Here is a 72,089-nt window from a genome sequence, read left to right as displayed (position 1 = left end):
CTTGATCCTACCTGCCAACAACTTCTCATGTCCCCTCCTGGCTCTTCTTAGCTCTCTGTTTAGGTCCATCCTGGCTAACTTGTAATCTCAAGCACCCTAACTGAGCCTTCATGTCTCATCCAAACATAATCCTTTTTCTTCCTCTTGACAAGAGATTCAACTTCTATAGTAAACCATGGCTCCCTCGCTCGACCACTTCCTCCATGCTTCACAGGGCATACTTTATGAAGGACATGCAGTAGCTGTTCCTTCAGCAAACTCCATGTTTCAATTGCGCCCATCCCCTGCAGTTTCCTTCCACATCCTATGCATTCCGAATCTTCTCCAATCGCATTATAATTGCCTTTCCCCCAGCAATAACTCTTGTCCTGCAGGTATATACTTATCCCTTTCCATCGCTAAAGTGAACATAACCGAATTATAGTCACTATCACCAAAGTCCTCACCTACCTCCAAATCTAACATCTGGCCTGGTTAATTACCCAGTACTAAGTCCAATGTGGTCTTGGACCTTGTTGGCTTGTCTACATACTGTGTCAGGAAACCATCCTGCACACATTGGACAAAAACTGACCCATCTAATGTACTTGAACTATAGTATTTCCAGTCAATATTTGGAAAATTAAAATCCCCCATAACAACTACTCTGTCACTCTCGCTCCTATCCAGAATTATCTTTATTAGCTTTTCCTATACATCTCTGGAACTAATCAGAGGCCTATAGAAAACTCCCAACAGGGTGACCTCTCCCTTCCTGTTTCTAACCTCAGACCCTACTACCTCAGTAGGCAAGTCCTCAAACATCCTTCCTGCTACCTTAATACTGTCTTTGACTAACAATGCCACACCTCCCCCTCTTTTACCATCTTCTCTGTTCATACTGAAAATCTAAATCCTGAAACCTGCGATAACCATTCCTGTCCCTGCTCTATCCATGTCACCAAAATGGCCACAACATTGAAATCCCAGATACCAGCCCATGTTTCAAGTTCACCCACCTTATTCTGGATACTTCTGGCGTTGAAGTAGACACACTTCAAACCACCTTCCTGCTTTCTGGTGGACACTTGTGACCTTGAAACCATATTTCTGACCTTACTACACTCAACCTCCTTGACACTGGAGCTACAATTTAGGTTTGCATCCCCCTGCTGAATTAGTTTAAACCCTCCTGAATACCATTAGCAAACTCCCCGCCCACCCCCTGGATATTGGTACCCCTCTGGTTCAGGTGTAGACCATCCTGTTTGTAGAGGTCCCAGCTACCCAGAATGAACCCCAATTATGCAGCTGTCTGGAACCCTCCCTCCGCACCATCCCTGTCGCCATGCGTTCAACTCCTTCCTCTCCTTATTCCTCACCTCGCTAGCATGTGGCATTGGCAACAAACTAGAGATAACGACTCTGTTTGTTCTAGCGCTAAGCTTCCACCCTTGCTCCCTGAATTTCAGCTTTAAATCCCCACCCCTGTTCCTACCTACGTCGTTGGTACCTATGTGGACCATGACTTGGGGCTGCTCACCCTCCTCCTCAAGGATCCCGAAAACACAATCCGAGACATCACAAACCCTGGCACCTGGGTTGTTGATAATCGCGTTGATAACCTTTGTTACAGAGTCTGGCCTAGCCATTTAGAACTAGATTTCCTGCACATGTCCATTGTGTCATATGATTTGCAGATGTCACAGAATGTTGGACAGCTCTTGGATATGTTCCTCAAACCACATCTGTGAGAAATTTTGTTCATTTGATTCACCGGCTGACGAGAGGAACAACTTAGCATGCACCTAAAATATGTTGTTGTTGATGGCCTCCCATTGCGGCTTTGTGCTTCTACTGGTTGGAGACAAAAAGAACTGCAGATGCTGGAATCCAAAGTAGAAAGACAGAAGGCTGGAAAAAATGATGCAAGCCAGGCAGCATCAGGAGGTGGAGAAGTCAATGTTTCAGTCCCGAAGAAGGGTTACGCCTGAAACGTCAACTTCGCCAGCTTCTGATGCTGCCTGGTTTGCTGCATTTTTTCCAGCTTCCTGTTTGTCTACCCTGCGCTTATACCATTGTCCAGCAAGGTATCAATGCTATGGCCTTTCATCATACCCAGGAATCCTTCCCAAAGTTTTTAAATTGTGTCAAAGTGATTATTAATTCATTGAGCCTCTCTCTGAGAGTTTTTATTCATAAATGCAATTAACTCTAACCTCTTCAAACAAATATGTCAATAGGGTCTTGTTGTTATGACATGGATTGGAGTCTGAAATTCATTCTCACCTTGATCTGGTTTTGAGTGCTTTCTAGATTTTTTTTCTGAATCTTGTTGATCTTTCATGGAAAGCGTGCATGGCCTAATTCTGTAAATGATGGCATTCAAAATGGAGCTTTTCTTGAGATCTTTTATCACTTGATCTGTAAAACAGGCTTGTAAAGGTTGCTTGAGGAACTGTCATTTCTTAAAGACATTCATTGCTGCACAAACCATTTGCCCAAATCTTTGCTTGCCATGTTTCACTGGAGCTCTTCACTTCTGTTTTAAGGAGTGGCGATCGTTTATTTACCAGCCTGCTTTTGCTTTGCCATCCTTTGATTATTTTTCATGACAGCTCCACCTTATATACTGCATCTTGTTGCTCAACTGAGAAGCTGTCCCTTCACAATCTGCTGACTTGGAGTAGCAGGATCCTGCCACTAGATGTCACTTACTCCAAATAAGGAATTATGATGTCACACCATCTTCCCGCTATTTTTCAAATTGGACTCAAAATGGCGGATGTAACTGACACCCTGCGGGAAGGTAAATAATCTCAGTTTAGAACACTTTTATTTTGGTGTGTTGAAAGGTGTATTCCATTCAGGAGAGTTTTGTTCGACATTTTGCGAAGCTTTTGATTTATTTTTTGTTGTTTTTTTTAACTGGAAAGGCTGTTGTTGGATCGTTTTCTTTTAGAGAGAGGCAGGTCTTCAAATTTGGAACTTAATCTGGAATGAAATGTCTCTGTCTTTTTCAATGTAATGATCTCCACTCATGGACAACATTAATGGTCTTAATGGTCCAAAAATGTTCCTATCCATCGATATTATTTGGTGGATGTTCAGTGATGTTTCTGAATATTTACTAGACATTTTTGACTCTTATAAATTGCCCCCTGCTAACCATGAACTGCCACCATGGTGTCAGCTTTGTCTCCAGCAGTGAATTTATACCTGAAATGTTGATGCTTGTTAGCTCCTGTAACATAAAACTAGCTGTGGGTGACTTGGTTTTGAGTAGATCAATAGTTATGGATTAGAGCATATATATATATATATACACTCAAAGGCACTTGAGTATTTGGGCAAATATTAGGTTATTCAGTCACAAACATTGTAAGACTGCATACAATTACTTTCTTTAATTTTATATTTGAGGAAGAGGACTGCTTTAAAACCAAGGGTTGAGAAAAGAACTGATGGGTTGGAACTGTTGTGACTTGTGTTTTCACTGCAACCAGTGGGGGAAGACAGATAAGACAGCCTGTCACTTGTGTGCAGAGTGGGGTGCAGTCAGCTGCTTGATTTATGCAGTTGGCTGTTGTGAATGTCAGTGGTCATCAGGCTGACAACTCTCTGGCTCTGAGGCTGCTGAACAGGTGTGTGAGTGAAAGATATAAAGGCAGAAGGTCTCCAGACTGGAAGAAGCTGGGTCTGTCTCTAACACTGTAAAGCCAAATAACTCAACCTGGGGACAGTCAATTACTTTCTCGCAACATTTGCGATACGCTGTTGTTTCTAATCCATGACTTGTGAAACTGAAAAATTCATGTTTAACTCCCTGTGCCTTCAGCAAAAACTGAAAATGCATGAAAAGGAGGAAATTGAATGACAGTGGTCTCAAAAAACATCACCTCATTGAAGCTTGTGTACCACTGATATTCAACTGTGATTCCCCAGTGTTTTTCACTTAATGCGTAACACCCATATATTTCTTTTCTTTGTCTGCATCTTGTCCAGATGTATGTGTGCAAGGGTTTTTTAAGGGAGGATTAGCGTTTGAACTAGAAGTTATTGCTGACAGTTTACAGTTTTGTTCACCAGTGGTCAGAACTTATTTATTTGTAATAGAGTAGTTCTTGTTAAGTACAGGAACCTGGTCCATGTTTTCTATTAACTTGATTTCATCAAACAGGTAAACTAGGATTTTGCATACTTTGATTAAATTATTAATTTTCCTGGTGCCCCGGAGTGGTGTATATTGAAAATAAGCAGACTTTCCCAAATGGGTTATAATAACAGTATTATACCTCCATCAGAGTGTCATGCTTCCAGTCATGATATCATAAGCATGTCTCTTAAAGGTATACCGCATACAAAAACAAAACAAATTGCCATGACAGCATCTGCCCAGCTGCTTCTCCAATCACCTGCTGGATATCTCTCACATTTACTCAGTAGTGAGCCTATCAACAGCAAACATGGCAGCGAAGTTGCCTGTGATTGGAGGAGACAGACCTAAGAGACTCTGTCCATTCAATTTTGGCTGTGGCATTTCTTTGGCTGGTTACTCTGTGATTAAATTTTCCTGGATGTTTTTTTTCTGAGCGGAAAGCTTCACCCATCTCCTCATTTATTTTCAGCCTTGGTACCGTGTAATCTCCCTTGTGCACTGCTGGAAACTTGACCTCTGGTAGGTGATTGTTGTTAGATACAAGAGTCAGTTCCACACTCAGTCTGCATTTTATTGCACTCTCTTACTGCTGCATTCATTTATCATGCAGAACATCTCAACAAAATTAAACGTGCCGCGATCATTTATCGGATATCACATTACGTTTTGTAGAGGTCTCTAGAATATATATTACCTGAGTACATGTTCTACAACTTTTATTTTTACTCATGGGGCATGGTTGATCATTTTCCTTGTTCATTCACAGGTTATGGACAAATCTCAAATTTCTCTTGAACATGATTTAATAGTCTGCTTTCTTCAATTGATGCAGTCCATGGGGTTTAGGTATACCTATAGTGTGGTTAGAAAGGAACTTCCAGGATTTTGACTGAGTGAAATAATGGGAATGGAGATAATATTTCCAAATTAGGATGGTGTTTGGCTTGGCGTGGAACTTGTAAATGGTATTTTTCCAATGGACCTGCTGTCCTTGCCCTCTAAGTGGTAGAGGTTGTTGGTTTTCAAAACACTGTTGACAGTAACCTTGTTGCTCACTGCTGCCACAATCAGGTGAAATTGGGGCATGACTTCAGTCAAGGCCATATCTCCTTCCGTGTGTCTATGTGACCCATCTGGCGTTTTGACCAGTAAAATTAGGGAGCTAGTCATTGAAGTGATGTCTACCACTATTCCCTGCTCTTTTTGATCTTCGATAATGTCGACTACCATCTTCATAGGCTTTTGCTTTAACTGGGTCCTTTTTATATAAAATGGGCGTGTGTACCCTGGTACCTTAGTTGTTTCGACTGGCATATCACCGCAGTCCTGTTTATGCCTTGCCCTATGTCATAGAGGTGTACAGCATGGAAACAAACCCTTCATTCCAACCTGTCCATGCTGACCAGATGTCCGAACCCAATCTAGTCCCACCTGCCAGCACCCAGCCCATATCCCTCCAAACCTTTCCTATTCATATACCCATCCAAATGCCTTTTAAATGTTGCAATTGTACCAGCCTCCACCACTTCCTCTGGCAGCTCATTCCATGCCTGTATCACCCTCTGTGTGAAAAAGTTGCCCCGTAGGTCTCTTTTATACCTTTCCCCTCTCACCCTAAACCTATGCCCTCTAGTTCTGGACTCCCCGACCTCAGGGAAAAGACTTTGCCGACTTACCCTATCTGGAAACATTCCACATAATACCCTATATTCTCCTTTGAGAAGATCCTGATCCATTCCAGTCTACTCTAAGACCCAACACAAACATATCTGACCTTTGTATGCTTTGGGTATATACAGGGCAACCGCTGTATCTGCAGAATTATTTTCCACGGTATCAGTTACTCGCGGTTTACGCATGGCCTGTGCATATTATAGGGTCCAGCACCAGGGACCAGGAAGCTTCTGGAAAGGTATGTTTCCCATTTAATGAATGGATTTGGTCCTATCCACAGTTTTGGGCTTCCTGAAACTGTGGATAGGTAGGTCCTGGAACGTAACCCACATGGGTATGGGGGGACTAAAGTATGTTTTTACACATCAGGATATTCTCCTGTGGATCTGTAATCACTCCCAATAGTTGTAGGGTGTCACTGTGTTGATTGTTTTTTTTTGAGAGAGATTGTTCCTTTGTTGCTGCATTCCACTGTCAACTCAAGCTCAGCTTGTCTCCTCCTACCCTTTTTCATCGAATTTTAAGTACAGAAGAGGCCATTTGATCCATTGTGTCTATACTGACTCGCAAAAGAGCTAACCAGCTAGTCCCACTCTCCAGCCCTACCTCTGTAGCCCTCTAACTTCTTCATTTTCAAAATGATATCTAGGTATCTTTTAAAACCTCCAATGGTATCTACCTCTACCATTCTCCCATTCCAAATCCTAACAACTCTCGGAGGAAATAAGTTTCTCCTCATCTCACTCCTAGCTCTCTTTTTGACAGTCTTGATATTGTGACATTTAGTTACTGACATGTCAACTGGTGGAAACAGAATATCTTTCTTTACCCTGTCAAGATTTTTCATAATTTTGAACAGCTCAATAAGTTCGCCTCTTAATCTTTTCGGCTTCAAGGAGAATAACTCCAATCTCCCCAAACTTCCCTTTAATAATAAAAGGAATCTATATTGGAAAACCCTGATCCGTATGTATCCTGAATTGACAAGACTTTTTAAAAGCTTTCTCTCATTCTTTTCTAATTAATGATCAAAATGTCTTCCTTTTCACTGATTTGTGTGACTTTAACCTGTTGGATGCGCGCATGCACAGGACTGAGTTCTTCCAAAGTTACCCAAGACCTTGGGCCGACTTGCAGTTCCGTTGTTATATTTTCACCTGTCACTCCTGTCCATGTTCTCGCTCCTGCTCCCACCTGGCTCTCCATAACATGCTCCTGGCCCCAGCCAGCTCCAGTGACATGTGTCCGATGCATCGGTTTTTATTTCTGGCTGCCACCCAGACCCACCCTACTGTTCCTCTGAAAGAAACTCGAGTCCCCGTTCTGAAGTTGGACCTGCACTATTGGGCCTCAGTTCCAGTGGGAGAAATGACCAGAGCGCAGACAAAATGAATGCTCACCATATCATCGCCCACTTTCTCAATGGCCCAGCTTGCTCTGAGTCACAGCTTCTCTGAAAGGGTGTGTTTAACCCCTACTTTTTCAACTAGACAGGACTCAGGTTTCTTTGTTCAACCATTTATTCATGTACGCAGGAAAATGTACACACATCGCGGAAGTTATGTACAGCTCAAATCTTTATTACAACAACAAAGATTTTTAAAAAATCATTTTTATAGATACTTCCACCGATCAGCTATTCCGACAGATAATATTTTATAATCAAAAGGTTGCACATTTGCTCACCAAAAATTAAAAAAAAAACTGAAAGAACTATGGGTGCTGGAAATCAGAAACAAAAACAGAAATTGCTGAAAAATCTTAGGTCTGGCAGCATCTGTGGAGAAAACTTGGAGTTAACATTTCAGGTCCAGAGACCTTCAGGACGGGTTTCTGAGATTTTCCTGCTGAGATTATCCAAGGATTTTTGTTCTTGTTTGGTCTCCCATATCTCTACCCAACAATGATTTCTTAGTTCACATTCTGGGCGAGTACATATGACTATATTGTCCAATCGTATTCCAACTTATACCTATGACTATATTATCAAATTATATCATTTCATGTTCACATCACTGAGCTGCAGCATGTACTGGTGATTACTGATAAAACTGCCCCATCAGGAGATGTTTTCCAAAAGATTTTAAGGAATATTATAAATAGGAAATGAAATCAAGAGATGGTGAACTGTTGAAAACATTCCAGAGATTCTTCTACAACTGAACTTGCAACCACAAATGGTGGAGTAATTAAAATTAGGGATAATCATGAAGCAAGAATTGGAAAAGCTCAGATCTCTTGTGGGCCACTGCAGATGTCAGATTTAGGGAAAGATATTAACACTAAGGGATATGAAAACAAAGACAAAAACAAAAATGAAGATGTTGGTTGATTGGGAGCCAATGTAAACTACACACAACAAGGATGAAATCAATTAGGAGAAAGTGAGGACTGCAGATGCTGGAAATTAGAGTCAAGAGTGTGGTGCTGGAAAAGCGGAGCAGGACAATTGACATTTCGAGCAGTTTCCTGATGAAGGGCTATTGACTGAAACGTAAATTCTCCTGCTCCTCGGATGCTCTGACCTGCTATGCTTTTCCAGCACAACACTCTTGACAAAAGGCGTGATATTGAAAAAGAACTTGGTGTTAGTTAAGGTCTGGAAAACAACACCAAAATGCATCCCTTATGTTGATTAAGATTATTGTCAGAAAGGAATTTGCCCAAAATTGTAGCATATAATTGCTGTAACCTTTAGAGATGAAAACCTTTACAATATCAGAGACAGTACTGACTCATTGGATTGCTTCAGTTTCAAGTGCAGTCATCACTGCTCTCTGTGCATTCTCTGTAAGATCATGCAGTGCAGACGTCAGCAGTTTATAGTTCAGTAAAATGACTATCCTGCTGCAAAGATGCGTTGAATGCTTCATGATTTGTTGAGGGCAAGCCCACTTAGTGAAGTGACTTCAACATTGCTCCACTTCATACTTATAATTATATCTTGAGTTATTTTGCCCCTAACCAGGGGAGTGGTTACCACTGCTTTCAGATCCTCCCCAGGTTTCCTTGCCCTTTTGGCCAATCGTTAAAGAGAGGCATCATCCAGCTCCAGACATTGACGCAAATCCTGTTATTTCTTTAACCAAAATTTGATTGCTGTAAATAAGTGAAGCATGTGTGACTGGAACTGTTTCTTCTTTTCCGGAATGTATCGCTAACAGCTGTATTCTTTTCTGTAACCGTTTCTTTTGCACCTCCACAATCACTAAGTTTAGGCTTGAAAGGTCATCTTCCAAACTAAAGATTGAGGGTTTCATAGACTGAGCCATCTGACCTCTGAAAGAAAATATTTTACATGATATTTGGCTCCACATTTAGAGCTTGTATTTATATAGCACATTGTCACATTCTCAAAACCTTTGATGTATTTCATGTCCATTAATTAATTAGTCATAGAGATGTACAGCACGGAAACATAACCTTTTGGTCCAATTCATCCATGCTGACTAGGTATTCTAAATTAATCTAGTCCCATTTGCCAGCATTTGGCCTATATCCCTCTAAACCCTTCCTATTCATATACCCATCCAAATGCCTTTTAAATGCTGTAATTGTACCAGCCTCCACCACTTCCTCTGACAGCTCATTCCATTTGTGCACCATCCTCTGCATGAAAAAGTTGCCCCTTAGGTCCCTTTTATATCTTTCCCCTCTCACATTAAACGTATGCCCTCATGTTTTGGACTCCTTCACCCTGGGGAAAAGACCTTGGCTAATCATACCCCTCATGATTTTAGAAGCCTCTATAAGATCACCCATAAATCTCTGATGTTCCAGGAAAAACAGCCCCAGACTAGTCAGCCTCTCCCAGTTGCTCAAATCCTCCAACCCTGGCAACATCCTTGTAAATTTTTTCTGAACCCTTTCAAGTTTCACAACATCCTTCCAATAGCAGGGAGACCAGAAGTGAAGACAGCATTCCAGAAGTGGCTTCACCAATGTCATATACAGCTGCAAGATGACCTCCCAAATCCATGAACTGACCAATAAAGGCAAGCAGACCAAACGCCTTCTTAACTATCCTATATACTTGCGACTCCACTTTCAAAGAAGTGCCAACCTGCACTCCAACATCTCTTTGGTCAGTACCACTCCCTAGGACCTTACCATTTATTGCATTAGTCCCGCTCTGATTTGCTTTTCCAAAATGCAGCACCTCATGTTTATCTAATTAGTGGAGAAATGTAATAATTTGTAATGTGAGCAAATATGATGGTTAATTTATGCCAGGAATATTCCACAACTAGCAATGAAATGGAGAACTATCTAACATATTTTTAGCATTAATGGTAGAGAGGGGTACATAGACTGTGAATCGGGAATTCAAATCTTCTCTTCATCCAATAGTAACTGTGAATCATTTCCATCTCCCAAGAGGACCGATAAGACCCCAATTTAAAGCTGCCTTTAAAAGACATTATCTATAACATTGAAGTATTTCCTCAGTGTCACCATGGTGTGCAGCCAAATCTCAAATCTCAAATTGGTGAGCGTATGACTAGTTGGGTATCAACCACATAACATAATTTAGAAAAACTAATATATATGTGATGGAAAGTTTTTTTAGAAATTATGTATTTAAAAATGGTAAAGAAATATTTCAAATTTGGTACTAATCTGAAATAGCTACATGATGACCAGGATCACATCACATCACCGAGTTACACTTTATTTACACTTGCAAAGTATATGACATTGACCCAGCTAGTTAGATTAGATTAGTTTACTTACAGTGTGGAAACAGGCCCTTCGGCCCAACAAATCCACACCGACCCGCCGAAGCGTAACCCACCCAGACCCATTCCCCTACATTAACCCAGTTCAGAGCTGGGTCCTGGAGTGAACTGAAACCTTGACACCGCTGTTTAAATTGGCCAGCCCAGAATCCCTGATTGGACTGGATTTATAGCCCCAATCAGAGAACTCATATTTTATGTGGTCCATTTGGCTAACCTGCACAAGGAAAGATATGATTGCCATAGGAGGGAGTGCAAGAAACGTTCACCAGACCTATACCTGGAAAGACAGTACTACCCCATGAAGAGAGACTGAGCAAAGTGGACTTGTCATCTCTCGGTATCAAAGAATGTGAGGTGACCTCATTGAAAAGTACAAATAGTTAAAGGTAGGTGCTGGACAGATGCACTCCTGGTTAAGGAGTCTAGAATCAGAGGGAACAATTTAAAACCGAGGAGGAGAACACTTAGATCCAAGCTCAGGAGAATGTTTTTTCACTCAGAAGATTGAGAACCTTTGGAATTTTTCAGCCCATAGGACGTGTTATTTCAGCCTCTTTAAGGTAAAGATTGATAGATTTCTGATTGCCAGTGGTGTAGAGGGCTATGGGGATAGGTTAGATCAAAGGCATTGAAGTGTTTGATTCGTAAGAACATACTGAATGACAGGATAGAATTGATGAGTTGAATGGTTTTGTCCGTTTCTACCTGCCTTAATAATGTTACATTTGACTATGTCTGAGTCATACAGAATTGCAGCTTCATCCATTCTTAGATGTGGACTACACAGCCTTCAGGGAATGAACAAGCAAAAATGATAATGTAGCAACATCAAATATTCAAAATAAGAGGAAATTGATTCTGTTTGTCCCTGCTGTTGGATAAGATAGTTAATACTCAAGGGGTGAACCAATATGATAAGATAAACTCCACCTGTGAGGAAATAAAGGACAGTATTGGGGAGAACTAAAGTGGTGTGTGGTTATCAAGTGTATTGTACACTTTTCATGTGTTCACCTGTGTCTCAGTATTCAAGTGAAAGAAGATCTGTCTATGCTGCAGATAAAGAGAAAACTCTGAGAGTCCCACAGCCTCACATTGCTGAGCACTTACCTTCTCTCAATAGCTGTCAATGTATCTTTACTAGCTTTAAACCATGACAACTACAAAATGCTTCAAACTCCCGTCCTGCCTGTGCACATTCCTCGACTGCACTGTGGGGCTTTGGATGGGAAACTTCCTACCTGGAGAAATCTCTTCTAAAGGGTATGTGGACAAATTCTTGCCTGGCCTGGGTCAGAAACAGGGATTCTAACCCAGATTGGAAAATTCGGACCAAAACAGCGAGCACCTTAGTGGTCCTTTGGTGCATGTGCCAGTGCTGTGATATCCAAAAATAAAACAAGAACATCAAGGACTCTCATCCTTTCATCCACAATCATCAGGACCAATATGAGAAAGTAACCCAACTCTAGCCCCATTGCCTTTCCCAAAAGAAGGGTGACCAATGCTACAGGAGTCATTCAATCCATGTGCCCAGTGCTATGTCCTCTATGATGTCGAAACACTTTGTTCCGCCTATGTCTGGAATTAGCAGAGAATTAAACAGCTCAATGTATGCTTGGTCAGGTGCAGTGGTGATGCCTTTACTTTCATTTTTGTGCCATGCTCTGTAGAAAGGGATGAACAAGGGAAAGATTGTCCCTCCAAGGTTAGCACTTCACAATGAGTGCAGATGGGAACAGGGCAAGGATCCAGTGAAGCTGTCTACCAGCAGAATTATCATCAGAAATACAATTGTGATTCTGAAGCAGACATTTATGAGACTTGTTTGAGAAAGGATGCCTCCTTTCTCCCCAACCCTCCTAAACCTCACAACTGCATGTTCACAAAACGGCTTCAAGATTTAGTTTAATATTTCTGGAGACAAAGTATGTGAAAATGAGAAATGAACTGCAAAACCAGCACAACACCAGGGCAATCTAAATCTTCAGGCATTGCTTCCACTCAGAGACTGGCGAACCTGTCGATTTTTCTCCAAATAAGACTGGGGATTAAATAACTGAATATGTTTAAGAAAAAAATAGATTTTTGAAGTCTATAGGTGTCAAGAGTTTGTGGATAGACCAGACAGTTGTGCTAAAATGTGGGATCAACCACAAACATGAATGGCTGTTGGGAGGTAACTGGTAGAAGCAGCTACCCATCAAATTGTGTGATATAGCAAAGTACAGCCATTTATTGTACTGTATATTAATGTGTAGGCAAATATTGTATATCAAAATAATGTGTTAGGTACATAGGCATTATGGGATTTAACTGCATTCCTATGGATATTCAGCCTGAGATGGTTAGAAGATGCCACTTCCTTTCAGTAGGGGAGTATAAGTCTGGTATGTGGTTGAATAAGATGCATTTTGAAGGCATATGGATAATTAATAAGGGGGAATCTGGTAAACTGAGAAAACAGAGATAATGGGATCACCCAAAGCTGTCCACGGACTGTCACACGATGAAACTGATTGGATGTGTATGCAATCAATTAATAATATGATTGGTTTGCAGCAGCCAAGGTGAACTTAAAGTGAATGATCAGTGGAGGGGTTGTCTGGACTTCCCAGCAGCTTGCTCCATAACAGTGTAAACAAAAAATATGAACAATTATAATGATCCTTGGAGTCTAGTGATTCTTTGATTGTCAATCTCCCTTTTCAGTGACTAAGAGGTTTGAGGGGCTAAATGGGGACTCCTGCTCCAGCGAGACTTTGGGTGGATCATACTGCAGAGCTTGTCCTGATAGGTCCAAGTACTCAACAATGGCCCTGATTTTCTTTGCGAGTGTATCTTTTCAGTTTTTAAGTGGTGACCTATCCAAAGTCACCCTGCTTATAATCTATCTTTACATGAACATATTCATTGATGCAATGTTATGATGGGCTTAGCAATTCATTGCATTTGCAATGGGCTATAACAGCCAGTCTGAAAGAGTCATAGGCTTTACAATGCTGTAACTTTAAGAACTGCATTTTGTCCTGGTATTTGTTGAAGAGAGGTTTAAAGATCGAGGCGCTGACCTGCCTATTGAAAGTTCATATGTTAACAGCTTGTGAGGCCTTGAGTTTTTTTTATAAGTAGGAACAATAGAAGCAGCCTGAATGGTTGGCAAGCTCTCACAGAAAAAGGACTTTTGTTTTAGTTTTTCAGTAGTAGCAGTTGTTGGGATCTTGAAGCATGGTTTGGAAACTGCAGTACATCTCTCTCTGCTACTCTCTCTCTTTCTCTCTTTCTCCCCCCCGAGTTTTCTCTTTACATTTTTGCCTCCTGGACTGGAAATTTGCCTATGAGACTATCTAGTTTCTTGAATTTGCCTTTGGCCAGGACGGGTTTGTGGGATATTACTATATTGGAACAGTTTACTGATCAATAGCTAAACAATCTGTTTTTCTGTTAAGTTTTCCAATAGAATTGTTACTCAAATTTCTTCTTTCATTAGTTGTATTTTAACTATAGTGTAAGAATAAAATTGGTTTTGCTTCAAATCTGTCAGTTGCATCTGGATTGCCACGTCTGGCACTTGCCTTTAAAATAAGAAAAAGTTAGGGAGGTAAAAACAATGACTGCAGATGCTGGAAACCAGATTCTGGATTAGTGGTGCTGGAAGAGCACAGCAGTTCAGGCAGCATCCAAGGAGCAGCAAAATCGACATTTCGGGCAAAAGCCCTTCATCAGGGCTGATGAAGGGCTTTTGCCCGAAACGTCGATTTCGCTGGTCCTTGGATGCTGCCTGAACTGCTGTGCTCTTCCAGCACCACTAATCCAGAATCCAAGAAAAAGTTAGGGTCCAGGCTATCTTGTTAATAAATATTGAGAGGGTTTAGTCTGAAACATAACACAAGGTTCAGGGCAAGGTTTCCAAGGTTCAGATTGTCATTGATTACACCGATATCACCATGGAAGATCCAGCAAGTCAGCTCTGTATGTCCAGTGGCAAAGACAGCGAAGAAATATTGTATCTGATTTGGAGGACAACTTTCTTTTCATTGTGGTTCTATGATTGTGTAAGTAGCTGGATACAGGGGCCAATTTGAAATTTACCAGCACGCAGCAAACCGGTGCCAGATATCAATGGCTTTGTCTCCATTGAAAACCATGTCCATTTCAGTCATGATGTTCTTGTTGTGAATCAAATTAGAATATCATTGAGATCCTGAATCTGTCCTGATCATTAAGGAACACAGACATTTTTGACTACAACAGGATGGGTTGAATAACCACATCATGTGCTGCTTCTGTCAAAGTAGGAACAAGGTGGATTTCCTTGTTTTTGACATTTTAAGAAAATTTAATTGTTTGTGGGACATGACCAACATTTACTGTGCATCTCTAGTTGCCCTGGAAAAGATGATGGTGAGCTGCCTTTTTGAACTGCTGCAGTCCATGTACTGTAGGTTAACTCTCAATGTCCCTAAAGAGGGAATTCCAGGATTTTGACACAGCGACAGTGAAGGAACGATGATATATTTCCAAGTCAGGATATATATGGACGAAAACTTGCAGTGGGTGGTATTCCCATGTATTTGCTTCCCTTGAATGTCTAGATGGAAGTGGATCTAGGTCTGGAAAGTGCTTTCTAAGGATCTTTGGTGAATTTATGCAGTACATCTTGTAGATGGTATGCATTGCTACTGCTGAGTGTTGGTGGTGAGGGGAGTGGTCAGATTACCAAAGATTTGGTGAAAGAGTGAGATTTTAAGGGGTATTTTAAGGAGGAAATTAAGTCACGAGGTGGTGAACTGTTGGGAAAACTTTTCAGAGATTGCTGCCTAGGCAACTGAATTGTGGCCACCAGCAATAGAGCAAATAATATTGGATATGCTCACGAAACAAGAATTAGACAGTCATGTAATCATACTGGAGAAGTTCAAGTATCTTTTGGGACGGTTGCTGATTAGAGATAGGGGGGTGGTGCAATAACCTGGAGGGATATGACAGGATGACAGTTTTATAATCCGGATATTGGTTGATTGGGAGCCACTATAAATTAGAGACAATAGGAGTGATATGAACAGAGAACTTTGTGTAGGTCTACACCGTGAAAACACAGACAAGATCCAAAGGCATGCCTTACACAGATTAAGTAAATTGCCAGAAATTGATTTCCAAAAAGGGAATATTCTGAAGCAGAATTTCTGTAACTTTCAGGGATAAACACTTTTACAATATCAGAGACAGCGTGGACTCATCGGATTTAGTCCCAAATGCAGCCGTCACCACTCTCTGTACGTTCTCTGTAAGATCATCAAGTACACAATTCAGCAGCTGGCAGGCCATATAAAATGACAATCCTGCTGCAACGATGCATTGAATGTTCCATGAGGTGTTGGAGGCAAGCCTACTTAGTGAAATGTCTTCATCAGCATAGCCCCACTTCAACCTTTTAATTAAATCTTGAGTTATTTCCCGACCAGGGGAGTTGTCACCACTGCTTTCAGATCCTGCACAAGTTTCCCTGCACTTTTGGCCAGTTTTTGAAGAGAGGAATCATTCAGACCCAGACATTGATGAAAATTTGCTATTTCTTTAATCATGCTCTCATTATGAGAAACAAGCCTGATGTGAACACCTGGCACTGCTCCGCTGTTCCGGAATATATTGCCAACTTCCATATTCTTATCTTTAACTTTTTCTTTTTCATCTCTACAGTCTGTGTTTAAATTTGGAAGGTCCAGTATGTTAGTTCTGCATATTCACAAGAACACTTTCAAGAGCTTGTGAGCAGATTAAAGTCATACAGATTCAACTCATAACTTGATATCAGGATGACAATTGGGGCAGCACGGTGGCTCAATGGTTAGCACTGCTGCCTCAGTCTGTGACAGGAGACTGTCTATGTGAAGTTTGCACATTCTCCCTGTGTCTGCATAGGTCCCCTCTGGGTGCTCCGGTTTCCTCCCACAAGCCAAAGATCTGCAGGTTTGGTGAATTGGCCATGCTAAATTGCCCATAGTGTTTAGGGATGTGTAGGTTAGGTGTATTAATCAGGGGTAAATATAGGGTATGGTGAATTGGTCTGGGGTTACCTTTTGGAGGGTTGGTGTGGACTGGTTGGGCTGAAGGGCTCCTTTCCACACTGTAGGGATTCCAGGATTGTACAATGGGTGATGGGATCCCTGCTTCTTGCAAGTTTCTGACACTGATTCCTGATCTTCTCCAGTTCTTTCTCTTCACTAAATGCGCCCCCACCCCCACTTCCTCATTGATTCGAGATAATTGTCAATTTTAGATTGAATGAAGTAGAAATTCTTCCCCAATCATTTAATCTCTTTGGCATGAGATAATGATAAAGAAATCATATCTTTCAAAATGCAGTCCATTCAGGCACCTATTTGTTTGGAATTTTGATCCAATTTCTGGCAGATCCCAAAAGCAAGCATTCAGTAGTTTGGAATGTTTGTATCCAACTGACTCTGTTGTATTGTCTGTATTGGCAACTTGACCTGCTCCGTTAAATTTTTCTTAAGTTGATACATTGCTTTGATGAAGGTAGGTTTCCCAACACCTGCTTGTCCTGCCACTGCGATGTTCAGCTCTGTATTGTCCAGATCATCTGACTTGTTCTGTATCAGTGGTATTCCCACCTGCACTCCATCTGTTTTATAAGCAGCATTCATTGTATTAAACTCTTCCAGACTGAAGAATGAGGGATTCAAAAAACTGGGCCATCTGATCTCTGAGGAAAAAAAACCAAGATGTTTAGTTCCTCCTTAATATAAAAAGCTTTTATATATGAAACATATTGTCACATATTTGGAACCACCTATATATTGTACTTAATTAATTAATTAGTGAAATGTAATCACTGTTGTGATGTAGCCAAATGTGATAGCTAATGTATGTATGAAGGTTCCATATGTAGCAATGACATGGAGAACTATTTGATCTATTTTAGCATTATTGATGGAAAGAGGATCATAGATTGGGAACTGGGAGTTCTAACTTTCTCTTCTTCCAATAGTATCTGGGAATTGCTTCCATCCACTTGAGAGCACCAATGGGACTCCAATTTAAGGCCTCCTTTAAAAAAATGGCATATGTGACATTGAAGCATTTCTGCTCTATGTTATCCTGGTGTGCACCCTGGGGTATTTGCTCACACCCCAAATTGGTGAGAGTGCAACCGACATGATTTAGAAAAGATAAAACATAAGTAGAGTGAGTTTAAGCAATTAAGTGTTTAAAAATGGTGAAGAAATAATTCAAATTTAATCTGTGATAGAGGTCACCAATCTGACTTATTGGACACTGCTTAAGGTTTGTATTATTCCACTTGTGTATAAGGATTTCAAGGCTCTGGTGTCTTTATCTCATGAACGACATGATTGTGAGACAGGGCGTGCAACCAAGGTTGCACTATACCCAGAATGACAGGACTGTCTTCTGAAGAGAGACTGAGCATATTGGGTTTTTTATCTCCAAGTATCAAAGAATGTGAGATGACCTCATTGAAAAATACAAATGGTTAAAGAGAGAGACAAAATAGATGCTGGTCAGATGGGTGCCCTTGTTATGGAGTTTCGAACTGGAGGACACAATTTAAAAAGTGGGGATATGACACTTGCGACTGAGATGAGGAGAATGTTTTTTACTCGGCGGGTTGGGATCTTTTGGAATTCTCCACCCAGAGGATGGTGGAAACTGACTGTTTGAGTCTGTTTAAAATCGAGATTGATTGATGGATTTCTGATTACTAGTGATGTCGTGGGTTACGTGGATTGGGTGGGCAAAAGGCATAGTAAGATCATACAGAATGATAGGACAGAATTGATGGATTGAATGGCCGTGTGCTGTTTCTATGTTCTTAAATAATGTTACATTTGACAATGATTGAGTCAAAGAGAGTTGCAACTGGGACCACATAAGGATGTGGATCAAACAGCCTTAAAAGGAATGAGCATGGAAAAATAATGAAAGGACATGTGCAGCAACATTTTAAAATAAGTGGAAGTTGATTGAGTGTTACTGCTTTGTATAAGATGGTTAATACTCAAAAAGCTAACCAACATAACAGGATAAACTCCACCCATGAAGAAATGAAGGACAGTCTTGAGGAGAACTAAGATGTTGGGTGGTTCTCAACTCTGTTCTACATTCTCCATTTATTCACTAGGGTGTATGCAGTGTTTGTGTTTGTTGTTTGTATGAATAGTATGTAGCGAAACAATAAAATATATCTACTCTTAATTTGAAACTGTCACTTGTGAGACTAACAATCATGTATCTCAGGTGTTCCATGATCAGTCAATAAGCACTCACAATCAGTCTGGTTCTTTAAGACTTCATTCTTTATTTGTTCATACGGCCAGGTACAGAGCACCCGGAAACACAGAGGTTATATACATCCGTATTCCTCTGAGGAGCTGCAGACATAGCTTAAAACAAAGACATTTTTGTACTTTTCTTAAAGAACTGGCTATGATCGCATAGTACATTCAGACAATTACCAACCTATACAAGATATTGCTTTATTTGACAGTTACTTGGCCCAATTGTATTTCCTGGGAACCAACTTTATTTTCCAACATTCAGGTCACCCTTATCTCACTAACCAAGCCATTGCACCTACATCTGAAGGTCAGTAAGAAAGGCCAGTAACGTCTTATCTAGTCTAGTTATTTATATGCTGTAAAGGGAGTGTTGTCTGCTAATCTCTATTGAAGCAGACTGTGGTTAGTCAATTATGCAGCTATAGCAGAATTGTCAATTTACAGCCTAGAAGCCATTTTGTCATGTTATTTGCATCGAGAAGCCATTTTACTGCCACCTAAGTTATTAAGAACATCTGTTAAGCAGTTGTTCCTGACAACAACTATTTACCTCAGCCTGTATTCTGGTTTCAGATCCTCACACATCATAGCAAAACTATCTTCTGTGGATTTCTGTCCAGGTTTCTACATTTCTTACATCATTGAGATGATAGAATTGCTGCCTGGTGATTCAGTCATATCCACAGGGACTGGAAAGTGGGCCAATTATGTGATTTAGTAGTTAAATCCTGCTTTAAAACTATTTAATAAGATCTTGGATGATTATAATATAACCCCATATACACACCTTTCCTCCTATCCAAACCACCTCTGCATTGTCCGAGCCACCAACATAGAAATTCAGCTGTAAATACTCATTCTGTCTCCCATGGCAGAACCTGGGTCTCCTTTACTCTGAACATCAAGAAAAGTGCAGTTATGGGACAAGGTGTCACTTTGCACACCTGATCACACTTAAATAATGTTCCATTGGTTAGCCATTTCTGCCTTTGAAGGTTGACAATGAAAGACAATCTGGTCTAGATCTGAAACTTGACACATACACAAGGAAAACAGCTCCCAGCTTTTGCTGACTCATGAAATTTGCAAGGAGTAACATCAGTCCGACCCATATAATCAAGACAAAGGATAGGAGACCTGTACTCTCAGTGCATTGAAGTATACGTTGTTGTATACTTCAAGTATATTTGTATTGCACGATCTTTGTATAGCGTGGGGTCACACAGGAATGCAACTACTGCGTAATAGCAGAACTACTTGCAAATAGCACTGACAGACAGTTACTGGCCGATGAACAACATAATGAATTTACAGTTTCTTTTTATGGTTTTTAAACATCTAATTTCAATTCAAAATATTGAACCAAATTTCTCTCAGGAGGTGATGCATACTTGTAATATCACTAGAGTGGTAATCCAGAGAAAATGGCTAATAATCTGGTGACCTGTGTTTGATCAAATTATGGCAGGTAGTGAAATTTTGACTCAAATTTTAATATTGGAGTATAAAAGCTAGCTGAGTAGTGACATGTTTATTGGCAATTGTCATGGAGAACCCAACTGGGCCACCAATGTCCTTTTGGGAAAGAAGACTGTCATCCCTTCGTGATTCCAGGTCCACAGCAATTGTGGTAGACTCTTAACTGCCCTCTGAAATGGTCTGGAGAGCTAATCAGTTCAAAGGTTATCAGGTTTAGGCTTTTGCCTGCATCTGCCATTGTCTTTTCCTACCTACTTTGTCTTTGTCATTATTGGCTCCTGGTCAAACACCAAGTCTATCAGGAGATTTATGGGATTGCCAAAGCCAAGCTGCAACTCAATTAGATGAATATTCTTAATATGTTCCATTTCTTGATCTTACCTTTGTGTATCCTTCTGGAGAGTCCTTCTGGAGCTGCAAAGACATCAACACCTTGATCCAGTTTACACTGGATTCAATTTCAGTTCTGTACTGGGAGGGGAGAGGGAACCAGTCAAACTGTGTAACTATCTGATATCACACCCCATTTAAAGGATGACATTCTTGTAACCTAATCAATAATACTCTACTATAGGATTGCCTCAGTTATTGTCAGAGAGAATCCTACCAGACAGGTAAGCAGTCAACAAAATAATGATTGACAACTTCTCGTTATTTCCTTGTTCCATATTACTGTTAGAATAAAACTTAGGTGTATTGGTTTGAGAGCACAGTACTATTTTTCCACCTGCATTACTAATCTGTAGCATCAAGGATTAGAATAGTTCAAATGAGTTTATTGCTTACGTTATACAACAAACATTGAAACATATTCCTCAATAGCTTCTGCACTTCTGTGTTAACTGTGACTTACTGGTTACACTCTCCCTTATGAGACAAGTTCCTCATATTCTCGGCTCACACTCTAAACTGAGGAGACAATTGCAAAAAAGTTCTAAACTAAGGTACATTGCTTCTCAGATAGACAGTAAACCCTACTTCCTGCTAATTTAAATGATAGCAGTACACAATCTAGTGTCAGGTCAGTTGTTAAATAGCTACACATTTGGGATGGATTTCATGTTCCCAAAGTGGGACCAGTGACCCTAAGTGGAGTTACATGCTGAAATGTTTGGACTGTGAGCCCAGAGGAGTAATGGCTACTTCCCCTCATTAGTATGCCTTCTTACTTGTTACTATTGTAAATTGGGGGTTGCCAAAAACCTGTGTTAACTCAGCATTCCTTCTTTTGATATTTTTCTGCAGCATAAGAACTCATCTAACTGTGTCATATTAGTAACAGCAAATGCAAACAAATCTTGACTTGAAAACATGTAAAAGAGTATCAGACGTTACTCTCTCCCACTTTCAGTGTAGCATATGAGAAAGAAGAAGGATTTTGATCCCAGAAGGGCTGAAAACTAATCTGTAGATTGAGATGGACAGAGGGATAATGGTCATGAGTGGCTGCCTAATGGCCACGGGCCAAGAGGGTTAGACAGGAAAATGACCAACCCCTAATAAAAGGAATATTAACAGGAACAGATGGGGAGGAAGGAGAAACAAAATCCAGGGAGACGAGCCATACCATCTGCCAAGGGGGAAGGCCAGGAGATTCTCCACATCAATTCAACGGAAGAACAAAGACTGTTGGTACAAAGACAATCAAATATGACAAGAGATCAGCACAGAAGGACATAGGATCAGTGGGATTTGAGAGTGTGCTGCCTCTATCCCCCCCCTCCCCGTTCTACAGAATGATTCTGGGATTAGTAAAACATTCACATTTGTCACAGGTTGTGTATTTCCTTTATCTAATTTTGAACTGCTGCTTATCAACAAACTGTCAGAAAATTACAATAAGTGATCAACTGTCTAGATTGGGAAACTGTGTTCACAATCCTTCCTAAAGTCAACATTGCCCCCCCGGCTCTCAATAATCTTCCAGCCACTCTCACAGTTTTCACAGAGGGATTGCAGAAAGTTTCAAGCTTTGAAACAGCAAGATGTTTGGGAATGACTGGGTTTCACAGAAACGTAGAAAATAAGAGCCGGAGTATGTCATTCAGCCCTTTGAATTGACTCTGTCATTCAACATGATCATAGCTGATCATTCAACTCAGGACCCTATTTCCTCTTTCTCCCCATATCCTTTCATCCTTTTAGAAGGAAGAAATATATCTATCTCTTCCATGAAAATATTCAATGTTTCAGCCTCAAACTCTTTCTGTGACAGAGAATTCCATCAGCTTACCACTCAGGATGATGAAATTTCTCATCATCCCAGTTCTAACTGGCCTACCCTGTTGCTTTACTCTGGAAAGATTCAGTACTTGAGGTTGAATTAGATCATTTGAAAATGTGTTTGACACATACAGAAAATAATCTGAAAATCTAATGGAGTGCTGGCCTTTATGTCTAGTGGATTGGAATTCAAGGGAATAGAAATAATGTTTATTTATACAAAACCTTGGTAATAGAATGAGGGAGTTCTGGGAGTTTTATTTGCCTGTGCACTACTCACGCAGGAGAATATTTATCCATAGATGGTGATAATTGCAAATTGCTGGATCAACACGCGAATAGTTAACCATATGAGAAAGCCATGTTAGGTTTCCCTTTAAAGCTTTCATAATTAGGTTGTGTGGTAGAATGTGAAAGTTAACTGGTGTGTGGAAATAGCAGTTACTTCAGTGAATCACTAGGGTTCAATGACCTGATAGGAAATGCAGAATGGCTGCTCTTAATAGCCATTATGAACAATTTGACCTCAAGATTCAAGCATGAGTAAATTCGGTAAGCCGGTGTGAAAATTGTAAATGATACTTTAAAAGCTGGGGATGGAATTTTTCTTGGTTGAATGATTATGGACATAAATATAGTTAGAGACAAAAAAACTGCAGATGCTGTAATCAAAAATAGACAGACAGGAGGCTGTAAGAACACAGCGAGCCAGACAGCATCAGGAAGTGCAGAAGTCAACGTTTTGGGTGTAGCCCTTCTTCTGGGAGTGCCACAAGGATCGGTGCTGGGTACACTACTTTTTGTCATTTGTATAAATGATTTGGATGTAAGCGTAAGAGGTACAGTTAGTAAGTTTGTAGATGACACCAAAATTGGAGGTGTAGTAGACAGCGAAGAGGGTTACCTCAGATTACAACAGGATCTTGACCAGATGGGCCAATGGGCTGAGAAGTGGCAGATGGAGTTTAATTCAGATAAATGCGAGGTGCAGCATTTTGGGAAAGCAAATCTTAGCAGGACTTATACACTTAATGGTAAGGTCCTAGGGAGTGTTGCTGAACAGAGACCTTGGAGTGCAGGTTCATTGTTCCTTGAAAGTGGAGTCACAGGTAGATAGGATAGTGAAGAAGGCATTTGGTATGCTTTCCTTTATTGGTCAGAGTATTGAGTACAGGAGTTGGAGGTCATGTTGCGGCTGTACAGGACATTGGTTAGGCCACTGTTGGAATATTGCATGCAATTCTGGTCTCCTTCCTACTGGAAAGATGTTGTGAAACTTGAAAGGATTCAGAAAAGATTCACAGGAATGTTGCCAGGTTTGGAGGCCTTGAGCTATAGGGAGAGGCTGAACAGGCTGGGGCTGTTTTCCCTGGACCTTATAGAGGTTTACAAAATTATGAGGGACATAGATAGGATAAATACAACAAAGTCTTTTCCCTGAGATGGGGGAGTCAAGAACTAGAGGGCATAGGTTTAGGGTGAGTGAGGAAAGATATAAAAGAGACCTAAGGGGCAACATTTTCTCACAGAGGGTGGTACAGGCATGGAATGAGCTGCCAGAGGAAGTGGTGGAGGCTGGTACAATTGCAACTTTTAAAAGGCATTTGGATGGGTATATGAATAGGAAGGGTTTGGAGGGATATGGGCCAGGTGCTAGATTGGGACCAGATTGGGTTGGGATATCTGGTTGGCATGGACAGGTTGGACCAAAGGGTCTGTTTCCATGCTGTACATCTCTATGACTCTGTGATTCTATGACTTCTCCACCTTCTGATGCTGCCTGGCACAGTGTGTTCTTCCAGCCTCCTGTCTGTCTATTATGGACATAAATATGGCATTTTCAACTCGGCAGGCAATGAGTAGTGTTGAGCAACAATGATCAGTGATAGGGGCTTGGGATTTGCAATCTCTGTCAATGACATGAACAAAGAGATCAGAAGCAATGTATTTAAAATTTCTGATGATGCAAAACTAAGTTGAAAGAATTCCACAAAGGCCAACGTCGCCTCACCAAGTCACCCTTTATTTAAACATACATTGTATATGACACTAACTCAGCTAGTACAGACCTGACCTTGAGAGTGAGCAGAACTCCTGATACTCCTGTTTATATCTGTCAGTCAGGACTCCCTGACAGCGGCTGTTAACTTGATCCACTTAGGGAAATCATATTCTGATATGCACTTGGCTGACCTCGTTCCAATCATTACATCCCTCCCCCTTCAAGTCCTGGGAAGTAGGACCATTCTTTTTCCTGTGCTTCTCCTTGGGTGTTTACGTACCAAGTCCTGTTTCGCCGACTCTGCCTTGGAGACTGGTGGTATGTACCAGGCTATAGCCTGCCTCTTGCGACCCAAGCGTCTTGGAAGAAATTCATCATCAGGCATACAGCATTCAAATGGAATGATCCAGAACTTTACAGGAAATCCAGATACGGCCTCTGCAAGGCCATTAGAGATGCCAAGAGATGGTACCAGACTAAGTTAGAGACCCAAATTAACCACATGCACACCCAGTGCCTGTGGCAAGGCCTAAGGACATAATGGTGTACAAAATTAAGCAGAGCAAATAGCAGTACTGAATAGTACAGTGTCATGTACAATCCAGATTATTATGCTCCCCATAATAAAATACCATCCTCTACAATGTTATGCTCTTGCTGCGTACAGCAAGATTTCAGTTTTACTGTGTGATGGCCCTTTTGTTTCTCCTGCCACCAGCTGTTTTAGTTTGGCCAGGATGCAATACTTTTCTGTCCACTGTCTGATATTGTCAGTGGTGACTGGAAGGGAGTCTATAAAGTTTAAAACCAGGACTGTAGTGGTGGCACCACCTGTGGTGTATCTGCAAGTGAGAGGTGGCTCAAGGTATCCACATTTGCTACTTGGCCTCCTGGGTGGTGTTCCAACTTGTAATTGTACGCACTCAGAAAAAGATGTCATCGCTGAATTTGACCAGAAGCTGTGGGTGGTACTGTCTAATCTTCTTAAAGTAACCCTTTTAAGGGGTTGTAATCTGTTACTATTACATATTAATGTCCATAATGTAATGGTGGAACTTTCTCACACCAAAGATGACTGCCAAACCTTCCTTCTCTGTCTGGGTGTATTTTCTTTCAGCATCAGCCAAAGTCCAGGAAGCTTATGCTTTTGGGTGTTTGTCTCTGTGGGCCACTGGTTAGCCAACACCACCCCGATACCATACAGCATGTTAGTAGCACATCTCCCTTGGGATCATAGTGTGCTAATACTTTAGATATAACTGTGTGTTGCTGGGAAAGCACAGCAGGTCAGACAGCATTCAGGGAGCAGGAGAATCGATGTTTTGGGCATAAGTCCTGAAGAAGGGTTACACCCAAAATGCTGACTTCTCCACCTCCTGATGCTGCCTGGCCTGCTGTGTTCTTTTGGTTTTCTACCTGTCTATTTTGGATTCTGCAGATTTTTTGTCTCTAAGAAAATCATGCCAGTCTGTCTAATCTTTCTTCATAATTGAAACTCTGCAGTCCAGGCAACATCCTAGTAAATCTCCTCTCCAGTGCTGTCACATCTTTCCTATAGTACAGATTCTAGAACTGCACACAATACTCCATCTCTGGCCTTATCAATCCCGTATGATTGTGTCTCAAAAATTTGATTAAGCTTTTTGTGGAAGTAACCAAGAAGATTGAGGACTGAGTGGTGGATGTTATTTACTTGGATTTTAATAAGGCCTTTGACAAGGTTCCGCATTGTAGACTAATTAGTAAAGTTAGATCACATGGGATTCAGGGTGAGCTTGCCAGTCAGATACAAAATTGGCCCGATGGCAGGAGACACAGATTGATGGTGGGAGGTTTGTTTGGACTGCAGGCCTGTGTCCAGCAGTGTTCCACAGGGATCAATGCTGGGCCCTCTTTTGTTTGTCATATATATAAATTATTTAGATGAGAACATAGGTGTGGTTAGTAAGTTTGCACATGACACCAAAATTGGTGGTATAGTGAAGACGGCCATCTCAGATTGCATAACGATCTTGTTCCTTTGTTTAAGAAGGGACCAGGAGATAATTAAGATAATTACAGGCCGGTGAGCCTGACACCAGTGGTGAAGCTATTGGAAAAGATACTGAGAGACAGGATTTATTCACATTTGAAAGCAAATGGATTTGTTAGTGATAGTATGTGTTTGTCCGGAGAAAATCATGTCTTACCAACGTGATTGAGTTTTTTGAGGAGGTGACAAGAATGATTGATGAGGAAAAGGCAGTAGATTTTGGGATTACCACCCCTGGACGTTGTATAGAAGGAGAGGTGGGAACAGCAAATTTGGGCTACTCATTCAGGTTTTAGTAATAGGCTGATAAGCTGGTGTATTTGTGAGGTGGGAGGTGTATGTTTTGTTCCTTTGCCTTCATGGAGACATCACTGAGCAGTCAGAAGCGTTCAAAGTCCTGAAATGTTATCAAACTGCTTGCTGTCCCTGTGACAGGTGACCCATAGAAAAAGTAATAATTGTTGTTGCCAATTCCGAAGTACTGAATGAGTGCACTCTGAAATAATTCCAGGGGCTGGTCTCCTGTCACTGAGTCATCCTTTATTTGCATGTGGAGAGTCTTTGACACAATCCAACTTCCTGAGAGACAGCTCTCTGAGTGAACAGGAGGTCTGTCAATCCTGTTTCTATCTGTCAGCCAGGGCTCCTGACTGAACCAGATTAACAGTACCAATCAGAGATGTCATGTTGTACTAGGTCTACCTGGCTGACCTTGTTACAATCACTACACACTCAATAACATAAAGTATGGAGAGGCTCACCAGACATAGCCATGGAGAAGTTTGCATCTTCACACCACTGACTCGTGCTATTCATTGGTGATATTCTGCATCAATGCAGGGTATTTTGTGCATTTGATAATGTCTGATCCAATATGACATTGTAATAGCTTTTCCCCAATCACTTTTCCTCTTACTGGTCATCCATCAGCATGCGCCCGCTTAATTTACCATAGGTCAGGTCCCTCGCAGCTCCACACTGGGATGGCACAAGAAGAAGCGATTAGACCAGTCAATCAATCATGGTCTGAAGGGAAGGCTATCTGGAAGTGACAGCAGCAAAGTCCATGGCACCCTGTGCTATTTGTAGAGAAATTTACCCCCACCTACTCTTCAGCAAGACGTAGTGATGAGATGTAAAGCATGTTTTGTGAATGGAAAACACAAATGTGTCTGTGCGCATTGCACCACATGACCCTTTACATTTTATATTTGTTGTGTTAGAACGTCAGAGTGGGAGGGTCTGCATCTTGGCTTAGTGACCTGGATCTGCAAACATTTCTGGAAGACATACAAAGGCAAGGAGGTGTCTTATATCCTATGGGCCATCACAAAAGGTTCAATAATCACAAAGAGGACATGGATTGCAATCACAGCAGAGGTTAGCATTGCAAGTGAACATTGATAGTCATGGAACAGTGTTGGGAAAGATTTCATTTGGTGAATTAAGTTATTTTTCAGAAATACACAGCAGACTCTATGCGGGTCCCTATCTGCTTGCTGTAGAAAAGGAGTAAGACCTGATACATATCTCTATTGTTGCATGGAGGCCTGGATGAACAAGCTCAATCAGGCTAGTGTAACAGCAACAAAAAAGGCAAAATATTGTGGATGCTGGAGATCTGAAATAAGAACACTACCATTAGAGAGAATCTTACACTGTGGCGCTTCACCTGGGCAGTGAAAGCATCTGAAGCATATTTTAAGAATGCTAAGCTTACTCCTTTATACAAAGTCTCTAAGAGTGCAGTGATAATGTCCCTATCTGTGAGACTGGAAACTGCATTCCTGCTCCAGTTTTACATGGTAATGTTCATTTGTTGAATGTGAGAACAGGATTTATTCCTGGTAGAGGTGGACAAAAACTCCTAAAGATTTGGATATTAGCTCCTGAAATGAAGGATATCAGACATTCACTGACAAGAGGGATATCAGACGCTTCCTGAAGGGAGGGATATCAGTCTCCTCCTGAAGGACAGATTATAAGAAGATCTTGAATAAGCAGATATCAGACACTTCCTGGGAGGACATCTGAGGAGTGTAACAACAGAATTGAATGGGTTGTTTGGAAAGTATCCAGCTCTGGGACATCAGGCTTGGTGTTCCATTCAGGATCAAATTGTGGCTTTTGATAAAGAGCCATCAGCCACTACCTTAGGGGAGCAATATCAGGCACTTTCTGAAAGTAGGGGTATCAGGCACTTTCTGAAGCCAGGGATATCAGACAGTTCCTGAAAGGAGGAATATGGGATACTTACTGAAGGGATGACTGGATGACAATTTCGAAGTGAGAGATATATTAAACAGACCATGAAGGAAGGGATATCACACACATCTGAAGGGAAGAATTTCAAACAGTCCATGAAGGAAGGGATATCAGTCACTTCCAGAACGGTGGAATATCTGATTCAAGGAAGAAGTTTTTCAGATAACTCCTAAAGGGAGGGATATCAGGCATTTCTAAAGAAAGAGATGAGATACACTTCCTGAAGTGTAAGAGAAATTAACAGGCCTGAAAGTTGACAAATCTCCAGAACCTGATGACATTCACGCTAGACTGTCGAAAGAAATGGCAACAGAGAAAATGGAGCATTGGTGACTATCTTTCAACATTATATTTGTTTTGTAATGGTGCCTGAAGATTGAAGGTTGTAAATGTAACTCCAAAGCTTAAGAAAAAAGGGAGAGAGAAAACAGGGATGTATGGATCTGTTAGTCTGATACCAGTAGTAAGGAAAATTCTACAATCTATTCTCAAGGATTTGCTTATTTAGAAAATAATTGTCTGATTGGACAGAATCAACATTTACTTATGATTGGAAAATATTGTTTGATAAACATAATAGAGCTTTTTGAGGATATTACAAACGGAATCCGTACATGCTCCTGGAGTATTGTGTGAATTCTGGTCCTCTAAGGAAGAACATACTTGCTATGGTACATTTGGATATTTGAACTTTAATGAGGTTCCATATGGGAGGTTGGTAAACAAAATTAAAGCAGATAAACAGCAGAATGTAGGAATTAATGGGTCATTCTCAGGTTAGCAGTCTGTGAAAAGTGAGGCATCACAAAGGTCAGTGCTTGGGCTCCAGCGATTCACAATCTACATCACTGATGTGGTTCTACGGGCTATTTGTAGTATTTCCAGGTTTGCAGATAATACAAACATTTGTGGGAATGAGCTGTGAGGAAGATGCAAAGACGATTTAGAGAGGCCGAATTAATGAGCACAAGTGTGACACAATCAATATGGATAATCATGAGGTTGCCCACTTGGTCAGGAGGAATGAATTTGCAGAATATTTTTAAAAGGTGAGAGATTGGAATGTGTAGGTGCACAAAGGAGCTAGGGTGTTCTTGTTCATGTTCCACTGCAAGTTAATGTGCAACAAGCAATTCAGAAGGTAAATGACATGTCAGCCTCATTGGCAAGATAATTTCAGTACAGGAGCAAAGAAATGTTTCTTCCATTATTTAAAACATTTGAGAGACTGCACTAGGGACATTGTGTTCTAGTCCCCTTGCCTAAAGAGAAGTATTCTTGCCAGAGAGAGAGTGCAGCGCAGGTTCACCAGAGTGAATCCTGGGATGGTGGGACTGCCCCATGAAGAGAGGTAGAGGAGACTGGGACTGTATCTCTGGAGTTTTTAAAAAAAGAGGAGAGGTATTCTCATAGAGATTTTAAAAATTCTTTAAGTGCATAAAGGATGTTTCCTCCATCTATAGGATCTATTATCAAGAGGCATACCCTCGGAATAAAAGGCAGATCATTTGGGGTTGAGAGGAGGATAACCTTTTCACAATTTGAGAGTATAATACAGTGGAGAGAAGGCCTTTTGACCCATCAACTCTGTACCAGCAAGAACTACACAAAATGTGCACTAATTCCAAATTCCTGCACTTGTCCTATATCCCTAAATGTTATGATATCTCAAGTGCTGATCCAAATGGTTTTAAAGGTTGCTTACTCTGATGCTGGTCAATCTTTGAATTCTTAGACCCATATAGCTAGAGAGATGTTCTGTTATTGAGAAAGTTCAAGTGAGTGACTGTGAGATTTCTTGCTAGATGATCAGCCATGGACTAAAATGGTGGAGCAGGCTCAAGGGGCTGAATGGCATACTCATGCTACTATGTTTCTCAGTTTTATAAGTAACTAATTAGGTATGATGCATGTTGAGATGTTCTGAGAGCATGACAATGTGTAATATATAAACTAGCTGGTCATTTATTTCACAGTGTGTTGTGGGATTTTATTTGTATGAGTTAGCTGTCACCATGGCTAGTTCACAACAATGTTTACATCTCATCAGCAATGTGGAATTGCAGTGTATGGGAATGTTCTAAGGAGTGACACTGCACTGTGTAAGTGTCTACTACCTTAGTCTGTTGTTGGAGACAAGAAAACTGCAGATGCTGGAATCCAAGCCAGACAAGCAGGAGGCTGGAAGAGCACAGCAAGCCAGGCATCATCAGCAGGTGGACAAGTTGACGTTTCAGGTGTAACCCTTCTTCAGGTGAGGTGGGGATAGGTGAACACAGGTAGAGGATACGACTTGATTCATCAATGAGAGGAATGAATCCGGTTGGTAGCTGGAAGGAAGGGCCAATCAGAGGAATGGAAGGGAGGGGGAGGGGCTGGGAAGGGCTCAATATTGAGGTCTCTGGGCTGTAGGCTGCCCAGGCAGAAGATGAGGTGTTCATAGAAATTCATAGTTTCCCTATAGTGTGGAAACAACAAGACTTCAGGGCAATGATGAAGGAGCAGCTGAAGTTGGTAATACAGAAACCACAATGGATCTCATCACCCTGATATCAAACTTTGATCTGAATCTGTACGAATGTAAGCAGTTGAATAAGATATTGAAGATGATCTTCTGAATATGAAAAGTGAGTTCCTGCTGGTTCTTTCAAACCTAAATTTGGAGACTATGGCTGAGAAAAGGAAAGAGCTGAAGAAACAATGTTTTGATGTTGGCAATGCTTTCTGGCACAATGGGGGCAGTGCCAATTCCTGGTGTTTCCCTTGGTTGTGACATTGCCATACTGATTGGAGAAATAATATATTTCCACAGATGTCTTGGTCTGGATGATACCTTTCTCCAAAGACTGGCCAAGATTGCAGGGAAATCTGTGGGAGATGTGTAAGTAGTGGTGACAACTCCCCTGCTCGGGAAAGTAACTCCTGATATAATTTTAAAAATTTCAGGCGGACCTCACAGCACTTACCTCTTCAGAAGTTGATATTAGCCCCAGCACTTCGCCAGTCATTGTTCCATCTGTGAAACAGGATCATCATTCCTTATGACCCACAAGCTGCTAAGTGTTGTTCTTGAGGATCTTATCAAGTGCACATAAAATAGTGAAGGCTGCATTTGAAATGAATCAACCCAGTGAGTTCAAGCTGTGGCTGATACTTCACAGGGAACGAGTGCTGAAAATCAATGGAATTCTCAACAATATTCTCTTTTTGCTGAATTCCTTCCTGGAAATATTCCCATCTGTTCCTCACAGCACTTCTCTGTGGGGTTAAAAATAGGAACTATATAATATGTTTCATTCTCTAATTGTGGGGCGTTTTCAAGTTGTGCTTTTTTTTCTACCTTCAGTGGTGCAATTTGCATTGAATTTTATCCCTAGTAGGTGTCATTGTTAACAGCGCATTCCCAACACACACTAAGCCCAATACATAGACTTAGAGTCATAGAGATGTATAGCATGGAAACAGATCCTTCGGTCCAACTAGTCCATGTCGACCAGATATCCTAACCTAATCTAGTCCCATTTTCCAGTATTTGGCTCATATCCCTCTAAACTCTTCCTATTCATATACTCATCCAGATGCCTCTTAAATGTTGCAATTGTACCAGCCTTCACCAATTCCTCTGGCAGTTTGTTCCATTCACGTACCACCCTCTGTATGAAAAAGTTGCTCCTTAGGTCCCTTTTATTATCTTTCTCCTCTCACCCTAAACCTCTAGTTTTGGACTCCCCACTCCATGGAAAAGATCTTGTCGGTTTAACCTATCCTTGCCCCTCATGATTTTATAAACGTCTATAAGGTCACCCCTCAGCCTCTGACGCTCCAGGGGAAACAGCCCCAGCCTATTTAGCCTCACCTTTTGCTCAAACCCTCCAACCCTGGTAGGATCCTTGTAAATTTTTTCTGAACTCTTTCAAGTTTCACAACATCCTTCCGATAGTAAGGAGACCATAATTGCACACAATATTCCAACAGTGGCCTAACCAATGTCCTATACAGCCAGAACATGACCTCCCAACACCTGTACTCAATACTGTGACCAATAAAGGAAAGCATACTAAACAGGAAGTTAATATCCTGTCAGACATGGGAGATTAGGGAGAATTTCAATGCTTCTGATGATTATAACTGCGGGAAGTGAGTTTGGTTATGAATCCTATCTGATCACAAGGATAGATTGGAGCGGTAGTTAGAGGCAAAGAAGAGTTTACAGGCACCAGGGTTGTGATGGATGGCAGATACCGTCAGGTAGATGGGTTTCCTCGAGGATAGTTAGGAGAGTGAGTCAGGAATCTCCTGTGGCTATGCCCATCTTAAATAAGTTTACTGTTTTGGAAAATGTAGCAAGTGTTGGACTCTAAGGGGAAACTAACACTGACAGCCAGGTTGCTGTACCGAGACTGGTTCTACTGTCAGGAAGAGTACATCAGGTTCCAAGCGATCAATTGTGATAGAGGACTGTCTAGTCCAAGGCATGTATAGACATTTCTGCAGCTGGCAACAAGACTTCAGAATGGATTGTTGCCTCCCTGGTGCCAGGATCGAGGATGTCTTGGAAAGGGTGCGGAATATTCTCAAAGGGGAGAGGAACCAGCATGTTCCTGTTAGGGTGAAGGGCAAGACTAGCAGGTGTAGGGAATGCTGGATGATCAGTGAAACTGAGGTTTGAGTCAAAAAAATGAAGGAAGCAAATGTCAGATATAGAGAGTAGGGATCAAATGAATCCCTGAAAGAGTCTAAAGCAGGCTAAGATAAAAGGTAGGGAGGAGGCACTTGGGGGAGGGGCGTTGGGAATACGATAGCTGGAAGGAGGTTAAGGTGAGGGTGATAGGCCGGAGCGGGGGTAGGGACGGAGAGGTTGGGAAGAAGATTGCAGGTCAAGAAGGCGGTGCTGAAAAGTACAGAATGATAAAAGGAAGTGACTATAAATTACTTAAATTACTTGAAGTTCTCGTCCATTCCAACATTAGCCCATGCCCATCGGCTGCAGAACATGAGGCAATGCTACCTCCACTCCCAGCTGGGACTCCAGCCCATGCTCGCCCTGCTGCTGTAGCTCCAACTCCAGTCCGTCCTTGCCCTGCTGCTGCTGCTGTTGCTCCAACACTAGCCCACGCCTCGCTGCGGACCCAACCCATGCCCTGCTCTGCCGCTCTCATGCCAGGATTTTCAGCCAAGCCTGAACTCACTCTGCTATTTCTTCACCCAGAGAGTAGTGGGTGTGTGGAATGCTCTGCCCCAGAGCGCAGTGGAGGCCCAGTCTCTGGATTCATTTAAGAAAGAGTTGGATAGAGCTCTCAAGGATAGTGGAATCAAGGGTTATGGAGATAAGGCAGGAACAGGATACTAATTAAGGATGATCAGCCATGATCATATTGAATGGTGGTGCAGGCTCGAAGGGCAGAATGGCCTACTCCTGCACCTATTGTCCATTGTCTATTTCGCTCCGGGATTCGGTCTGCGATTCGGCCCATGCTTGTTCCGCTGCCGCTGCAGATCACAGCTCGCATGCACAGCTCCTGCCCGATTTCCCGTGACAGACCATCTTCCCTGACATGCTCCTCAAGATAGGGGTAGTTAAAGGTTGGGGGGTTGGAGGAAAAGGGGAGAAAAAGAGAAAGGAAATGAAACTAACAGAGGAGCTCCGACTGAGCGTCTTATTCTGCCGCCCAAGTGTCCTGGAATGTGCTGATTGTGTTATTACGACTGAATGCAGGGTGCACTCTCTCTGGTCCCAGTGCTCCATGGCTCACACCATAAAATAAAAATAATGTTTTTCCAGTTACCAGGATAACCAATTAAATACCCATCAATATAAGACTTAAACAAGACACAACCAACCAGGATTCCCAACAACGAATGGTTTATTTGTAAAAGAGAACCTCTTCAATATGGATACAATGATTGGTTAACATACACAGTCATTGTTCAAAAGCAGCTCCCACCCCAGGTCAAAATCCAAACATGCTGTTATCATCAGTCATGTAATTTTCTCAGAAACATTGTTTTAAAAAATTGCATTGTTCACAATGAACTTTCTGTGAGTTGCTTAAAGGAAATATTTGAGGCGTTGCCAAAAGTTGAAATAAATCCATTTTCACAGTCCTGAAGTCCTCTAAACATATAGTATATATTAGATATAACATAGAATTGTCACGTGTATTTTTATTTAAAAAATAACAATGACGTGTTTGATAAGTTGCCATACCACAGAGCCTCCCCATTATTGATAGAAGTCAAAGATAAGAAAAAAGTAAGACTGAGTTCATCTCAGACCAATTTCAGTTCAGGCTAGAGCCAATTAAGATAATGATCACTGGAATACCTGGAAGCTGCCACCAAAGAAGACCTCCCCACCAATGGGAACAAGGAAAATAATAGATCTGAGGATTGACAACAGTTTAGAATTCAGCAAAGAAGGACCAAGATATTGATTAAGAAAGGGAAAATAAAATATGAGAGTAAGCTTGCAGGGAATGTAAAGACTGACACTAAGTTTTGTAGGTATGTGAAGAGAAAGAGATTGGGAATGTATAATAGGGGACAAAGATTTGGTGAGCAACTGAATACAGGCTTTGGTGCTGTCTTCACAAAAGACAGATACTAGAAATGTTGGAGTTTGCAAGATTTAGTGAGAAAGCAGAACTGAGGGAGATGAATATTAATAGAGAAATGGTGCTGGGAAAATTGAGGTTGAAGGTGGATAAATCCCCAGGGTCTGATAATCTAAATCCCAGAGTACTTAAGGAACTGGCTCTAGAAAAAAATAAATGCATTTGTTGTCATCTTTCAGGATTCTATCGACTCTGGAACAGTCCCTGCAGATTGGAAGGTAGCTAATGTCTTTCAGTATTCAAAAAGGGAGGGAGGGAGAAACCAGGGAATTATAGACCAGTAAGCCTAACATCTGGGGGAAAATTCATGAATCCATTATCAAGGACTTCATTGCAGAGTATTTAGAAAGCAGTGGCAGAATCAGAGAGAGTCAGCATGGACTTATGAAGGGAAAGCAGGCTTAACAAATCTGTGGGAATTCTATGAAGATATAACTAGTAGAGTTGTATATTTAAACTCTAAGAAAATGTTTGACAAAGTTCCACATAAGCGATTATTGCACAACGTTAAAGCACATGGGATTAGGGGAAGTGTATTAAGATGGGCGGCACGGTGGCACAGTGGTTAGCACTGCTGCCTCACAGCGCCAGAGACCCAGGTTCAATTCCCGCCTCAGGCGACTGACTGTGTGGAGTTTGCACATTCTCCCTGTGTCTGCGTGGGTTTCCTCCGGGTGCTCCGGTTTCCTCCCACACTCCAAAGATGTGCAGGTCAGGTGAATTGGCCATGCTAAATTGCCCGTAGTGTTAGGTAAGGGGTAGATATAGATGTAGGGGTATGGGTGGGTTACGCTTCGGCGGGGCGGTGTGGACTTGTTGGGCCGAAGGGCCTGTTTCCACACTGTAAGTAATCTAATCTAATAGATAGAAAACTGGTTGGCATAGAGGAAGCAAAGATAGGAATTAATGGGTCTTGTTTAAATTGGCAGGCAGTAACTCGTGGGGTGCCACATGGATCAGTACTGGAACCCCAGCTGTTCACAATGTATGTTAATGTTTTGGATGAGGAAACAAAATGAGGAAACAATAACATCTCAAAGTTTGCAGATGGTACCAAGTTGGGTGGGAGGGTGGACTGTGACTGGGAAACAGAGATCTTTCAGCATGATCTGGACAGCTTGGGTGTGTGGGCAAATCGATGGGGGATGCATCATAATTTGGATAAATGTGAGGTTATTCACTTTGGAAGCAAAGACAAGAAGGCAGATTACTACCTGAATGGCTGTACATTGGGAGAGGGGAGTGTGCAGTGGGACCTGGGTGTCCTTGTTCACCAGTTGCTGAAGGTAAGCACGCAGGTACAGCAGGAGGTAAGGAAGGCAAATGCTATGTTGGCCTTCATTGTGAGAGGTTTCGAGTACAGGAGCAGGGATGTGTTGGTGCAGTTATTAGGGCCTTGGTGAGGCCCACACCTAGAATAGTGTGTGCAGTCTTGGTCTGGTTTTCTGAGGAAAGATGCTCTTGCTCTCAAGGGGGTGCAGCGAAAGTTTACCAGACTGATTCTGGGGATGGTGGAACTGACTTCTGAGGAAAGATCGACTAGATTAGGACTATTTTTACTGGAGTTCAAATGAATGAGATGGAAGGGGGAAATCTCATAGAGACTTATAAAATTCTGACAGGGCTAGACATGGTGGATGCAAGGAGGATGTTCCTGATGGTGGGATTGAATGGCCTCCTCCTGATCCTGTCTTCGAGGTTTCTATGAGACCTACATGCTGGGACAAAACCACCAAATCTGGAAATCGCCACGCCAAGCCAAGACCATCACAATGGAAGACTACTGCCTCAGGATGGATTACAAGATCTCTTCACTGGAATGAGACCTCAACGCCACACTCCAAGATGAAACCTTCATGAAGGAACTGGATGAGATTTCCACACCGGGCCATTAGAATATCCAGAAGCTGGAATTTTCTATCCCAAATGTGATCGTCCGATTTATATTATAATTTTCTTAGATTATTGCTGCATGAAAGCACTATTGACGACACTTTCCACCACTTTACTCATGATCGCGTGTAGACTGATGGAGAGGTATTTGGCTGGGTTGGATTTGTTGTGCAGGACAAACCTGGGCAGTTTTCCACATTGTCGGGTAGATGCTGGTGTTGAAACTGTACTGGGACAGCTTGGTTCAGGGAGTGGCATGTTCTGGAGCACAAGTGTGCAGTAATATTGCTGAAATGTTATCATGGTTAGCCCATGGGGTAAGTTGAATTTGCTGAAAACTGACATCTTTGATGCTGGGACATCTGGGTGTTTCGCATATAAGTTGTTGCAGCTGTGTTGCAACTTCACCAGATTGATATCTCAATTTTAGTTATGCGTGGTGCTGATCCTGGCATGTTCTTGAGCATTCTTGACTCTTAAAAGGTTGATCCCCAAACTTGGTAGCAAGGGTTGAGTGGAAATATTCCAGCCCCTGAGATTGCAGGTTGTGCCAAGTTGGAGATCTGTCTCACAAAGCAGTCAATAACCAACAAAGTCATACTCATAAAACTTAGCTATAACTTTGCTGCTACTGACTACCCACAGAGTCTCATGGATGCCCAGTCTTCAGTTACAAAGTATGTTTAAAATCTGTCCCATTGAACCTGGCGATTGTATCACACAACATAATTTATTAATGTGAAGACAGGACCTTGTCTCCACAAGGACTGTGGAGTGGCCACTCGTATCGATGTATCTGCAGCAGGTAGATTGGTGAGGATGAGGTCAAATATATTTTCCGTTTTGTCGCACACAGTCTAACAGCAATGTCCTACCGGGCTCAAACAATCAAGCTGCTGATCCACACTTCATGGTGGACATTGAAGTTCCTCAGCCAGGTACATTTTGTGCCATTATCACCCTCAGTGCTTACTCCAAGTGATGCTTAAAACAGTCAGGACTGGTTCATCATCTGAGGGAGGCTGCTACCTAGTAAACAGCAGGTTTCTTTGCCCGTGTGTGACCAGATGTCATGAGACCTCATGGTGTCCAAAATCAATGATGAGAACTTCAAGGGCAAATCATTCCTGTCTGTATACCACTGTGTGACTATACCTATTGACTTTATAATAGAGTTGTACAATTAGTGATTTTGGACATCCTGAGGGATGGTGAAGATGATATCTGGAACATTGTCTATAAGATATGATCTTATTAGTATGACTTTATTGATTATTGACTGCTCTGTGAGACAGATCTCCAACTTGGCACACACCCCAGATGTTAATAAGGAGGATTTGGAGGGTTGGCAGGACTGAACTTGCCAATGTTGTTTCCAGAACAATGTGAGATGGTTTGAGAGTTTCATTCTGTTTTATTTATAAGTTACATGCATAATAGATTGTTTTACTTCTCTAACTCTGTGTAATGAAGTCTACTTTATTTATCCAAAATTCTGGAATCTTGTCATTTTATTCTGTTAGTCAGCATCTGGGATTTGAAACTTTGTCAACAGTAAGCAAGCGAAATTGTTAATGGTGCCCAATCAGATATTAACACAATGTGTCAGTCTTGATGATGTTCATAACAAGACATCTCTAACTGATCAGCTACGGCACAGACTCACTGGATTGATTCAGTCCCAAATTCAGTGTTTATCACTCTCTGTTCATTCTCTGTAAAATCGTCTAGTTCGTCTTTAAGCAACATGTATGCCATAAGAAATGATGATCCAGCTCCAAAGAGAGAACCAATGATTGGAATATTACATACAGCAAGCTCAACTGCTGAGGTGGAGACAGCAGTGAGACCCCAATGCATTCTATATTTGACATCAGGAGTTATTTCCCTCATCAGGGGAGTTGTCACCACTGTTTTAAGATCTTTATTTAAGGATGGATGATAAAATCTTGGAGAGAGTGCAAAGTATATTTACTAAAGTAAAACCAAGAATTATGGATTTTAGATGTAAGGAAAGACGAGAGAAATGTGGCTTATTCTCTTTAAAGCAGAGAAGATTAAAAGTGTCCTTCTCGCAGTGTTAAAAATTATGAACAATTTTGACATGTTAAAGAAGAATATTCTGTTTCCATTTGTTGGAATGGCAGTGACTAGGGGTCACAGTTTCAAGATTGTCAGCAAGAAAGCTAGGAGTGAGATGAGGAGAAACTTCTTTACTCGGAGTTGTTAGGATTTGGATTGCACTGCATGGGAGAATGTTGGAGATGGATTCCTTAGGATGTTTCAAAAGAGAACCAGATATGTACTTGAAAATGATTAATTCAGAGGATTACTGAGAAAGTGGGAAAGTGAGACTAGCTAGGTAGCTGTTCCGGGAGCTGGTGCAGAAACGATGGAATAGACTCCTCCTGTACTGTAAATAATTCCTTCAAAATATGGGAAAATTCAGCTCTTCATGCCCAATACACTCCTGGTGAAATAGAAACACTGATGTCATGTAGCCACATGTAACAGCTAATATCTACACTGTGAGATCCCATAAAAAAATGAAATGAATAACTCACAAATTTATCTTTGCTAGAACATAAACCCCCCTTTCCCTGATCTGTATTCTGATGTACTGCAGCAAAGGGCAATGATTTTCTATCTCATTACAGTAGAGATTGTTTCTCTGGTCCCAGTTCAAATCTCTATTCTCCACTTTGTGTTGACGTATCACCATTGAGTCTTCCATCACACTTACCTCATCCTGACTGAATGGGTGTGTACTGGTTGCTGCTTCATAGTGCTGATGCAGTGACAGAGTTGAAGACAGAGGGTTGAGGTGAAAGTCAAACAGAGATCTCTGGATATTTAGGCTACTCCTCTTCTGTGGAAGTGCTATTGAAGAGGAGAGGTTAACATATCTTTTCAAGAAACCGTGTTTATTTGTAGTAGTTGCATGGATACATAGTGAAGGTGATAAATAAGATTAGATTCCCTACAGTGTGAAAACAGACCCTTCGGCCCAACAAGTCCACACCAACCCTCTGAAGAGGAACCCACCCAGACCAATTCCCCTACATTTACCTCTGACTAATGCACCTAACACTATGGGCAATCTAATTTGGTCAATTCACCTAACCTGCACATCTTTGGACTGTAGGAGGAAACCGGAGCAAAAGCAGACATGGGGAGAATGTGCAAACTCCACACAGACATTTGCTCGAGGTGGGAATTGAACCCGGGTCCCTGGTGCTGTCCGGTAGTAGTACTAACCACTGAGCCACCATGCCACTCAAACAGTTTTAATCACATTGGAGAGCTTGCATTGGGGGCAGTTTGAGGGAAGTTCACTTGATCAATGTTTCTAAGAATGGGGTTGGATCATGAGGGTGGGGCAGGCTGGAATCGAATTCATTGGAATTTAAAGGAGTGATGCATCATCTTATTGAACTTATTAGATTCTGAGGGATCTTGTTAGGGTGGTTTCTGAGAGAATTTTCTCCGGGGAATCTAGATCTTGGGGATACAGTTTCATAACAAAACATCTCCTGTTTAAAACTGAAACAATGAGAAATTTCTTCTCTCAGAGGGTCAGAATTCTTTGGAGTTTTCAATTCATTGACAGTTTGGGATTAGACAAAGGAATCAAGGGCTATTTGGGTTTTCAAATAGATTAGGTCATTCCGTGTTCTGTTCTCTTTTGTTTGTGTTTCATTTAGTAAACTTGTAAATAAATTCTGTTTTGTTTAAAACTACATGATTTGACCAACTGCATCCCTCCTGGAATATCGGCGTTACACCTGCTTAAAACAAAGTTAGGATCGGGGCTACTTCCTTGAAATGGTTTGAAGAGATCAGGCCTGGTCCATAACACATCACAGAGAAGTTGCTGGACATGGGAACTGAATCCATCACTGTCATTGAGGTATGCAGACGTTTCTGACTACGGACATGATGGACTGAATGGTTACTTTCAGTGGTGGATGCTTTAGTGATTTGGGCACAGGGAGGCTTCCTTGTTATTCTGTTTAATGGAAAGAATTCCCTGACTGCAATGTGTTTGTGAAATTAGCTGAGGTCTTTTAAACTTCATATCCTTCTCATTTTCATATCACATTTTACCCGAACTCATTCACCAAACACTGATCCACAGACCCCTTCCCTGAAATGGATAAGTAATATTTTTAGCAATAAACTCTCAAAACTGGAGTATAAATAAAGCAGAATCCCTGCAATGTTCCAGCTTAGAGCCCTTTAATTATATCAGCAATCACATTGACTCACCGGATTGACTCAGTCCCGAATGCAGTCTTCACTACGCTTTCTGCGTTCTCTGTAAGATTATCCAGTGCAGCATTCAGCATTTGTAGATCATAAGAAATGACGATCCTTCTTCAAAGAGGGAACTTATGACTGGTATAAAGTCAAGGCTGTATTTAAGTTCTGATATGGTGATAGCAGTGTGACCTTGTTGTAACTCTGGAATTAAATTGGGAGTTATTTCCCTTGCCAGGGGTGTTGTTCCCATTACCCTCAGATCCTCCACAGTTTTAGCTGCCATCTTGGCCAGTCTTTGAAGAGAGGCATTCTCCAGATCCAGAGATTTATGGAAATGATGTATTCCTCCAATCAGTACCTCAATGTTACAGCTAACGGCACTTCCAGAACCTGGCACTGCTCCCATTTCCCCAGAAAGTGTTGCCAACATCCAGATTCTTTTCTCTCGCTCTCTCCTTTTTTTCTCAACAATCTCTGAGTTTAAGTTTGGAATGGACAGTCTATATAGACTTTTCTTTATATTTCGAAGATCATCCTCAATAGTTTCATTGAAAAGATTAAAATCGTAAAGATTCAGATTAAAGTATGACATGAGGTAGGCATTGTGTACTGAAATACCTGCCTTCAACAATTCACTAACACAGTCATTTTTAATCTTCCCCAGTTCTTCCTCATCTTCAATCTCTTTTACCCCCCCCTTTCTCAATGAATTGAGATCATTATCAACTTCAGCCCGAATGAAGTAGAAATTCTTCTTCCGACATTCAATCTCTTTGGCAAGTTTTGCATCATTTTCTGAGTATTGATTGGCTGAGATAACAATGAAGAAATCAAATCTTTTAAAATTCATTTCCTTCAGGTATTTTTTAGCCTGGAATTTTGGCATTCTAATTCCAGGAAGATCCCAGAAATAAACATTTGGCATGTTGGGATGCTTATATCTGATTGGCTCCATTGTGATTTATTGTAGCCAACAATAGCTGCTTCTTCATCATTCTCCTGAAGTCCTCTCACTGCATTGATGAAATTGGATTTCTCAGATTCTGTTTTTCCCATTACTGCGATGTTCAGCTCTGTATTGTCCATCTCATCTAACTTCTTCCATATCATTGGTTTAACTGCTTTAAGTGCACCTGTTTTGTAAGCTGATTGCAGTTTTTTAAATTCTCCTGGACTGAAGAATGTGTCTCTGTAATGAAATATTTAGCATGCTGTGTTGAATCATGTAAAAGATCTTGCATTTATTTTGCAAATTGCCACATTCTCACGTTGCACATCAATTTAATTACTGGTGAATTACAATTAATATTGTTATGTAACCAAATATGACAATTTATGCACTGTGATGTCCCACAATGAACAATGAGCAGTTAATTGGTCTCTGTTTGCAAGTATCTACTCTTTCTTGAACTCATGAGTAGGCATCACAGCTGAGGAAGAACATCTCCTATATGCTGCCAACAAGGAGAGACTTGCCCTCATATACCACTCAAAGTTCTTCACACAGTTACCACTAAGGCTTTTTGTCTTCTCTTCTAAGCTATCACATTGGATGTGTGATATCAGTGTGGGATGACCAGTGCAAAGAGATGATCAGTTTGGCTGTAATCCATATGAGGGGTAATCAGTATAATATGTGGTCTATGTCACTGGTACCCTAACTTTTTCCAATTTCTTGTATCACTACAGACATCTCAAAACCATCACTGTTGCTCACTCTGACCCTATTCAATGCTCCTCCAAACATTGTCTGTTTCTCTCCGACGCTTGCTGCTTATAGGCCCAATTACACACCACCATTGAACCTACTGGCTGCAAGCAGAAGGGAGGAAACAAACCATGGTTGGAGGAGAAGTGGGAAGGTCCTGACCCTCAGAGGCACTTGTATTGGGGAATTTCCAGGACAACAGAGAAAGGAGAGGTGGAGATTGAAAAAGATTTTACATCCCTGAAAATCTGCCATTAAAATCACCCGAGCGGCATCTTCACACCGACAGAGAAACACAAACACCCTTTGGGAATTCCTGATCCATATTACGATGGTCTATAGGAGGGTTGGTGTCTAGCTTTAGCCCATCAGTCAGCATAATGAAATGACTGAGAACTGACCCTTTTTCTGACAGACACTGATAGGGGAGGTGACAGCCTTGTGGTATTTTCACAGGACATTAATCCAGAGACCCATAAAATGGTCTGGGAATTCTGGTTCAAGTTCTGCATTGCAGATGGTGAAATGTGAATCCACTAAAAATCTGGAATTCAGGAACTGAGGATTACCATGAAAATATTGTTGATTGAAGTAAAAACTCAACTGGCTCACTAATCTCATTTAGGGAATGAAACCAGTATCAGGTCTAAACAAAACCAGAAGAACTGCAAATTCTGGGAATCAGAGGCAAAAACAGAAATTGCTGGAAATACACATTAGGTCTGGCAGTATCTGTGCAGAGAAAAACAAAATTAAAGTTTCAGGTCCAGTGAGCCTTCTGTCCCAACAGTGTGGAAACAGGCCATTTCGCCTAACTGGTCTACACCAATCCTTCAAACAGGATCCCACCCACACCCAACCCCCTATCCTATATATCCCATGGCTAAACTACCTGGCCTGCACATCTCTGAACAATATGGGTAGTTTAGGATGGCCAATCCACCTAACCTGCACATCTTTGGACTGCAGGAAATTACTGGTGCATCCAGTGGAAACCCACACAGACAGTTGCCTGAGGTTGGAATCAAACCTGGATCCCTGGAGCTGAGGCACCGTGCTGAATCTGATACTTCCCAGGCAAAACAAGGATTAGTATAGAGAATTGATTTCTTTTCAGAAATGGTTCAGAAGACAGGTTTGAGGTGATGAAAAATGTGAAAAAGGTGTCCTCATTCCTGAAGAAGGGCTTATGCCCGAAATGTCGATTCTCCTGCTCCTTGGATGCTGGCTGACCTGCTGCGCTTTTCCAGCAACACATTTTTCAGCTCTGATCTCCAGCATCTGCAGTCCTCACTTTCTCCAGGTTTGAGGTGATGTACAGTGAAATTGGATAATGGGTTTAATAGGATTGGAAAGAAATCTTCCTGAGAATAAGTCTCTGTGCTGGACTCACTGTATTGAAAGTAAGATTGCCCCAACAAACATAGGGCAATAGACTTGATTTGAGTGACACTTGCAAGGATGGATAAAGAAGCCAAAACAAAAATTAGCCTCAATTAGAGATTGAAGCATGCAGTCCCAGTGGATTTATCGTCACTGTAAATTTGTAGGCATCTATTTCAGTAATGTTGCTCTTATTGTGAATCAAGCAAAAGCATCATAGAGAAAGAGTTGGATATGGGAACTGAATCCAAGAGTACATTTTGTTGGGTTTTAAGCAGTTTCTCTTTACAAGGCTGAGCACATTGTCTCACTCTACTTTTCCAAACTCTCCTCATACCTACGCACTATTTTTCTGTGGAACTCAGTTTATCCTTGCCATCGTTTTAAGTACATGCCACTGCTGGGGTATCTAAGGTCCCCTGGCACTAGCACCATTCTTCAAGCCCAGCTGTGCACCTAGTCAAGTGTTGCAGTCCACAGTTACCTTTCATCATGCGGATATTGGGAGGAAATCCACAATCCAATACTTCTCAGCACACATTGGCTGACAGCTCATTGCATGTAAAACTGCATCTTTCTGCATTGTTACTTAAAAGCCAGATCACACAGCTTACACATTCTTAGTCTGTTTAATTCAATGCTACTCTTTCCCTTTGTCTGTGCAGCCCAGCATCTTGGTTCAACATGGGACAATCACATGAAGGAAAGCCTTCAAATAAGGCAAAAAAAAAATCATTTTGTATTATCAACAATGGAAGAAAACAATAAACAAACAAAAACTGCATTTGTTTTCGGGTACAAACTGGGCTTTCTTGCCAATAAAGAAATTACAAATTTAAAGTCAATGAGTAATCACTGCCCTTGGCTCTCATTGACAGCAGCCCAGTATCAGTTCAGTCCTGTCTGACTCTTACCATGCAGAAGGTGATGTCCCTCCTTCTTAATGTCTTCACCTTCCTCTTCAGACTATAAATTCCAACTTTTAGCTCTTCAACAACCAGTACGTGGCTCCTTTGCCTGCTCCTGTTGCATAGAGCACTGCACACCAGAATTATGCGTCACACTCTGCACTGCAATATCCACTCCCCAGACCGATGTAAACACTGGAACCTCACCGACAGCAAGTCTATTATCTGCTCCACTGTGGCGTTGACTGAAGAATAGACTGCATTGTATCATTTCACCTCACTAGAGCAGGGTGCTGGAAATAAAGTTCTACAACTCCCAGAGTTATCATAAATGTGAAGCGTTTAAGAAGGATACAGAATTTAACTGTCTTTCAGACCCAAGTTGACAGAAAACATCAATCAGGTTTCTATACTTAACAAGAATTGCTGTTTATTACAAATAAATGATTCAAATTACCTATAAATAATTATGAACTGTCAATGTATAACACACACACACACACACACACACACACACACACAAAAAATCCATGAGATGGGTTCTAGGTCCTGCATGCAAAATGTCCTGGCAATAGTACTGCAATAAACACACCACATAGTGAAGCATTGCAACTGAATTTGGATGTGCCATAATGACTGGGTGAAGCTGATATATGTTGGATACCAAGGTCCGTGTATAGGGCTTGTGTGATGTTACCATCCATGGAGGGTGCCCTGAGATGTTGGTGCTTGGTGTCCAAGATAAAGGTCCAGACGAGCAAATATTGAGCTTGAGTTGCTATGTACTTGTTCTGACTTTCATTTTGGGAATTATTGTTGCCCAGTTTCTATTCATGGTGGGCGAATGGGAAACAGTTTACAACTGTGGTGAGATTAAATTGAATTCAATTGAATTTATTATCACATGTTCTAAGGCACAGTGCAAAGCTTTGTCTTGTGAGCAATACAGACAGATCACAGAGTTATGTATCAAAATAGTTAAACAGTGGCAAAAACAAAAACACAGATACAGGCGAATGATAAGAGTTTGTGAGTCCGTTCAGTATTCTAACAACAGTAGGGTAGAAACTGTTTTGAAACTAGCTGGTGTGTTCATACATGTCATTAACTAATAAGAGATTTTAATGCATACAAATCGGCTTCTCGCTACTCACAAGTGAGAATCTCATCTTACAGTTCAACACTTGGCTGAAAATTATATATTTTGGTCTCAAAGTTGAGAAGCCACTCACTTGCCATCTCATTCACTTTTCCTAACTTTCTTGTCAATGCCCAGGTCATTCGTGCCTGGGAAGATTCGTCCCCGTGCCTCATTTCAGACACTATCGCTGATTGTTGGAAATACCACCTCATTCAATAATGTCCCATTCGGAAAAGAAATCTGCCACCTTTATCTGGTCTGGCCTACATATAATTTCAGACTCAAGAGTAACGTGCTTGACTTTTATCTGCTCTCTGAAATGGCCCAGCAAGCACTTGGTTGAAGAGAAACTTGGCCAAACGTAATGGTGTTGCCAGTGATGTGTGCATCATATAAGTAATGTTTTTATTTAAATTACCAAAGTTTTCACCATCAAAACTCTCATTTGAAATGAATTAGAAATACTTCCAGAAGTTAATTCAGCAAAAACGAAATGTTGTACAGAAAAAATTCTATGAAGAGCTAGTTTAAACATCATTAATTTGTCAGCTGCAGTATCGACTCCCTGAACTGCAGGTTGGTATGGATTACTAGGCGAAAGTGAGGACTACAGATGCTGGAGATTCAAATCAAGATTAGAGTAGTGCTGGAAAAGCATAGCAGGTCAGGCAGCATCCAAGGGGCAGGAAAATCGATGTTTTGGGCAGGAGCCGTCATGATGAAGGGCTTCTGCCCAAAACATCGATTTTCCTGCTCCTTGGATGCTGCCTGACCTGCTGTGCTTTTCCAGCACCACTCTAATCTTGGTTTGGATTATTGCTATTCCTAAATGAAGCTATTGCCACTCACTGGGCATTCTCCCTGAAATTATTCAGGGTAGCATTCAGCCACATATAAGGAATGATGATTCTGCTCTAAACTGCGAGCTAATAACTAGTGATGTATTGGGGATGATATTAACTCCTGAACTGAGAAAGAAGCAAGATCTCACTCAAACATTGTAGTTAAATTTGGAGTTATTTCACTTAGCAGGAGAGCTTTCTGATATTTCACACATTTCTCTGACCTATTCACTGGTCTATAAAGAGAAGTATCATTTTGTATCATCGATAGTCACAGGTGAGGTGCCGGAAGACTGGAAGTTGGCTAATGTGGTCCCACTGTTTAAGAAGGGTGCTAAGGACAATCCAGGGAACTATAGACCAGTGAGCCTGACGTCAGTGGTGGGCAAGTTGTTGGAGGGAATTCTGAGGGACAGGATGTACATGTATTTGGGAAGGCAAGGACTGATTAGGGATAGTCAACATGGCTTTGTGCGTGTGAAATCATGTCTCACAAACTTGATTGAGTTTTTTGAAGAAGTAACAAAGAGGATTGATGAGGGCAGAGCAGTAGATGTGATTTAAGCTATAGGGAGAGGCTAAACAGGCTGGAGCTGTCTTGGGGTTGTTTTCCCTAGAGCATCAGAGGCTGAGGGGTGACCTTATAGAGGTTTACAAAATTATGAGGAGTATGGATATGGTAAACAAAGTCTTTTCCTTGGGGTCGGGGAGTCCAGAACTGGAGGGCATAGGTTTAGGGTGAGAGGGGAAAGATACGAAAGAGACCTAAGGGGCAACATTTTCACACAGAGGGTGGTACGTGTATGGAATGAGCTGCCAGAGGAAATATTGGAGGCTGGTACAATTGCAACATTTAAGAGCCATTTGGATGGGTATATGAATAGGAAGGGTTTGGAGGGATATGGGCCGGGTGCTGGCAGGCGTGACTAGATTGGTTTGGGATTTCTGGTCGGCATGGACGGGTTAGACCGAAGGGTCTGTTTCCATGCTGTACATCTTGATGACTCTATGTTTTTTTGCCTCCGATCAGTATCTCAATGTCATAAGCTAGAATCCAGGGTCTGACATTGATCCCACTGCTCCAAACTTTTATTACCAACATTCAGACTTACTTCCTTAGCTTTTGAAGGTGGTAGCTGTCTAGCTTTAATTCAGTAGAGATGGTAACTGTTAACATGCACAACTGTCCACGATTAGAAACAAGATTCAGTCTAGTAATAAAGGTGGAACCCTTTGAGGGTGTTCTAATAGTTCATTTAATACTGTTCAAAGGTCAAGGAATAGTAGTTTAAGGGACAAAGAGTTTAAGGGTTAAAGGGAGTCTGAGAGGGTAGGTCTATGTTCCTGAGATGCTGCTGTTAGCTCCGCAAAGTTAAGACTGAAAGAAGACCATAGATCCATTGACAGTTCAGTTCAGACAAGAACAGGAGTGGAGGAATCCTCCAGCAGTAGATGCTTGTTGCAGCTGAGAAAGATTCTGTCGCCCCAGGGAATTCAGGGGCAGCAACAGTTCAATGAATCTAAAACACGTGGAAATTGTGACAGTTGCAAGTAAGCTCAGGAATGCTGGGAATGCAGTCTTGAGAAGAGATTGAACTTCCAGAACACAAACAGGCATGCTGCAGTCTGAGCCAGAGCTGCTTTGAGGGATTTCTGAGGCTAGAACTTTTCACAGTGAACAACTGGAATTTTTAATGGGAGTTTTAATGAGAATTGTGATCCACAATACCACAAAGTCCGGCGAAGAAATCCATAGGATCTGTCTTGACCACATCTGATATTTGATGTGCACTTTGGAGTTTCAGCCACAGGTTGTTGTTTGTTAAGCCATGCATCTCTCATGTTAATTCTGATTCTTACATTATAAATTATGTTTACATATATGGTAGATTATTTCATTATTCTTTGTAAAGTTTTGTCTTTGTTTGTTTAAAACCATGGAATGGCATTGCTTTATTCTTTAAGATTTAGAGTAGAATATCCTTTATTGTCATGTGTACTCAAGTACAGAAGTATAGAGTACAGTGAAAAGTTTTACAATGGTGCCTCTTATGGTGCTATCTTTAGGTATAAGTACAAAGGTACACATCTTAGATGCAAAAGAGAAGTACAAAGGAAAAAAGTAGTTGTATTACTTCACAGAAAAAAGGCACAGTTAAAAGGATAGACACTACAGTCAGCTAAACAAATTACAAATAAACATTACATTGCAGTAGCTCAGTGCAGGGGTCTCCACATGTGAGCTGACCTGTCTCACCACACATCAGTCCAGCTCCGCTCCAAGCTTCCAGTCTGCTCCGCACTGTCTCTCAGCTGCTCCAAGGTAAGTTTTCTCCAGACCTGCTTCCCTTCACTGGCCTAAGGCCAGGACTGCTCCCCCACAGCTCCAGGATTTGCCTCTGGGGCCCACAAGCTCCTCCGATCCCTGTGGGTAAGTCAAAGTCATTAATGGATAAAAAAGAAGGAAGGAGGCAAAATGAGAAAAAAAGAGTATCTGATATTTCTAAACAAAGAAAATTACTGGTCAATACCCAACTTTGGGATCTGAACTGACATCATAACATACATTTGGTAGCCTTACCTGGGACTCTAAAAATGTGCAAATTTTACATACACCAAAGATCATCTTCAAAAGTTCTATGAAAGAGTTTAAAATCATACAGATTGAGATCAAAGTTTGATACCAGGAACACTCTGGGTGATGGGATCCCTGCCTCCTGCAATTTGCTGATGCTGTAATGCTTGATCTTTCTCAGTTCTTCACCTTCATTGAATTTTCTCCGTCGCTTTCTCATTGAATAAAGATTATTATTGATTTTAGATTGAATGAAATAGAATTGTTTCCCCAGTTGTTTAATCACTTGGGCGAGTTTTAAATCATTTTCTGTGAATCGACAATCAAAGACAATAATGAAGAAATCATATTGTTGAAACTCCATTTCCATTACGTATTCATTGGCTGATAATTTTGTCGTTTCAACTCCTGGCAGGTCCCACAAACAAATTTGAGATAAATAGGGATATTTGTATCCAGTTGTCTCTTTTGTAGTTTCTGTGTTACCGACTTCAGCTGCTCCCTCATCATCACCTTTAAGCCATCTCATCGCATTGATGAAGGTGGATTTCCCAGACCCTGTTTCTCCCATCACTGCAATGTTCAGCTCTGAATTGTCCAGATCATGTAACTTCTTCTGTATCAATCTACCCATGTCATATGCATTATTCAATGTCCTGATCTCTGTTGGACTGGAGGAAGTAGCGTTTGAAGTTTGAGTGACCTGACCTCTGAAAGAAAACATTTTACAGCAGATGAAAGACACAGACACGTAGACAGGACATGCAACAATCTCAAGATGTCTATAAGTACTACAAAGCTAAGGAACTACTTGTGAAAGGGAAGCATTAGCATTATGTAGCCAAATATGATACCTAATTTGTTCACCGTTGGTTCAAACAATAAACAATGAAGTAAATTATAAGCTTGCTGGAAAATAACATCCTTTCCCTTAATTAACAGGCCCCTTTGATCTGAATCCTGAAGTTCTACAGCAAAGGGCAATGATTTTCTGTCCCTCCAAACAGTAGAATTGCCTCCCGAGTCCAAATCTCAATTCTCCACTTCCTGTCTGTGTACCACCATTTAGTTTCCTCTAAACTGACCATCCTAACTGAGTGGGTGCCAACTGGCTGCTGCTTGAATGGTGTCCTTGCAGTGGAGAGGTTGATGAGAAAGGATTAGGGTGAAGGTCAACAAGAGGACACTGGTCTTTGAGGCTATTCCAGGGGTCTATGATTATACTACTCTATGATATACTACTTTAGAGGTGACTTGCGACTGCACCCGTTCTTGTAAGGAGTGATCTAGACTGAAGAACCCTGTATGACTGAGTTTGTATGGAGGTTCATTGTATAATGGTGAACTGCATGTGGACTGGGCTGTAACAGTGTAATTGTAATAGAGTGAGGGGTTGGTTAGTTTAGGAGAAAGTGAGAACTACAGATGCTGGAGATCAGAGTCAAAAGGTGTGGCACTGGAAAAGCACAGCTGGTCAGGCAGCATCTGAGAAGCAGGAGAGTCGATGTTTCAGGCATACGTCCTTCATCAGGAATGAGACTTCTGGGCCAAGGGCTGAGAGATAAATGTGAGGGCGGGTGAGGCTGGGGGGAAGGTAACTGAGAATGCGATAGGCAGATGAAGGTGTGGTTGAAGGTGATAGCTCAGAGAGGAGATTGGAACAAAGAAGGAAGATGGACAGGTAGGACTGTTCAAGAGGGCGCTGCCAAGTTGGAAGGTTGAGACTGGTGTAAGGTTGGGGGCGGGGAAATGGGGAAACTGGTGAAATCCATATTGAACCCATGTGGTTGGAGGGTCCCAAGGCAGAAGATGAGGTGTTCTTCATCCCAGGCAGCGGGTGATTAGGGTTTGGCGATTGAAGAGGCCCAGCACCTGCATGCCCTTGGCGGAGGGGGAGTTAAAGTGTTCAGCCACAGGGTGGTGGGGTTGGTTAGTGTGTGTGTCCCAGAGATGTTCTCTGAAACGGTCCACAAGTTTGGCATCTTGTCTCCCCAATGTAAAGGATACCACATCGGGAACAGCAGACGCAGTAGATGACACAATGGTTTGTATGTGTATTCACCTCTTTGAGGTGTGATGATGCTCCTCCTTTAACAAGGTTATTCTGTCCTTGGTTCTATTTTGAGAGCGGGTGTAAAGACATGGTGCCAAAATGACTCAACTGGCTACTTTAGTAATGGCTAACAGATGCTGTCTAATTCAACAATCAGAAAACACCTTCAGGTTTTTTAAAAATTCTTGTACAATGAAAGAGGAGTGGCTAATTCTCCCAGTTCAGGGTTTTTTTCCAGTTTTGGGTTAGTTTTTAACTGGGAACCCAAAGACACAGTCCCATGCTGATCCCCTCTCCCTCTGACATCTCTCTCCTGTAACAACCTGTGTTTGAATCGACCTTTTTGTGAAGGGGTACATTTATGGGAGATCGTAGGATATTGGAACAGCTCTTTGTTAAGTTGGGTTTTTTGTGTCAGTTGGATTTCAAATAGCTTTGTTATTCTAAATTCGGTTTTCTTTTGTTTGTATGTAAATAAATCCTGCCTTCTTTCAAACTGAGTGAATTGACTAGCTGCGTCACTCCTGGAACATCCACTACACGTCTGCCTAAAACAATTAGAAAAGTTAGGGTCTGCGCTACCTTCTTAAAATGTTTTGAGGGGGTATGGGCTGGTCCATAACAGTGGACACTTGTGTGCAACTAATGGTTTATATGAAAGTGGTATAGATGTGTACTGATCTGTGTTTTCATTATTCTGGTATATCCTGATCCTGGCCCAATTCCTTTGTTCTTTCATTGTTAGCTTTGAGTGCTTCTCACACAGAACTGCAAAGAATTCATTCATTTTTGGACAGAAAATGTTTGCCGTAGTTTGAGTACAGGATGAAGTTGGTGGGTTGCTCCAATAGCACTGAGCACTTGCAGTGGTGGAAGTTCAGAGAATATATTCCAGATTGTTTCCCAGAATGAAGGGGTTGTCTTGTGACGAAATGTTGAACAGGCTGGACCTATAATCATAGGATGATACCCATGTGTGTCAAAACAAAGAGCCAAAACAAAAATCACCAACACTGAATCAATTCTACAGCACCAGTGGGTTTGTTTACACTGTAAATCCATGTTTGTCCATTTTAGTAATGATGCTCCTGCTGATAATGAAAGAAGAACATTACAGAAAAGGGGCTGGGAATGCTATCATTGAGGAACACAGGCGTTTCAAACCACAGAAATGTTGAGCTGAATGTTCATATCCTATACTGGATGATTCGATGATTAAGGGACTCAGCAAGTGTGTGTGAAAGTGCGTGCTCTCCTTTCAAATTCACAGTCCTCAATCCCTCTTGTTATTACAACTAGACACACCCTGTCACTAAACACTGATCCATAGATCCTCTTCCCAGAAGAGGATGAGGAATATTTTGAGTATTATTCACTAAATTGGAATCTTTCAGAGTAGAATTCCTGTAACATTCAGAATTAGAGCTCTTTACTATAGCAACTATATCATTGACTTACCCATCCCACATTGATTCAGCATTCAACAGTCTCTGTACATCCAAGGCATGGTTCTCTAGCTCTTTCCTTTTCTTCTCTGCAATCTCTGACTTTAGGTTTGGGAGTGCCAATATGAACACACATTTCTTTTTGTTTGGGAGACAATTTTCTAGAGCTTTGCTGAACAAATTAAAATCATACTAATTCAAATCAAAGCTTGATATCAGGTACACTCGGGGTGATGGGATCCCTGCATCTTGCAAGGGGCTGACACAGTCATGCCTCATCTTCTCCAGTTCTTCGTCTTCATTAAAATTCCTCCCTCCTTTGTTCAACGAATCAAGATCATCATCAATCAGAGAATCGACAGGCTGAGATAATAATGAAGAAATCAAATCTTTTAAATTTCATTTCCCTCACGTATTTGTTTCGCAGGAATTCATCTGATCCAATTCCTGGCAGATCCCAGAGAATAACATGAAGTAGTCTTGGATGTGTGTATCCGATTGGCTCCATTGTGGTTTCGATCATCCCAGTTTTGGCTGCTCCCTTATTGATGAAGGTGGATTTCCCTGCGCCAGATTTTCCTGTCACTGCAATGTTCAGCTCTGTGTTGCTCAGATCATTTATCTTCTTCTGCAGCAGTGGAACTGACTCCAGCCCACCCATTTCAGAATGAGACTTCAGTTTGTTGAACTCATCTTGAAGAATAAAGAGTCTGAAGACTGACTCAACCGATTTCTGAAAGTGAACATTTTACATGATATTTGACAAAAAGAAAATACATTTAACAGAAAACATTGTCACACTTCCTTGAAATCTCCACACACACTTAACACCTAATGAATTATTTTTGGAGGTTTAGGGCTGTTGGTATGTTATTGCTAGTGACGATTCATTTATGCACAGAAAAGTCTCATACCAAGCAATGAGAGGAATAATGAGTTAACATGTCTATGGCATTTCCTAATCAAACTGTTCAGTTATTACTTACCTCTAGAGCAGGTGGGACTTAAACCCATGTCTCCTGGCTCCCAGGTAGGGACACTACCACTGGAACATAAGAGCTCTTGTACTTTGTCTTCAGTTTTCACAGCTAAGGAAGAGCACCTGTTCTTCTTCAAGATTGTTACAGTTCGCTCACACTTACCAAGGCTAAGTTGCTTCTCATCACTCACCGTGTGTACGTCATCATGTTGTCTCATCTCAGACTAACTAAGCTCTATAAACTGTGTTTTCCTCCACTAGTATTTCTAAACTCAGCCACAGTAATGGGCTTGATAATTTGCCAAGAGAAAGTGAGGACTGCAGATGCTGGAGATCAGAGCTGAAAATGTGTTGCTGGAAAAGCGCAGCAGGTCAGGCAGCATCCAAGAAACAGGAGAATCGATGTTTCGGGCATAAGCCCTTCTTCAGGAATGAGGAAAGTGTGTCCAGCAGGCTAAGATAAAAGGTAGGGAGGAGGGACTTGGGGGAGGGGCGTTGGAAATGCGATAGGTGGAAGGAGGTTAAGGTGAGGGTGAAAGGCCGGAGTGGGGTGGGGGCGGAGAGGTCAGGAAGAAGATTGCAGGTTAGGTGCTGAGTTCGAGGGATTTGACTGAGACAAGGTGGGGGGAGGGGAAATGAGGAAACTGGAGAAATCTAAGTTCATCCCTTGTGGTTGGAGGGTTCTTGTGGTTGATAATTTGCCAGGTGGGTACAGCTCAAACTGAGGCTGCTTCCATTGTGCTGTAGAGGTGAAGAAGAGGGGAGGTAAACAGAGGTACTGGAGCTGGAGAATTGCCAGTACATGCTCATTACGAGTGATGCCACCCAATAAGGGGCATGTGTCACAAACAGGCTGTGCTGGAACAGGAGGCAACTCAAGAGACACAATCCAAGGAGTTTCTTGATGAACCTGGAACCTGCTCCTCCCAGCCTCCTTCTGTGTCTCTCATTGCTTTCCCCGTCTGACTGCCCAGTGATTCCAGAGAACCCTCCTCAGAAAGGGGGGAGGGGCCAGAGGCTCAAAGCTCCTCCCATGATGTCACTTCTTTGTTTTTGGTTGTGTTTGGTTTTCTACTGTTAGAGGGAGAGTAGAGAGTGTGAGTGGCAGGACTTTATTCACCATCAGATAAAGTACAAGACTGCAGATGACACCAAAATTGGAGGTGTAGTGGACAACAAAGAGGGTTACCTCAGACTACAGCGGGATCTTGATCAAATGGGCCAGTGGACTGAGGACTGGCAGATGAAATTTAATTTAATAAATGTGAGGTGCTGCATTTGGGAAAGCAAATCTTAGCAGGACTTATACACTTAATAGTAAGGTCCTAGGGAGTGTTGCTGAATAAAGAGACCTCAGAGTGCAGGTTGATATTGTGGCTGGGAGGTCATATTGTGGCTGTACAGGACATTGGTTAGGCCACTGTTGGAATATTGTGTGCAATTCTGGTCTCCTTCCTATCAAAAGGATTTTGTGAAATTTGAAAGGGTTCAGAAAAGATTTACAAGGATGTTGTCAGGGTTGGAGGATTTGAGCTATAGGGAGAGGTTGAACAAGCTAGGGCTGTTTTCCCTGGAGCATTGGAGGCTGAGGGGTGACCTCATGAAGGTTTATAAAATCATGAGGGGCATGGATAGGATAAATAGATAAAGTCTTTTCCCTGTGGTGGGGGAGCCCAGAATTAGATGACATAGGTTTAGGGAGAGAGGGGAAAGATTTAAAAGGGACCTAAGGGGCAACTGTTTCATGCAGAGGGTAGTACCTGTATGGAATGAGCTGCCAGAGGAAGTGGTGGAGGCTAGTACAATTGAAAAATTTAAAAGGTGTCTGGATGAGTATATGAATAGGAAGGGTTTGGAGGGATATGGGCCAGTGCTGGCAAATGGGACTCGATTAGATTAGGATATCTGGTCAGCAATGATGAGTTTGACTGAAGGTCTGTTTCTGTCTGTATATCTCTATGACTCTATGATTGGTGTAAGGAATCATTCTTAATCAGAGTGAGATCAAAGCCGAGAAACTAGAAAATACATCCTGGTACTTTTTACATTTTCACCCAGTCAGAGAATGAGGGAAGGAGTGGGATGTGAAGATTCTTATGTTTCTCCCTCAATACTTCACAAAAGTAGCTCCTGACATGGAATGCAGAGAGAGAGAGAGAAAGTGGAGTGGATATGGCAAGTGTGAGGTTAGATTTTAATGTGAAAATAGTGTTGTCTGAATGGCAAATAATATTTTAAAAACATAAATCAGTCAACAACCTGAACAATGTTGGAGATACCACATAAATTGTGAATTATCACAAGTTGCTACAGATTATCATCACTCTGCTATTAGCTTCATGAATACTGTATCTTGCACTTTACCTACCGTTGAATGTCTCAAAGTTGCTACAATTAGGCATTAATTGTAAATGAATAAAACTCAGGAAATGTCTGACTTAACCAGATACTAACTCTGTATTGATCATTCATGGTACTGGATAACCTAACTACGCATAAGAAGGAAAGCAAAACTAAATCAAGGAGAACCTTAACATAAAAAGCAATGGAGAAATAATAAAACTCAAAATGGAGAAATTGTTGGATTTAAGTATAAAAAGGACAAAGCTTGAGGGACAATGGAAAGTAAGATGCAGGTTAACGAAGACACATCCCTTAAAATGATGTAATATTACGTGCCATGCACACATCTAGCTAGAGCGGTCTGGCAAAAGAGCTCAAGTCTATTCTCATGCCTGGAGGTCTGTAACAGTCTCTGTCAATAAAGAGTTCTGGTGAAAAAACTCAAAGATTCAAGCAGCTTGGCTTTTGGGTGGTTAGACGAATCACAGAGAACCTCACAACTCCAGCATGCAACAAAACATGGTTAACAAATTATAAAACAGTAATAACAGAAGTGATCCACAGGACTTACAAAAAAAAACAAAAACAAGAAGACTGACCAGAGTGTTAGCATGGACAAACTGGGCCGAAGGGTCTGTTTCTGACCTGTACCTATGCCCCTATGACAGTATGGGACCAGAAATTGAATACTGAGACATAGGTTCAGAATCTGGTCAGCAGTGAGCAAAGGCCTTCAGCAGGTAAGAAGCAGGAACCAATGAGCCATGGTTCCAGGGCTTGAGGCATGGAATCCTCCCTACCATTCTCGTAAATATTCCCAGTTCTGAAGGGCTCTCAACAGGCCAAGGATTGGGGAAACTTGCAAGCTAGTTGTGATTTAACATGACAGAAAACTATTCAGATTGTTCAATAAATGGAGTTAAAGAAGCAAAATTAGGTATTTGCATGCGATGAAGGCCTATGGGAGAAACAGTGTCAGACTATTCAGTTAGTTGTTAGTGTGCTAAAATGTAAACTCACTAGAACAGGGTAAAGAAAGGATGGAATATCACTTTGTAAAGTCTCTAGTGCCACACAAATGAGCCACACAATGGGCAGAAAGTGCAGGAAGTGATGGCACATTGCCACAATGGTGGAACAATTAGGTACAGTAATCTGCCCAGGTAAATGGAGGTTTGCTAGTTACATGAACGTGTCCAGCGCAGAGGGAGCAACATCAGTGAGGTAGACCCATTGGCGAAAGATGGCACCTGAGGATTGGCAACTTTGTCATTAGTGTGCCCGGGGTGGATGGTGGCGAAGATGTATCAGTTCAATGGTGAAAGGTGGTGTCTGAGGATTGATAACTTTGATGTTAGTTGGGTCTGACGAGGCAGTGGTGGCTCTGTGCCTCGTCAGAATTTGTATGTAGATGGACTTCTCTTTAAACTATGTTTTTTTTCTTTTACCTCTTATTCCTAAACTATCAGAATGGTGCCAAACTATGGTGACAAATAAAAGCTCTTCACTGTATTTTATTGTAAAATACACATTACAATAAATCATTCATTCATATTGTATTCAGGTTTGGTTGCAGTCCTCAAAGAAAATGTTTCTACCTAAATCCACTTGTATTTAATTCAGTTAAATGGATCGACCCAATGGTATCAGTGGACAGGAGCCTAATAAAGCTAATGACATGCTTATGTAATGGGATACCAACAGGAGATTAACAATTACCCCAAGTCAAAGAATAGAGACACCAACCACAATCAGAACTCCCTTCAGACATTGTTGTTCAAGTAGGTTATCTTTCAGAATTCTACTCACTCTGGAAATCTTTCAATGACCAATGTCAAACAGATTGGAAGGCAAGGTGGAATTCCAGATTCATGACTCCATGAAAAAGGAACTGGTCAAACAGAGCAGATCAGAGTCTTACATGATGCAGGCCAAATACTAAACAAAATCAAAGAAAAAAATTTTTCAGACATATAGCGCAAGTCGGCAGGGTCATGGGTGAGCCACTAAAAACTAAAGTTATCAGAAAAATACCATCATCTAGGAAGTCAAAAATCACACAACACCATGTTATAGTCCAACAGGTTTATTTAAAACACAAGCTTTCGGAGCCTTAATCCTTCTTCAAGGTTACGCTGCTTGCTGTAGAGTTGGTGTACGAGATGATTGAGGAGTTTGGGGAAAGTGTGATCTATGTTTTTTGTCGACTTGAGTAGGATCGTGATCTGTAGTCCTTTTTGGGCTCTTTTCTGCTTTCTTGTATTTCTGTAGAAACTTGATGTCTGTGCTGATATGCACAATCTTTTTGAGATCCTCTCCACTTTGAGCTGGCAGTTGATGATAGCCATGATGTGGAGGTGGGGCCAGTGTTGGACTCAGGTGGACAAAGTCAAAGATCACATGACACCATGTTATAGTCCAACAGATTTATTTGAAAACACAAGCTTTCAGAGTCTCGCTCTTTCTTCAGGTGTCAATGAGGAGGATATATTAGACACAGAATTTATAAGTAAAATATCAAAAGTTCATACAACTGATGCAAATGTAACGAACAAACCTAGATGGCTGTTAAGTCTTTAATAAGTTAGAATGGAGGCACATCTTTCAACTAATATGTAGATCACAGAATTTCTTTTAAGCCACTGCCCCAAGATAATTTAAGGTTTTATCAGTGTAAAACAGGAGACATCTCATATCAGACAATGCATTTTTGGTGTAAGGCCTTGTTCAGAGTCTGTCTGTGTCCTCACCTGGAGTCAGACTGGCTTTACTTGCAAAGTACAATTTTGTAAAATGCCACATTGATGGACTGTCTACAGATTGTGTGCTTTTTGAACAAAACAGAATATATCTGCAAATACAAATTCACCCCACAGATTTGTGTGTGTGTGTTTGTGTGAGGGAGGGGGGAGGCGAGAAAGAGAGTGTGTGCGTGTGCACGTACGTGTGCGAGTGTGAGAGGGGGTGTGTGTGTGTGTGTGTAGTGCCGTGGGCTCACCTGTTGTGTGACATTAACCCAAGGTCCCAGTTGAGGTCATCCTCATGGGCACCCAACTTGGCTATAAGTCTCTGCTCGGCCACTTTGCGTTGTTGCCTGTCCCGAAGTCTGCCTTGGAGGATGGTCACCTGAAGGTCCGAGGTCGAATGTTCCGGACCACAGAAATGTTTTCTGACTGGGGCATCCGTTCATGATGGGGACACCTTCCACTATGTATGTAGCAGGTACTCATGTGACTCAGCCAATGTTGTCTATCTCATGCGCTGCATGCAAGGATGCTGTGAGGCATGGTACATTGTTGAATCCAAGCAGAGCCTACTGCAATGAATGAATGGATACTGCAGAACAAATCAACAGACAGGAGTGTTCCCTCCCAGTTGGAGAATACTTCAGTGGTCCGGGACAATCGACCTTAGACCTTCGGGTGACTGTCCTCTAAGGTGGACTTCGAGATAGGCAACAACAAAAAGTGTAAGATAAATACTGGATTAGTGGTGCTGGAAGAGCACAGCAGTTCAGGCAGCATCCAACGAGCAGCGAAATCAACGTTTCGGGCAAAAGCCCTTCATCAGGAATAAAGGCAGTGAGCCTGAAGCATGGAGAGATAAGCTGGTGGGGGTGGGGAGAGAGTAGCATAGAGTACAATGGGTGAGTGGGGGAGGAGATGAAGGTGATAGGTCAAGGAGGAGAGGGTGGAGTGGATAGGTGGAAAAGAAGATAGGCAGGTCGGACAAGTCAAGGAGACAGTAACTGAGCTGGAAGTTTGAAACTAGGATGAGGTGGGGGAAGGGGAAATGAGGAAGCTGTTGAAGTCCACATTGATGCCCTGGGGTTGAAGTGTTCCGAGGCGGAAGATGAGGCGTTCTTCTTCCAGGCGTCTGGTGGTGAGGGAGCGGCGGTGAAGGAGGCCCAGGACCTCCATGTCCTCGGCAGAGTGGGAGGGGGAGTTGAAATGTTGGGCCACGGGGCGGTTTGGTTGATTGGTGCGGGTGTCTCGGAGATGTTCCCTAAAGCGCTCTGCTAGGAGACGCCCAGTCTCCCCAATGTAGAGGAGACCACATCGGGAGCAACGGATACAATAAATGATATTGGTGGATGTGCAGGTGAAACTTTGATGGATGTGGAAGGCTCCTTTAGGGCCTTGGATAGAGGTGAGGGAGGAGGTGTGGGCACAGGTTTTACAGTTCCTGCGGTGGCAGGGGAAAGTGCCAGAATGGGAGGGTGGGTCGTAGGGGGGTGTGGACCTGACCAGGTAGTCACGGAGGGAACGGTCTTTGCGGAAGGCGGAAAGGGGTGGGGAGGGAAATATATCCCTGGTGGTGGGGTCTTTTTGGAGGTGGCGGAAATGTCGGTGGATGATTTGGTTGATGCGAAGGTTTGTAGGGTGGAAGGTGAGCACCAGGGGCGTTCTGTCCTTGTTATGGTTGGAGGGGTGGGGTCTGAGGGCGGATGTGCGGGATGTGGACGAGATGCGTTGGAGGGCATCTTTAACCACGTGGGAAGGGAAATTGCGGTCTCTAAAGAAGGAGGCCATCTGGTGTGTCCTATGGTGGAACTGGTCCTCCTGGGAGCAGATACGGCGGAGGCGGAGAAATTGGGAATACGGGATGGCATTTTTGCAAGAGATAGGGTGTAATCCAGGTAGCTATGGGAGTCAGTGGGTTTGTAAAAAAAGTGGCCAAGCAAAGGCTGATAGCCAGCTCTGGTACCAATGAGGATGGCCTCAACCAGGACCATTGGATCATGTCACAGTACAGATGACCCCATTGCACTATACACACGCACAGACAGACGCACACACACAGACAGACACACAGACATTCCCACACACACACTCCTACACACAGACTCCTACAGATCCATACATTCACACAGACCCTCTCTCATATGCTCACACAAACACTTCCACACTCACACACGCACGCTGTCACAGACTTATACCCCTTTACACTCACACACATAACACACTCTCTCACAGACACCCATAATCTCCCCCAATGCCTCCCCCCCTCCTCCCCACCCCACACACACACATGCACACTTACACATATAAGTTTGTGGGGTGAATCTATACTTGCAGAATTGCATTTTACTTTGCTCAAAAACTGCATGAATCCATGTAAGATTTCATAAATCTGTTTTTAAGATTAGAATCAGTCTGCCCATTATGGCACAGACAGTCTCACACAGGGCAGCTCACACCTTCAATACATTATCTAGGCCGACATGACACCAATTGTTAAAGTAATGTGACTTTTAAAAAACTTCTGCGATCTACATATGAAAGAACTGAAACCAACATGGTCATTCTAACAGATGGGAAATTTAACAAATAATCCAGGTCTTTTTGAATATATAATTTCTGTTACATCACTCTGTAAATGTTTGCTATAAATTCTGTGCATAACAATCTTACACTCCACAACCACCTGATGAAGGAGCAGCGCTCCGATAACTAGTGCTTCCAATTAAACCTATTGGACTATAACCTGGTGTTGTTTGATTTTTAAATGTATGAAGAGAGGGAGAGTGTGTGTCAGACTAAGGACCTGTGTGAGTTTGTGTTTGTGTGAGAGAGTGTGTGTATGTATTTGTGAGAGCGTATAATTGATGGGGTCACTTGTAGTGTGACATGAACCCAAGATTCCGGTTGACGCTGTCCCCATGGGTACGGATCTTGGCTATCAGTCTCTGCTCAGCAACTCTGCATTAGCGCATATTTCAAAGTCTGCTTTGGAGGATGGTCACCTGAAGATCCGGGCTGAATATCTTTGACTGCTGAAGTGTTCTGTTACCACTGTTCTGTTAACATCCCTGTTTGGTGATTGTAGCGTAGTGCCCATTTATTTAGGAATGCTGCAGAACTTTAACAATTCCTTGGAATGGTGAAGCAAGTTGGAAAGTTCCTATTGCTTTGGAAGAAGTAAATGAACATTGAGACAGCTACTGAGACAAGATCAACAAAGGTGCTGGAAGCTTAAGTTCAAGAAAAGTGAATAATTTATAATATCTTCATAAATCTTACCACATCAGGATCCACACTTCCCCGCAACGAAGGTAGCTGATGCAGTGAATACTTGTGGTATTGTGTGATTTGTGGTATTTTTATTTCAAATAAAGAAAGAGACCAAATATTAACAATATACTACAAACCAACAGTACACTAATCCCATTACAAAATATGAAAAAGTATCTTTCCAATATATTTTATTTCCCATCAAAATTTACTCTTGAAGCTAATTGTATTGTAATTTGACAGAAATAAAATGCTTACATTAAAGACAGACTGATTTTCATTATAACCAATTCTACACAAGTCCATTTTGCTCACAGCATTAGCTTTCTTACTAAAATAAAGCTTTCTTTCATGTTTATTCTTGACAAACCATCTACTGTAATGTTTTATTTTCCTGTAACTTGAATGATTTTACAGTTGTATTGTTGGAGCATTAAAGACATAAATTTATTATCACAGAATCTTCAAAAGAACACACTCTGAGGAACTGTTGGATATATAAACAGCTGTACTTTCATCATTGCTTAACATTTCTATTCCTGGAAAAATTAGGTTTGCCCAGGTCAAAATAAGAGATAAAAAACAACATGTGGGTACAAGGAAGTATATGGCACAAAGTGCTCAGCGTGGACTGTATGCTATAAGGCAGAACTGAAGACACATTTAAATTGTATCTGATAAAGCACAGTATAATCCAAGATGATAACTAAGCCACTGAAAGCATTCTGTTAATGTCCTGTAACAGCACACCCAATAATAATGTAAGACAGGCCACATCCACATTGAGCAGTTCACTTCAATTTATACACAACATTATGAAACTGTGTAATCACAGCCTGACAACTGAGTAAGAACTTAATCCAGCCATATTATATATCCCAAAGTGTAATTATAATGAGTCTTAATTAGATCTGTTACTTTTGATCTGTATCCTTGTACATGTTTCTCAGGGAGTAATCTGATTATTTGAAGGTAATAGAAAAGGTATTACAATATTGGCATGGGTTTTCTGACGACCAGTCATACTTCCAGTGGAAGTTGTGCATGAGAACCCTGTGCAACCCCCATCATGCTGATTCCAAAGGAATTGCCTGGAAAATGGAACTTTCTGCAGCACAATTTCATTAAACCTGGAATCCTTGAAACTTTCCATTTAAATCAGACATTTTGGAGGGTTCCAGTGAATTTAAATAAAATATTCAGCAAAATTTACACAAATTAGCACATGGTCTAACTCCTGAATAGCTATTCAACAGGTCCCATACTTACCTCGTACAGTCCCTTCTGCGTGTCTGCGTGTTTACAACACCCCAGAGCCTTGGTCACTACCCCCACCACCTGCCCCAGCTCTCCTCCACCTCTGCCCCTGCTGCACTGAACCCATCATGATTCCCACCTCTGCGACCAAAACCAACCCAGCCTGACCTAACACCGCGCTGAACTGGACCTGACTGAAACCCCCCACACTGAGACTGAACTCCTCTGGACTTCCACATTCCAAGGTATCTGACTTCTCCTAATCAACCCAACCTACCCTAAAGCATTGCAACACTTCCCTTGCCACCTTGCACCCTGGTGCTTTACTGGTTTTGCACTCTTCCCATTTGGCACCTTACCCAGTTGGCACTTTACCTACTTGGAAACCTACTCTCTACTCATCCAACATCCCAGCGGTGTCAGCGTAAGCCATACACAGCCAGCACCCTACTTCGCTAACACTATTAACCTCGTACACTGCCTTCTACTTATCTGACACCCTAGCTGGCACCCTAACCTCTCCACAGCTGGCCCTCATCCCAAGTGGCACCATACTTACCTGGCACCCTATCCACCTGGCACCTTACTTACCTAGTACCTTACCACTCTACTTATTCAGCACCATAACATCACACAAGTGCTTAACCATTGACAGCAGCAGCCAAATGGTTGTCAGGGCTCTTAGATTTCAGGATATAGCAGGTGACCTGGTTTAGAAAGGAGTCACGGTTTGCCTTCATTGACAGTTCTGCACAGCAAGAGAACTGCCAGAGTAGAAGTACAGGTCTGCCTTTCCAACAGAGACTGGTTTGGAATCTCCTGTCCAAAATGTGGAGCTCTCTTCTTTTGGTAAAAGAAAGATACAGTGTGGAATCTGTGTAAGATATTCACTGCTGGGAAACTCCGGCCTGTTGCAGTGTCTATACTCAGGCAAACATGTAACTTTAAGAAAGTGAAGTGATGATATCCATGTGACAGCACAGCATGTGATATTCTTGACTAATGATACCTGTTCCGGCTTGTACAAATGCTACAATACTCTAAAATCCATTGGGACATTCAGCTAATTTATCACTGAACATCTCAGAACACTGATATAAGACGAGGGAGTGGAAGTAAGGCCACTTGGCCCAACGAGTCCACTTTGCCATTTAATCATGGCTGATCAGCATTTCAAATTCACAAGGCAGAGCTCAGACCTTCCTGATGTTTGTGATAAAGGTGAAATATGTGGAGTTGTTTTGTGAGTAAAGCTTTTGATATTTATTCTCAGGGAGAACCTTTTCTCAACTTTTATGTCACTAACATTATACCCAGAGGAAACAACAGATGGGTGGGAAGGTGAATGAGTGAGTCATTCGTTTAGTTACAGGGGGAGGTGCTCGGAGAGAGGGTTACGTTGCAAGAGAGTGGCGATGGTGGTGGGCAATGTCAAGCCAGGTTGGGATGTTGTGGTAACAGAGATAGTTGGGTCAGGTCATAATTGCAGGGGGTGGGGTGGGGGTGGGGGGGGAAGGTGGGGAGTAGGTAAATGAGGGTGGTCACATAGAGTTTAATTTAGATAAATGTGAGGGGCTGCATTTTGATCATGCAAACCAGGGCACGACTTATACACTTAATGGAAAGATCCTGGGGAGTGTTGCCGAACAAAGAGACCTTGGGGTGCAGGTTTGTAGTTCCTAGAAAGTGGAGTCGCAGATAGAGAGGGTAGTGAAGATGGCTTTTAGTACACTTACCTTTATTGGTCGAGTAAAGGTGTAGGAAGGTCATCTGCAACTGTACAGGACACAAAAAAAACATACATAAGGTCTAGGACAATGGGAACTTGATATATATAAGGGAAGTAGGAAAGGACTTAAACAAGGAATTAGAAGGGCCAGAAGGCGTCGTGAAAAGTTGTTGGCAAACAGGATTATGGACAATCCCATAGCTTTTTGTATATACATGAAAAGCAAGAGGGTAGCCGGGCAAACGGTTGGCCCACTCAAGGACAAAGGAGGGAAACTATGTCTTGAGCCAGAAGGGATAGTTATGGTCCTAAATGAATACTTTGTGTTTGTATTCACCAAAGAAAAGGAATTGGTGGAGGATGTTCTCAGGGAAGCTAGTGTCAAATCGCTAAGCCAAATTGCTAATAAAAATGAAGAAGTGTTGTGCGTCCTAAAAAGTATTAAGGTAAATAAACACCAAGTCCTGATGGGATCTATCCCAGAATATTGAGGGAGACAAGAGAACAAATTACTAGGGCATTGATAGACATCTTTGGCCACAGGTGAAGTCCCAGAAGATTGGAGAATAGCCAGAGTTGTCCTGTTGTTTAAGAAGGGTAACAAGGATAATTCAGGAAATTACAGGCCTGTGAGCCTCACGTCGATGGTAGGAAATTATTCAAAAAGATTCTCAGGGACAATATCTACATACATTTAGAAACAAATGGACTTATTTGTGATATAGATCATAGTTTTGCCAGTGGTGGTTGTACCACACTAACTTGATTTTTTTGAGGAGGTAACGAACATGATTGATGAGGGAAAAGCGGTTGATATTGTCTACATGGACTTCAGTAGAGCCTCTGACAAGGTCCCTCATGGCCGATTGTTTCAAAAGGTGAAGTCACATAGTTTCAGGGATGAGCTGGCAAGATGGATACAAAACTGGCTTAGTCATAGGAGACAGAGGGCAGCGGTGGATAGATGCTTTTTGGAATGGAGAACAGTGACTAGTGGTGTTCCACAGGGACAAGTGCTGGGACCCCTGCTGTTTATAGTCTACATAAATGATTTGGAGGAAACCATGGTTAATTAATAAGCTTGCGAATGATACAAAGATTAATAGCGTTGCGGAGAGTGAGGAGGATTGTCAGAGGATACAGAAGGATATAGACCAGTTAGAGGGATGGGCAGAAAAATGGCAGATGGAGTTTAATCTGGACAAATGTGATGTGATGCATTTTGGAAGGTCAAGTACAGGTGGAAAACATACAGTGAATGGCAGAACCCTTAGGAGTATTGATAGGCAGATATGCAGGTCCAAACATCACTGAAGGTGGCAGCGCAGATGGATAAGGTAGTAAAAAAGGCCCATGGCATGCCTGCCTTCATTGGAAAGGGTACTGAGTGTAAGGATAGGCAAGTTACACACCAGCTTTATTGAACTTTAGTTAGGCCATGCTTGGAATATTGTGTACAGTTCTGGTCACCACACTACCAGATGGATGTGGATACTTAGGAGAAGGTCCAGAAGAAGTTTACCAGGATGTTGCCTGGTATGGGGGATTTTATCTTTGAAGAAAGGTCGGATAGACTGGCTTTGTTTTCATTGGAATGCAGGAGGTTCAGAGGCAAGCTGATAGAAGTTTATAAGACTGTGAATGGCATGGATAGAGTGCAAAATTATGAGGCCTTTTCCCAGGGTGGAGAGGTCAATTACTAGGGGATACAGGTTCAAGGTGTGGAAAGGCAAATTTTAAAAGAGATGTGCAAAACAAGTTTTTCACATAAAGTATAGTGAGTGTTTGGAATGTGCTGCCAGAAGTGGTAGTGGAAGCAAACACAATAGCAGCATAGAGCTATATGGATCCTGTAAGAGAAGACAGTTTATTACAGAAGGTCAAAATGTGTCAGCACAGGTTTGGAGAGCCAAAGGGCATGTTCCTGTGCTGTATTGTTCTTTGTTCTCTGACACTGGTTAGGCCTTTTTGGAATACTGTGTTCAGTTCTGGTTTCACTGCTATAGGAAATATGTTGTGAAATTTCAAAGGATTCAGAAAAAAATTACAAGGATGTTGCCAGTGTTGGAGGGTTTGAGCTATAGAGAGAGGCTGAATAAGCTGGGACTATTTTCCCTGGAGCATCAGAGGCTGCAGGGTGACCTTATAGAAGGTAATGACATCATGAAGGGTGTGGATAGGGTAAACAGCCAACGTTATTCCCCAGGGTCAGGGAGTCCAAAACTAGAGGGCATAGATTTTAGGTGAGAGGGGCAAGTTTAAAAGGAACCTGACTGGTAAGTTTTACATGCACAGCATGGTGCATGTTTGGAATGAGCTGCCAGAGGCAATGGTGGAGGCAGGTACAATTGCAACATTTAAAAGGCACCTAGATGGGTATATGAATAAGAAGAGTTTTGGAGGGATATGGGCCAAATGTGGAATGGGACTAGGTTAAGTTAGGATAATTGGTTGGCATGGACGATTTGGAATGAAATGTCCTTTTCCATGCTGTACATCTTTATGACTCTGCTCAGTTCGACTCCAATTGGTTCACATTCTGAGTTAGTCCAGGTATTGACTCGCATTATATTTTGCAGATAAATATCTGGTCCCAAGTTTCATACCCAAACTTGATGTTTCGTAAAGCGTCTAGGGTAGTATGAATTAACTCATTGAAAGTTTAAATTTTGGGTTATTTCAGTGTTCGTGTGTCTGTATGTGTGTGCCTATGTAGGTCTATTTGTATATCTGTGTGTGTGTTTGTCTTTTGTATATTTGTGCATGTGTCTGTGTGTGTGTGTGTATATGTGTCAGTATGTCTGTATGCCTGTCTGTGTGTCTGCTTGTGTATATATGTGTCTATACAAATGACTGTAGGCCTGTGTGTGGAGGGGATTGGTGGGGAGCAGGAACTGTGCAGGTTCTGATGCACAGCAACTTGTACAGATTTCACTACTTTGGTGACTGAAGATTCGGGCCATTATTATGTGCTCAGTAATGGTGCAGTGATAGCGAACATTAATAATAATAACGATACACCACCATCCCTTCAAGGACAACTACAGCTGGACAACAAATAATCACCTTGCCACGAATCAAATGAAAGGCTAAAAAATCACATTGAAAGTGGATTAATTGTTTCGAATAATTAAAGACACGGAATAGGAAGGATCAAACAGCAGGATATTGCTCTCTCCGTTGCAGGTATTTCCAATGAATTTCTTGTCTGCATACTTACAGGAGAGCAGTCTCTCCTGAGATCAATTTACACATCCTGTTTCATTGCTCGGCATCACTCCCGCTCCCATAAACACAGCCTCAACCTAAACATACTTCCTGCAGTTCGTTCTTATAGCAGTTTCATTTTCATTCCACTGCCTGTAAAACACAGGATAAACTGGAAATTCCTGTTCTGAACACACTCAGAAGTTAACGAGAGAGAGAGCAGCATCGCCGCGGCACTGGCTTCCTCGAAGGGCCGAGCGGCTGCAATGGGAAATAGAACGATGAGAGATGGAGACAATGAAGAAAATCATTCACAACATTTTTAGCTGAGTAGTTTAAACCTATTGAATGCGATTCTCCTTTATTATTTCACTGACTCCCCTCCCCTCCAGTTTATTGTTTGATCCTTGATCCTTACCTGTGCTGCTTCCTTGAAGAAGGAGAGTCGATCAGTGAAGCTCTCCCACTGTCAGCACCTTAATGCAGACTGACTGCTCCTGCTGCTCTTTCTCACACCAGGGATACTGAGCAGCTGGGTACAAAACAGGAGCTGTTATTAGTTAGCAGATTACTGCACTCTGTCCAATGGGAATTATACCCATGAATACTCACTTGTTGCTGGGTAGATTATAGTTTTCTACTTGGTGCTTCGCAAAAATCTATTCAGCTTTATGTTCACAAGAAGTAGAATCAGTGAATCCTGAATATTCTGCATAATGAAGGATTAGTCTGGGAAACTGTACTCCAAGTACAAGGCAGCATGTTTGCTCAGCGGTTAGCACTGTTGCCTCAGCGCCAGGGACCTGGGTTCAACTTGTTATACCCAGACCAAATCCCATCAAAACTTTTCAAGCAGGTAGCCCAGATCCTAACTTTCCTAGTTGTTTTAAGCAAGTGTAAGGTGGGTATTCCAGGAGTGAGGTGGAAGTGGGTACTGCAGATGCTAGAGGTTAGAGTCAAGATCAGAGTGGTGCTGGAAAAGCACAGCAGGTCAGGCAGCATCTGAGAAGCAGGAAAATCAATGTTTCGGACAGGGGCCCTTCATCAAGAGTGATGCAGCTGGTCAAACTACTGAGTTTTAAACAAAATAGAATTTATTTCCAGACTACTAAATGAAACACAAGTAAACGAAAACAAAATTTAGAATAACAACTATTTGAAAACCCGACCGACATGATATCATCCACAACTTAACAAAGAGCTGTTCTGATTCAATGCAACATGCCATAAACACATCCCTTGGTAAAAAGGTAAATTCAAACACAAATTCTTACAGGAGAGATGTTAGCCAGAGAGGGTCAGGGGTCATTGGCTAAAACATGGAACTGTTTTTTCCCAGTAGCTTCTTGGGCTCCCCAGCTAAAACTAAACCAAACTAGAAAGATCTAGTTCCAAATACAGGAGAACCTCAATTATCCAGCATTCAATTATCTGAATATTGGATTATCTGGCAGTATATCGTTCCTCATGTAAGGAGATTTGGAGGCAGTGCAGAGGAGGCTCACCAGGTTGATTCCGGGGATGAGGGGGCTATCCTATGAGGAAGGGATGAACTGCATGAGAACTTAGAAGAATGAGAGGGGATCTTATCGAAACATATAAAGTTAAGAAAGGGATAGATAAGGTAGACGCTGGCAAAGTGTCTCTGCTGACGGGTGAGACTAGGACTAGGGCACATGGCCTCAAGATTGGTGGGAGTATATTTAGGACAGAGCTGAGGAGGAAATACTTTTCTCAGAGAGTAGTGAATCTATGGAATTCTCTGTCCAAGGAAGCAGTAGAGGCAGCTTCATTAAATATACTCAAGCAATGGTTGGATAGGTTTTTGCATGGTGGGAGAATTAAGGGTTATGGGGATAATGCAGGTAGGAGGAGCTGAGATAATGGATAGATCAGCCATGATCTTAATGAATGGCAGAGGTGGCTCGACAGGCAAAATGGCTCACTCCTGCTTCTATTACTATGAAGTGATAGTGGAAGGGATTTTAAAAAAATACATTGGAGATTCAGAAGGTCTCCTCATTCTACAGGGAAAGAATAAACAGGAGTGTCAGATGTCCTGTTCACTCTGGGGAAGATGGACCAGTGTCAAGTACCACGCATGTGAAAATAAACGGCGACTTGGTTATGGGATACTGGCCTCCGTGGAGCTTTTTCAGTTCGGTGTTGGATTAGAAGAGGATTACAATGTTGCAAACAAACAACAACCAAGTCTGAGCATTGGGAGTGCTTCAGAAACCACCAAAGCCTAGTAAAAGATTGTTCAGAAGGGAAAAAAATAGAGTGTGAGAAGAAAGAACTAACTGTGATTCTAAATACAGATTGTAAAACCTTTGATAAATAAGTGAGGGAGAAAATAGATAAGGTGAACCCTGTGATGCAGAATTACTGATATAAACAATGGATTAATGTTACTGCTATAACATTATCAGTACTGTATCAGTAACTGCAGTCAAATACGGTAGTTACTTTTTGCTTCACTGGAATCCCTTTAGATCAATTGAGCTTCACAAACATACATCCATACACATCAACTCTTGTTAACAATACTTTCTTCTAACCAAAACCTCACTCTTATTGCAACTTTTGCTGTATTATGTCTGAACTGTTGTTCATCTTTTATTAGCAAGACTGATTCAGCAAGAAGTTGGGAACCTAAATTGTAGCTCCATTGTCCAGGAGGTTGAGAGTAGTGAGGTCAGAATAAGGTTTCAAGTTCGCAAGAGTGCACTGGCAAGTAGGACGTTGGTTTGAAGTGTGTCTATGTCAAAGCCAGAGGCTTCGGAATAAGGTGGGTGAACTTGCAGCATGGGTTGGTACCTAGGACTTTGATGTTGTGGCCATTTCATGGACATGGAT

The 72,089-nt window shown here is 41.8% G+C and overlaps 1 long non-coding RNA gene and 2 pseudogenes across 1 annotated transcript; all 3 read right to left on the bottom strand.

Annotated features, from left to right (window-relative positions):
* Positions 1-15,765: 15,765 nt before the first annotated feature.
* On the bottom strand, positions 15,766-31,884 carry LOC140495627 (interferon-inducible GTPase 5-like; annotated as a pseudogene).
* A 9,764-nt stretch (positions 31,885-41,648) lies between these two features.
* LOC140495626 (interferon-inducible GTPase 5-like) lies at positions 41,649-46,959 on the bottom strand (annotated as a pseudogene).
* A 2,843-nt stretch (positions 46,960-49,802) lies between these two features.
* LOC140495650 (uncharacterized) lies at positions 49,803-69,741 on the bottom strand. Its single transcript, XR_011964065.1, has 3 exons — positions 69,649-69,741; positions 66,031-66,070; positions 49,803-50,053 (listed from the first exon to the last, which is right to left on the bottom strand). It is a non-coding gene; the product is annotated as an uncharacterized lncRNA (long non-coding RNA).
* Between the last annotated feature and the right edge of the window lie 2,348 nt (positions 69,742-72,089).

Source organism: Chiloscyllium punctatum, chromosome 25 (genome assembly GCF_047496795.1).
Source record: "Chiloscyllium punctatum isolate Juve2018m chromosome 25, sChiPun1.3, whole genome shotgun sequence".
In the NCBI taxonomy this organism is placed as follows: domain Eukaryota; kingdom Metazoa; phylum Chordata; class Chondrichthyes; order Orectolobiformes; family Hemiscylliidae; genus Chiloscyllium; species Chiloscyllium punctatum.
Note: the sequence above shows the minus strand (reverse complement) of the source record. Positions and strands in the feature narration are given on the sequence as shown.